This window comes from Toxorhynchites rutilus, chromosome 3 (assembly GCF_029784135.1).
Source record: "Toxorhynchites rutilus septentrionalis strain SRP chromosome 3, ASM2978413v1, whole genome shotgun sequence".
In the NCBI taxonomy this organism is placed as follows: domain Eukaryota; kingdom Metazoa; phylum Arthropoda; class Insecta; order Diptera; family Culicidae; genus Toxorhynchites; species Toxorhynchites rutilus.
The window spans coordinates 96,441,015-96,504,025 of record NC_073746.1 but is presented as its reverse complement, the minus strand read 5'-3'; the positions used below and the strand labels follow the sequence as shown (position 1 = coordinate 96,504,025).

At 38.2% G+C, this 63,011-nt stretch overlaps 4 protein-coding genes across 4 annotated transcripts; 2 read left to right on the top strand and 2 right to left on the bottom strand.

The window, feature by feature from the left end:
- Positions 1-18,077: 18,077 nt before the first annotated feature.
- Positions 18,078-19,001, top strand: LOC129780595 (uncharacterized). The gene is made up of 2 exons (XM_055789023.1): positions 18,078-18,326; positions 18,594-19,001. The coding sequence occupies exons 1-2, from the start codon at positions 18,112-18,114 to the stop codon at positions 18,901-18,903; spliced, it is 525 nt and encodes a 174-aa protein (XP_055644998.1). The 5' UTR covers positions 18,078-18,111; the 3' UTR covers positions 18,904-19,001.
- Positions 19,002-24,152: 5,151 nt separating this feature from the next.
- LOC129780077 (uncharacterized) lies at positions 24,153-26,358 on the top strand. The gene is made up of 4 exons (XM_055787991.1): positions 24,153-24,388; positions 24,525-24,786; positions 24,843-25,905; positions 25,966-26,358. Exons 1-4 carry the CDS (start codon positions 24,159-24,161, stop codon positions 26,286-26,288), a joined length of 1,878 nt encoding a protein of 625 aa, XP_055643966.1. The 5' UTR covers positions 24,153-24,158; the 3' UTR covers positions 26,289-26,358.
- A 6,885-nt stretch (positions 26,359-33,243) lies between these two features.
- Positions 33,244-33,958, bottom strand: LOC129780565 (uncharacterized). The gene is made up of 2 exons (XM_055788948.1): positions 33,736-33,958; positions 33,244-33,593 (listed from the first exon to the last, which is right to left on the bottom strand). Exons 1-2 carry the CDS (start codon positions 33,945-33,947, stop codon positions 33,296-33,298), a joined length of 510 nt encoding a protein of 169 aa, XP_055644923.1. The 5' UTR covers positions 33,948-33,958; the 3' UTR covers positions 33,244-33,295.
- A 6,525-nt stretch (positions 33,959-40,483) lies between these two features.
- On the bottom strand, positions 40,484-44,074 carry LOC129773325 (uncharacterized). Its single transcript, XM_055776927.1, has one exon. It carries the CDS (start codon positions 44,072-44,074, stop codon positions 40,484-40,486), a length of 3,591 nt encoding a protein of 1,196 aa, XP_055632902.1.
- Positions 44,075-63,011: the final 18,937 nt, after the last annotated feature.

The window sequence follows — 63,011 nt, the reverse complement described above, 5'->3', positions numbered from 1 at the left end:
ATAGCTTCGAAATCAATCGATGGTAAAAAAGGGCTTGATTGTCAGGAAACTATCACAATCTGCGCCAAAAACGGTGCGTACTATGCAAGAATCTGTGTCACATGGTATTGATACATCTTCTTTTAATAAGTTTTAATATCGTGTCAATAAGTACTTGAAAAGTAAATGCCAAATATGATAAATCGTGATCGATAACGGAGAAAATCGAAAAACTTTGAAGGAAAATGAGAAAAATCGGACAATTGAATGCCCATATGTTTTACAATTATATCGTAATTAGCCCATTCGATATTTGCGCTAACGAAATTGATTTTTGTTCGAAAGTGGAAATGGATTTTCAGGTGGGACTACCGTTGGCTTAGTAATTATTTATTTGTATTAATTAAATTATTAATTGAATGAAACAATTTTCGAATTCAATTGAATTCAACATATTTGCTTTGTATGTAAAGATTTTGAACATTGTAATAGATTATGTTCTTCGTTACAACGGTAAATATGATGACAGCATTTTGCCTAATCATCAAACGGTATGCATAGGAATTCAGTAAACAGAAGATAGGGATGTTAGGGAAACATATTCCAATCAGCACAAAGGTAAACGAGTACAAAAGTGCTCGCCACTCGCATGTATTTGCAAAGCATATTTCGCCAGACACCTTGGATTTGAAGTCCATCTTAGGTAAACACTTCTCGGTGTGATCTCGGCAATGCCGATTTCCACAGGCTCCATGGTTTTGAAGTCTGTGTTGGGGAGACCGTAAATCGGGCCAATAAAAACGTGGCAGTTAGGGCGTTTAGATAACGCTTGACATTTTACAGTTATTCAATTGTTTATCCCAAGAAAAATAACAGATATAAAGGGTTTGTCACATCAAATTGCATCACGGAAAAAACGCCGTAGAAATTAAATTTTTAGGAATTATATCTTCAGCTTTCGCTTATAATCAGATAAGAGTGTATAGATCACGTTGGCCATGCTTCACTGTCAATTTTTCGAAAATTTGGAAAAATGTCGTCGAACGAAAAAGAGCGTCGTGAATTAATCCTGCGCACTCATTTCGAGAATCCGGAGTTGTCACATCGGGACATCGGTAAGATGCTGGGAATCGTCCAATCCACGGTCAGCAGAGTACTCAAACGATACTTCGAGAACCTAACCATCGACCGGAAGGTGAAGAACGGCTAAAAAGGATGCTCCGTCAGTGAAAAAGATCACAAACGCGTAGTTAAGCAGTTTAGACGTGATCCGAGAAGTTCGGTCCGGGATGTCGCCAATAAGCTGAATTTGTCAAGTTCATTCGTCCAGCGGACCAAGCAGCGGGAGGGCCTGCGTACATACAAGGTTCAGAAGGCTCCTAACCGCGACGAAAGGCAAAACATGGTGGGGAAGACGCGAGCCCGGAAGCTGTACACCGAAATGCTGACGAAGCCGCATTGCCTGGTAATGGACGACGAAACCTACGTCAAAGCGGACTTTCGTTAGCTGCCGGGCCTGTTGTTCTTCTTTGCAGAGAACAAATTCAGCGTTCCGGAGGAGATTCGCAAGCAGAAACTATCCAAGTTTGCCAAAAAGTACATGGTGTGGCAAGCGATCTGTTATTGCGGAAAGCGGAGCGCCCTCTTCGTGATGACCGACACGGTAAACGGGCAGGTTTACCTTAAGGAGTGCCTACAGAAGCGCTTACTACCATTATTGAAGCAGCACGAGGGCCCGAGCATCTTCTGGCCGGATCTCGCTTCGTGCCACTATTCAAAGGACGTGTTGGAGTGGTACGAAGCCAACAGGGTCACCTTCTTGCCAAAGGAAATGAACCCGCCCAACGCGCCGGAGCTTCGCCCAATAGAGAAATATTTGGCGATTATGAAGCAGGCCCTCCGGAAGAACCCAAAAGTTGTCAAATCGGAGGCGGACTTCAAGAGAAAATGGATTTCTTTTAAAAAAAAAATACAACCTGACGTTGTACAGAACTTTATGGACGGGGTAAAGAGGAAGGTGCGAGCATACGGCCTTGGGCTCGAAGTATGAATAAAAAGAAAATGCCAAAAGTTGTTTAATAGTTTTTATTTTACTGTCTAAAATTTTCAAAAGGATCGGTCGCCGTCCGGCTTGCCCACTTGGTGTTGTCTAGTCGGTGTCCTCGCGAAGAATGAAGTTTGCCTCAGAAAGATCCACTGTTTATGCTCTAGGCAAATATTCCCATTCGTTCTTTTTCTATTCCTTTGTTCACGGAGACTTTACATCTTACGATTTCCCCTACGTTTCTCGTCGATAAGTTGCTCGTTATTGACAGCTCTGTTCGGGAAAGCACATAAATGGACAGAACAAATGTATGAGAAAATGGAAATGCTTACAATTTTCAATAATTTAAACCATATACACACTATGGGATTGTAACGTATAGCACATAAAACAAATCTTGGAGAATTTCTGATTCGTTTGGTATGCAAATCGCCAGAATCCGTTCACGGCAAAAATAGTTATTAATGTTAACTTTATTTCATAAAAACGTGACATGTTTTCTGATGAATGATTCTGCATCCTTGATGAAAGACGTAGTTCTACGTCAAAACACTTATAGAGCAATTTAACGTCAAGTTCTAAAAATTACCAGTGACTCAAACTTGAAATCGTACTCCACCATGCAGATCTCTTTTCCCTTCTTTTGAAAGTCGAAGACAAGCTTTCGGAACATTCTATTTAGAAAAAGTCATATTGTCATATGAAAGTGAAAAGGTTCGCTATTTGTTTTCAGAATAATGGTTTTTATTTCTCTAAAAATGAAAATTGATATAAACTTATATTCGTACGCTGGTTGAAATCTCAACTCGATTTCGAAGACGTTGACCATTTTCAGATTTCCATCATTAGTATGGTATCCCTCGTTCATTGCAACTATCTTTAGCTGTCTTTAGCCTGTTCTACGAGTGTTTTGGTGTGTTCGGAAGGTATATTTGTATTTTTTTTTTCATCAAGTAGTTTTTAAAATCGTAATTTTTTGAAATTTTACGGTTTCTAAATCTCCTACACAGATAACTTCCTTAGTTTTTTACTGGAATTGAGGTCGGGAGATTGTGGAGGAATATAAATAACTTTTGAGCAATTGTAATGTAACCATGTGCGAACTTTATATGTTTTGAGCTCTGGGTTATTGGCTTGGAAAAACTTGAATCTTCGATTCCATCCCATTTTGTTCACATTTTGCTTCTATTTTCCTTCAGAATGTTCGAGTAAACATTCTGATCCACACGATGAACGATTACGAGTTTGAGTCACTGTCAGTATTAAAAAAAATGAACTAAAAATAGGTGGGTTATATCTATGATATAACCGCAAGGTTGAAGCGGGACCACCGTTGGCATTAGTAGCATTTGTTTGTATTGATAATATTATTGATTTAATGAAACAATTATCGAATTCATTTGGATTTAGCATATTTGCTTTGCAAGTAAAGAGTTTAGGCAGTTGCCATGTAAGAACAATTCATAAATTGTAATGGATTACGTTACAGATTATGTTCTTCGTTATAACTACAGATGTTATAAATTTCTTCGAACAATGCAAATAAATTATTAAAAATGAACTGAGGCACTGGATAGAACTATTTTGTTACATTCTTTTTTCTCTTGAGCAGTGGTCTTAATGTTTTGTCCGACACTGTATTTGTAATTGCGGTTTCCCGAGGGACCTTGGTTTAGATCTCTGTGTGTAAAACACATTTCGGTGGGGACAAAAATACCCCCAATTTGCATGTATTTGCAAAGCAGATTCCCCCAATCACTTTAATTTAGAAGTCTGTGTTGGGGAAATCGTAGATCGGGCCACTCAAAACGTGGCAGTTAGGGCGTTTAGATAACGTTTGACATTTCAGAGTTATTGTTTATTGTAATTTCATTTTCATTGTGCCGCCACCGCCCGCACCAAAATTTTGGCTGTATCTCTCTGGATTTCAACCGCTGATAAATGTTGAGGATGTTAAATTGATTATTTCCCGCTGCCTGAACGTCACTGAGCCAGCTGACGTAGTGCGTCTGGTTGCAAAAGATGCCGACGTGACTAAATTGAGCTACGTATCTTTCAAAATCGGCCTGAACCCTTCTTACCGGGACATTGCTCTCGACGCTTCTACGTGGCCTGCCGGACTACTGTTTAGGGAGTTTATGGAGCATTCGACTAAGCGTCGTCCGGATAGGGTCTCTGCTGAGATCCCTTTAGACAACGCTATGGGCCCGATTCAAGCTTAAGGCGATGTCGTGTGAACGGTGGAGATCATCTCGTCTCCACCAATGGCGAGTATTTTTTATTTTCAATTGACGATCCCGTACAAATGCTTCGCCCGTTGCAGCCGAATGATGATACTATACCCGTACTATGTGAACATGATGGTCGTGACGTGCTATGTTTCGCCGATGTCCAACGAAGCGATATTGTGAGAAATTCTGATGTGGGGCGTTTTTCAATGGAAGGCGGAGGTGCTTGCACCTCCGTCAGAGGCGAGTATTCATCTGTTGGTAATTCCGGTGACGGATCACCATCCGTGCAATCGTTTCAGCCCTCTAATCGCGGGGAAGTGTGTATGTATTTCCAAAACGTCCGGGGACTACGTACTAAAATGGATGAGATCTTCCTGGCTGTGAGTGGATGCGAATACGACATCATCATTCTAGTGGAGACCAATTTAGACGAATCAATAACATCAGTACAACTGTTTGGTGATAACTACAATGTCTTCAGGAATGATCGGAACATTCATAATAGCACTAAAAAATCTGGAGGAGGTGTTCTCATCGCCGTTCGTCGTCAATTGGCTTCATCTCCTATGTGCAGCGCTGAGTTAGATTTCGAACTAGTGTTCACAAAAGTCCAAATCGATGACACGAACCTACTCATTTGTGCCGGATACATCCCACCCGAACTGCGTGCTAACGTTTTATATATGAGGCGTTTTGTCGATGCAATCAATAACGCTCTTGATTGTACCCGCGATGGTGATACAATCATCGTATGCGGTGATTTCAATCAAGCTAATCTCCTGTGGAAATCTGAAGAGTCAAACTTTGTAACTGCTGATACCAACATCGTGGAAACGGCAAGTGCCTGCTTGCTAGATAACATGGCCTTGATGAATCTGAAACAATTTTGCGGAATTTTGAATCCTTGGAATCACATTCTTGATCTCGTATTTTCCAATGCTGATTCATGTATTGTTCACGAAGCTGCTGTTGCAATAGTGAAAATCGATCGTCCTCATCCACCATTAGAAATAACACTCGTCTTTAGCGGCAGCGAGTCATTGTTTGAGCACGAAGACATTCCCCAACTGGATTTCAATCGCATTGACTTCGTTGCATTGAATGCTTTTTTGGCCGATATTGACTGGACAGATGCTTTGTCTTGCACTGATGTGGACCTTGCCGTGGAGAAGTTTAGCAATCCTATTTTACAGTGGCTTGCTTCTAACGTTCCAAAAAAGCGATTGCCTGCCAAACCGCCTTGGGGAAATGCACATCTTCATTTTCTAAAACGCAAAAAGAATGCATGTCAGCGTCATTACCGGAGACTACGAACCCCGGTCCATAAGCTCCGTTTCCAAATCGCTAGCGATGCATACAGGACTCTCAACTGTTTTCTTTATAAGCAATACGTTGCCAAAACGCAAAGTAGCCTCCATAGAAATCCTAAACGTTTCTGGAAATTTTTCAACTCTAAACGCAAGAGTATCGATGGTGTGCTTGCTACGGTGTCTCTGTTTGATGAAGTTGCAACTAATGCTTCGGATAAATGTGAACTCTACGCAAAGCATTTTTTAAGCGTTTTCAATACTGCTAGCGCGACAATGGGCCAAGCTAAGTCTGCTGCATCCGCTGTTCCGGGTAGTATGTGTGACTTGAGTCTACCGGTCATAACCGAGGAAATATTACATACTGCAGCAAAGAAATTAAAATCGTCCACAGCTCCTGGACCCGATGGAATTCCAGCTGTCGTATTCAAAAAATGCATTGAAATTCTAACTTCGCCACTGTGTCGCATTTTAAATCTCTCACTACAACAGAAGAAATTTCCCACGCTCTGGAAGGAATCTTATATGTTCCCTGTTTATAAGAAAGGCGATAAACATGACGTGCGCAATTACAGGGGAATCACATCTCTATGTGCTGGCTCTAAGTTGTTTGAGACTATCATGTACGGTCATCTATTTTCTCAATCGAGAGCTTACATCTTCACGGATCAACACGGATTCTACCCGGGTAGGTCAGTGACAACAAATCTGCTCCAATTCACTTCCGAATGTATTAACCACCTGGAGAATGGCAAACAAGTTGATGCCATCTACACCGATCTGAAAGCCGCCTTCGATAGAATTGACCACCGGATTTTGCTATGTAAGCTCTCTAAACTTGGTGCCTCGGCTGCTTATGTGGACTGGCTCAAATCCTACCTTTACGACAGGAAGCTTTGTGTAAAGATTGGCTCATATAGTTCAACATGGTTTCAAAACCATTCCGGCGTCCCGCAGGGCAGTAACCTCGGACCACTACTATTTTCACTCTACATCAACGATGTCTCAGCTCTATTGGGTGTTGGTTGTAGACTGATGTATGCTGATGACCTCAAAATCTATAACGTAGTCGACAGCCCAGCTGACTGCGTTCACCTACAATGCCTGTTAAATCTGTTTGTCGAATGGTGTAAACTGAACAACATGATGCTCAGTATTAACAAATGCTCCGTGATAACATTTTGTCGCTCTGCCAATCCGATCCACTGGGAGTACAAAATTGATGATATAGTTATTGAACGAATGCATCAAGTAACAGACTTAGGAGTTCGGCTTGACTCTAGGCTGACCTTCAATGATCATCGCTCCATAGCTATTGATCGTGCCAATAGATTGCTAGGACTCATCATGCGGACAACTAAAGAGTTCACTGACATGCATTGCCTCAAAACGCTCTACTGTTCGTTGGTTCGATCAATCCTTGAATCCTCGTCAGTGATTTGGAGTCCCTATCAAGCTATTTGGATCGACAGGATTGAACGCATACAACGACGATTTGTTCGTTTCGCCCTGCGCTTGCTTCCTTGGAGGGATCGCATTAATCTCCCTCCTTATATTGATCGGTGCCGCCTGCTGGGAATGGATACCCTTGAACAACGACGCTCTGTTCAACAAGCAGTCTTTGCAGCGAAGATTTTGAATGGAGAAGCTGACTGTCCCAGCCTACTTGCAAAAATGTCACTGAACGCTCCCACCCGGATTCAACGACGAACTCTGGATCAGATGCTGGCTGTTCCATTCCACCGCTCGCTATTCGGTTACTTTGAGCCGATGTCCACTATGACAAGAGCATTCAACGAAGTGTCACATTTGTTTGATTTCGATATGTCTTCGACAGTGTTTAGACAGAAAATCCTCCGCTCTAGACATCCTCCACATCATTAGGTTAAGTTATTTTCATTAAGACTATGAGTCAGATGGATTAATAAATCAAATCAAATCAAATCAAATTGAATTGTTTATCTAATAAAAAATAACATTTTATTCTTTCTGATAGATGCGTAGAAAAATGTCCTATCAATTGAATCAAACATCTTTCCGATCTATTAAGAAATGTTCGAATTATAAGCAATCGATTTTTTTTTCATTTTTCCTGCATGTTCGGTCTTCAGGATATCATTTCACCCCTCATATATTCCGGTTAGACGTAGTCCCACGTCAATACTGAAAAAATATATTTATCAATATGAAACTTAAAATCAATCATTAATAGTTGTAAATTGCATGACCTTTCGATCGTTCGATCGTAACTCCTAAACATATATTTTTATAATAATGGTGTATTTGGAAAAGTTGTTGAAAATTATAAGCAAATTCATAAAATTTCACGAACATGGCGGTATAACACAACAAACATAATAAAAGAGTCTATCTATATATAAAAATGGATTTCAGTTTGTCTGTCTGATTCTTATGGACTCGGAAACTACTGAACAGATCGACATAGGATTGGGATGTAGGAATCTGGGCGGGGTAGGTTCTTATGATAGTTCGAGACCCCTCTCTAAGCGGGGCTGCCGTAGAAATGAAACACAAAACTTCTGCATAACTCGAGAATTAAAGAAGCAAATGAAACCAAAATTGCCATATGGAGGTTTTAGGGAGCAATAACTATTTTTATGGTGGTTTGACACTCCTCCCCGCTCTCTAAACGGCGGCTCTTTTACAAACAAAACACCAATTTCTGCATAACTCAAGAACTAATCAAGCAAATGGAGCAAATGGAAATTTTGTATGTGAGGGTTTTTGGGTACAAGAAATGTTTCTATGATGGTATGACACCCCTCCCTTCTCTGGAATGGAGAGGGGGTTCCATAAAATAATACATATATTCCAACCAAACATGGCAATTGAAATTTTTCGGAAAACTCTGAATTAAAATTGGAAAATTCGAAAAATTCTAAGCGCATGTGTTTTACAATTACATATTGACAAGTGTTGTTAGTCCATTTGATGTTTGCGGTAACGAAATTGATCTTCGTTCGAAAGTGGAAATGGATTTTAAAGTGATAAAATGCACTCCTATATTGTCTTCCATATATATGAATAAAAATGGATCGTCGAATGAGTTGATAAGAGCAAAACTCGAGAAAGGAATTGTCCGATTTAGGGCCGTCTTCATTCTATCATATTGTCTGTATCAAACATTTATTCCATGTAAGGGAGAAACATGTTATTTGCAAGTGGATGAAAAATCTTCAACGAGTATTGTGTCTGAAATTAATCTGATAATATAATGTCGAGTTTTGTACTGAAATTTTATAGTACAAAATAATTTTAAAGGGTAGATTACAAGATCAATCAATGAACAGTTTTGCAATTGGACTCATGAACGTGCGCTTAGTAAGAAAACGTGAATGTGATAACGAAAAATAAATTTTGCGAAGTTTGCCGGGTCAGCTAGTTTACTATAAAAAAAGACAATAAATTAGAAATATTTTTTTTTAAATTTAACGAGAATGACTGCATTTAGAAGGAGATTAGTAAAGAGCTTTTTTTATTTCAAATCACATCAGGATTCATAATTCATGCCTAAAACGGATTGTCAACATACAAAAATTCCAGGTTTCGTAAATTCATAAAAATGCGATGTTCCACAAAGTTTGTCAAAAATAGTTTTACCATCTTGCACCCATTTTCTTAATTTTCTACATGACTTCTAATTAATATGAATTTTTTTAACAAAAATTTAAAATATATATATTTTAGATTTTGCAAATTTTTTTTTTTCTCAGTGTATATATTTTTCACGTTTGGTAATCAAAACTTTATAACCCTTTCTAAGACACTATTTCGGTAGGACTCATAGTTTTTGAGATATAAATTATCTAAAATCAATACGCCCTTTTCAAAAGTTATACTTGCGTCAAAAAATTCCCAAATGCTGTGGAAAACTCATATTTTATCCAACCCAAACGGAATACAAACTTTCATTCGAATCAAAAATACTCATGTTTTGTCATTTGTCGATTTCATTTGGAATTGCTCAATTCTCTGTCGAATAAGCATTTTTCCAAATAAGCGCATTTTTATGTTTCGAACAACTTGGTTTGATTTTCAGAATAAGATGTGTTTGCCTATATAAACTCATGATTCGAGTTCCAGTGTCAGTCTATAACATTTCTCAGATCCGATAAAAAAATAATTTTGTGCAAAGATGAATGAATTAATTCTCATTTTTTTTCCATTAATTCTTTTCAGTGTACGTTTCCAAAAACTATCATTGATTACTAGTGTAATACTAGAGTCAAAATCATTGGGAGAACTCTGCTCGAACTCATTGTTCATATCCTGTAATTATCACGATCAGGATAAAAGCGCACCATCTTTCGCAATTTGATATATACATAATAACCCCACAGTTATCCACAAGTTTATCCTTTATGTAAACAGCCTATCATCACGCAGCATAATCATAATGTGGGTGCTGATGGACTACTTCAAATCCGACCGATCCGTCATCCGTTTCTGACCGGTCATTATAGATGACAAGTGCAGTGGCTTTCAACTACCACTTCCTCCGTTCTGCATGGTCAACATGTATGGTTGGCACTCTATCAATCCAATGCATCCGCAAGAAGCGCCCATTGATGTTGTGAAGTGCTGTATCAATTTCATTAGCACGAGTGGACTACGGAATCTGCGTGGCTGTGACAATTTGTTATTTTTTCGCTGCCATCATCACAGTAATCAAAATGACATAAATTGAGTTATGGATGGGAACAATTTTAATTGAATTCACAGTGGACATAGTTACCACGATCAATTAGACATTATGTGGGCTGTGATTGTGCTGCACCTCATCTCATGTTTGCTGAAATGATTCGAACACCAAAAAAATATGATGCCCCACATAGAACGTACAATAATTTTCATTATTGACACATCCATACTCAACCCAAAAGTGCCACTTACGAATGTAAGTATTTTCATATCAGTCGCAAACGATGTCTAAATATTTTGTCTGCAGTTTCTGAATATCTATTTTATTACTTCGCGACACGGTTGACACATCTCGTACGCATCGAAGTGCAGTGCATTTTCCCAGCTGATGTCAATTCCCCTCCAGTTGCAGCCGTGTTTACAACCGCCAAAGGAACTCCGGATCGTGAAAATATTTGCCAGAACCTGGAGCCGCACGACCGAATACATACAGCGTGGAATGCGTACGAATGCGACCCAAACGAGCAATTATAATTAGTTTTATTTATGAACACTTCCATCGGCAATTATTTCTGTTTTCGCACTTTCCCCCAGTTCGAAAGTATGGAAATGGTAAAGTTCATCGGGGAAGAACGCAGAACGCAGAACCTCTACACCACTTGGAGCAATCAAAGTGAGAAGTTTCGGAGTTATTATTTATGGCGCTCGGTGCATTTCGCATGGATGCACATTTCGGTGGAATTCTCCAACTTCGCTGGTTTGGAATTTTCATTAACCTCATGCTTTGTTGCTCGGTTCGCGCGAGATAATGGCACGCATCGGTTAAAACCCCGGCCGGAGAAGGTCTGTCTAACATATGGCCAGCAACGGGCGGCGTGGAAAGATTCATGGAATGTGGCCTGTCTTTAATGCACTCTATGGTTTATTCCGTTGTCAGTGCATTCTTCTTGAGTAGTTTAAACTTGATCTAAATCTACCTCAATTTGTGAAGAACGTTTCATGAAGTATTGACAAAGTTGAAGCTTGAGGTTACACTACTTCTCCTCCTCCTTAAATGTCCTGCGTTGACCGGAAGATGTTCGAATTATGTTTGGAATTCAATTCACATAAAAATCATGTAAATGACGAAAGTCACGCCAGCTCGTCTTAGGCATGGACAGTATCATCTCAGATTGAATTGAGACGTTGTGGGTGTTAATACATTGGTCATTCGAGCAACTTTGCATACATGAAATCTTCAAAATATAATTAGACTACTTTTTGATACGGGCACAGTTTTTTTTCTCAATTTTCTACAAAAATTTCCAACTAAAATTGTGGATCAAAGCATGAAACGTAGAACATTGTTTAAATTTTCATAAAAAGATACTTTTGACGTAGGGTTATGTCTTTCATTTCTGTACCGGGGTGTAAGTTCAAAGTTTCGAAAACGAGAGAGTGACGCTGGAGTGCAAGGTTTTGCACGTTAATACCTCTTTACCGGCTGAATGGAGCGGTGTAATAATCACTTCATCCGAAAGATAAAATGTCAACGAGTTATTTGATTGTCACTTATTGGTCCAAAGAATTGTTTCAATAGCTTGAAAATTGCTTTGAAAGCAAGCTATTGAAATCATCATTGCTCATTGAAGATGATTGGTGATCGCAATGTGTTCCCAAACACGGACGCAAAAACTAGGCACCTGGAGAAACCATCATAGCGAATACATGCAAGCTGCGGATTCTTTTGCTCGCTTGCATTAGTGTTTGGGAAACCACAGCGGACACATGCAAGGCGTGAGCTTGAGCTTGAGCTTGGGAAGACTGTACATTTCGTAGTTGTTCTCCGTGATTGACCTGAATCAACAAAATTGCACGAAGAACACACAGAATGACGCTTGGGACCCGCAAATCATTCTCGTTGTGCAATTTTCGATTATTCGAGCTTTAAATGGTCAATAACGACGCCGGCCACGTCGTTACAGTCACCAGGGAAAGGGAAGGAATGTTAGTATAATAACCACCGCCCGAAGGCCAGAAGGGTCGCCTCTATAGCGTGGTTCCCTAGCGATCATCATGGAAGGGATAGATGTTAGTGGGAAGAGGTGGGAATCTGGATTCACTGTGGTAAGTGATGTGATTATGTGAACACGAACTATCGACTACTCAACAAAACGAAATTCTGAAAATCGCATATCTCCAATACACAGCAGAGATTTTTAGGTAACCTGTAAAATGGATTGGAACGGTTGAATATTCTATTATTTATCGGATGTATTTTTCGAAATCCAATCGCGACGGCTTAGTATTATTTCTAGGAAACCTTGAGAAGGTAACTGGATTTTTCCAATCGACACAGCAATATGTTCAGCACTCTTCAAAAACCAATCAGAGCGGTTATATGTTTCATTATTCATCACGCGTACGCTTTATAAAACTCCAAATGCGACAGAGGAGAGTTGTTCTTGAGAAACCTGAGATGGTAGCCGAAAAACAAATTCGGCAATATCAATCAGGCCGACGATATATTCCGTTAGTCATCGGGAAAACTCTTTATCGAACTCTAATTGTGACGGATTATTAATGTATAAACTGAATCTGTATTCGTTCATAATCTGATATCAAGGATTCGGAACCAATTATCGCGCTCTGCTGCAAAAATAAAATGTTATTGCATATATTTTTTCGGCATCACTGTAACGCACCTCCGAGACCTCACTCGACTGCCCATCAGTCGGTACAAAATGCGGTGCTCAAATAAAATTGTTTCCACGAACAGGAATGAAGTAAAACATTATTGATGACCGCAAAATTAAAGAAAATGAGCCATTTCATCTCGACACGGTTACATTCACAAAACGTATAAGTTTAACTACAGATGAAACATAACTTCAATTAAACATATCATTATCTATCAGTATGCCAGTGTGAACATAAAAAATAATCCGCCAACAACAGAAATTCGAAATTTGAATTTAACACTCATCTGGAATATTTGCATTGTGAAAAATAATATTTCTGAACGTTTGTAAAACAAAACGATCTAACCAAAACGCATCGCAAGGTAAATACTCCCGTAACCCCTCTTCAACGATCACACGTAGCATCAGAGACACTCGTCGCTGCTCACGCAGAAATGAGATAAAATATTTGTAGCCATTATCGTGTCGTCGCTCGTTTCATAATTTTACGAACTAATTATACCAAATCCTATGAAAATTATGGATTGGACATGCAATCTCATTCCTCTACAGGCAGTAGAGATGTGCCATCCGCTCATGAGCTGTTCATTCGAATCGCTTCATCATAGTGAGCGGATTCGGATCGGCTCGCAATCAAAAAAACGCAGCTCATCAGCTCATTACGGAGCTGGAGCTGATGAGCTGTTGAGCTGATGAGCTGCTGAGCTGTTGAGCTGCTGAGCTGTTGAGCTGTTGAGCTGTTGAGCTGTTGAGCTGCTGAACTGTTGAGCTGCATAGCTGTGGAGCGCAAAAGCTGCAGAGAGTGAATTGCGAGACGCGAAAGGATTTTTCGTCTCCCGCGCTTCATGGCATGACGTCAGTTTGTTTTCGTGTATCCCTCTTCGTACTTTAGCTTTAGCAGAGATGCCAGATAGGAAAAAAGGTTTTAGTTTTAAAGATATTCAATCGTTCGTTACATCATTAAATTTTTCTTATAAGGCCAAACAAAATAATAAACATTATTACATGCTTGTAAATAAATTTTATATATTACATTGTTATTTAAACATTACTGTGGAAACACATACATTTATTTCCGCGTGTTGAATCAAAACAATTCAGAAAACCACCCGGCATAAATGTTGATGATTGATACTGGTCCTTTTGTTACCTTTGTGATCGTGAATAATTATTTCTCGTTGCACCTATTAGTGGATTTATTTTTATATCCTCGGATGCAAAAAAAAAAATCTCGATGGTTTTTTCAAAAAACGTTGTCTCGGCCAATATTCCTGGAGGCATTTTATTTGGCTACTGCTGGTTTTTCTGTTGTTTAAGTTCAGCATATCCTATGTTGGATTTCAGCATTCAGTATTTGTTGTATATTATATTATTATAATTCATATCAGTTCTAGTTTTTGTACAATTACAAATTAAATTCGTTTATTATTTGCTTTCCGTCTATTAAGAAAATGCACACTATGTAATGTCCCATGGTGATTACGTTTCATATGCAATTGTGTGGACAGCTGCAAAATTCAACTGAGCTCAAGAGCTGTTCCAAATGAACAGCTCATTTGTATGAGCTGAACGGCTCTGAGCCGCTCACCATGATGAGCTGATTTGCCCATCTCTAACAGGCAGAAACGAATTAAATACAGATCGCTGACGCTAACTTCAACAAATACAAATGAATCTATTTTACGGGAGACAAATCAATTGCATTCGCGATAAAGGAATGTAAGAGATGCAGAGAGAGGGAAATGGAGAAACATGAATATTGAGAGAAAGAGAGAAGGTAATTTGTAGGGACTTAGCTTATCGAATACATAGCCATCAACGTCCTCCGATGCGACCACTCGCGCTCTCGCTACAATATTCACTCCGAAAACTGCACCGCACTACACATACACACATAACCGCATGCTTCGATGACTAAAAAAATGGACGTAGCACGCCAAATCGCCGAACAAGAAATCGATCTTCTATCGCACATCTTCTCTATATTTTTCACACAACTGAAACAAAAAACAAAATCGACTACTTCGGATTATTTTAGAAAGATCACTTTTTCCATGACTTCACTGATTCTTCAGAGTAAAATTAAACCATAATAAACAAACAACGGAGCAACCGAAAACCACATCCGCACTCGTTGACTGCTCTCCACGACCTCACAGCGGACACATGCAAGGCGTGAGTATCTACTTTTACTCGCATCAGTTTCTGATCTGCTTTCGCATGGATCAGTCATAAAAATTGTTTGCGTATGAATGCGTTTGAATGTATTTACGCATTCGACTTGGTGTTCCCGTGATGCAATCCAATTGTCGAATTTACGCAAAGCTCAGCTCATGCGACTCCTACATTAGAGTTCAGAACCACAAAAGTGATGATGTTTGTTTATTCTACGCACTGAAAAGCAAGATTCGGTCGTGATTATTCATTTTATTTCTATTTAGATTTATTTCAACCATTAAATGTCTTCAGTATATGGTAAGATAGTTAGGGCCTTGTATATGCACGATGATATCAACACGCGATTGGATCAAAGTCACTGATAATCTTCGAGAATTTTGTATTGATAATGTATGGGTCGATACAAAATGGATTTGCAGTATGATTAGCGCAACACATGCTACTTATCGTTTATCTAGTTGAAAAAAAAATATACTTACAATACTTATACCAAGCCATTCTTCAAAATAGACATACCAAATTGTAAACTGGCGATTCCCTAACCTTTTTAGCGCAGAAAGAATACGTGAAACCGGGAAATTTGAAGATAAATTCTGATTTTTCTAAAATAATTTAACGACCAAAAAACAAAACATCATCATTTTACTCGCTGCACTCGTCAATAGCAACAGTTCCTGTGCTGCTTTCGCATGGAACAATCATGAAAAATTACCACATCACGATAAAAAAGAAATGAATTTTATGCAAGGTTATATAACCTTTGTTATAAAACTTTGTTTCGTTTTCACCGTGAAGTGGCGCCCTCAGTTTCTATTCTGCGCATGGAGTGATCATGAAAAATCTCGTGTTATTTTCACGAAAACAAAAATGAATCATGTATCAAACATCTTCAGTTGCTTTTACAAGGCCACTCAAATTCCATCGGTTCTTTTCGGAACCACCAACAAGTTCGAAAGAGTCCTACGTCTACCTTGCGATTATATCACAGATATAACCCATTTCTTGTTTTTTTTTAAATTTATACAGAGAATACATTTTTTTTATAATTAAAATTCATGTTTTGAATTTCCATAAACAACTACAGGGCGGACTCGGATATATACAAACTTGATCATATGTGATTCGATTATTTACAATTTTGGACTCGATTATATAGAATTTAAAAAAAAAAAATTTTTTTACATTTTTAAAACGACTTGTTCTAAGAAAAATGTAACCTTTGAACATTAAGGTGGAATTTAAGTGGCTATTAATTATACAGCGGGGTAAAAATCGTGATTTTTGAAGATTTTGCTTGAATTTTCACCAGGAATTGTTCATATCGATATTGAAGCGAAATTAGGAAAGATAGAAGTTGGGAGTCAAAGAACAAATTGTAGAGTAGTTTGAGGTGGTTTTATAATTTAATTGATAAAAACAGGTAAGTTTAATATGAATTTTTGGGATAAAATTCAATATTGCACATTAAAAATTACTAACTTTGAAACATTCACTTTCAAAGCGTTATTTAAATTCACTAATTTAGATGTTCCACTACAATACTCTGTACTAAATTTTCTCATCTTTCAAATGAAAGCAACAGAATTGGCTTATGCTTCGTACTTTTTAGTGTAGAGCCAGTTCGAGGCAACAGAGTCCGAAACAAAACAAAAGTACTATAGCTCTGTCATTGTTGAAATTCGATCATATGCGTAGAAGGGTTTCCTTCATCAAATATGATCATCTGTCACCTCCCCAGAGATTCTGGAAAAAATATTTTTTTCATGTAAGAAAGGTATTTTCTGGGATGGGTATTCTGGGATCAATCAAAAATTAAATTCATCTTTTATTTTCAATAAACGAAAAATGTATGCATAAAAAACGAAGGAAAAACCTTTTTTGACTCGATTATATACAATGAAAAGAAATCGGAGACTGTATATAATCGAGTCCGCGCTGTATATGAATAGTCCATACAATTAACAACAAGTTACCCATACATCGAAAATTGGGAATTTTATGAGAAAAAAAAATTCACTAACAACAACTTTTTCATGTTTTCTTTGAAAAAATGACTACTTATCCTATTTTTTCCAAAGTCAAGACAGCGATGTCGATGTCAAAGATTTAGATCTTTTTAAAATATGAACTTTTGTCGAAGAGGTCAACTTTCTATCCCTTAAGGCGCGTCCACATTAGGCCGAATGATGCCGATCGGCCTGTACCAGGTGGCATATTCGGTTCGTTATGTAATGTGGACGCCCCATCGGGTGCACGAAGCCGAAGTCTCATCGGATGCACGAAGCCGTCACGAACACACAAAGCACAATGTCGTTAACGCTAATTTACTTCGTTTTGTTTTGGTTCGACTTTCTCGAACCGAACCCACTTGTTTCGGGTTGGGTTCGGTTTGATTTGAGTCGGTTTTCGGCACGTCGGCAAGCCCGGGCGGTAAGTCCACATTTAGTCGGCTTTACCGGGCAGCCAAGGCCGATTGGAGTAATGTGGACGCGTCTTTATAGTTTCTGGGATACATGACAATTTTGTATGGAGACTCCTGAAAAATTAATGTTTTACTAGGAACATTTTTGTGTGTAAATTCTCGCGTATGGCATGTTCTTAACATGTTTCTAAACATACTGCTATACCAAGTATATTGCCCTCGAAGGAAACTATATTGAGAAATAAAAACAGCGATGCTAAAAAAAATGATTGTTTGCATTAAAAATCCCGGGACTTTTCAGCCCAGAATTTAAAATCCCGCGCCTTTTCAGCCCATGTATCTTGACTTGACTGACATGCACTTAACCCGCCAAGATGAAAAGGGTCAGACTCTATTGTGATCATCATTTTAGTGGAATTTGAAGAAAATTGTAATCAGTTAGGTGTTATTACATATTTAGAATCCCATTTTTACCTCTTTAGAATCCTAAATAATATTCCTCTGAACCAAATTCCATTATCTATCTTGAAATAGTAAATCGCAGTAGACCACGCGCTTCAGCTGGATGAAAATATTCCATTCGTACTTGAACTGTGAAACTGAAAAGATGGAAAAAGCTAATTTCTGCAAGGGTGGCTTCATTGCTGTACTGCTGCTCTTGGGAGCCGTCGCCTCAAGCCCACTCCATGATATCGAAGAAGCAATTACCGTTCCGACCATTCAATTTCTGAGCAAGACAGTCGATCAAGACGTCTGCACTGCGTATCAAGTTCGGGGACGGCTCTTCGTCACATCAGCTCGTTGCTTGGGAGAGGATCACAGGTGAGTTGGTCTATTGGAAGTACATTACATTTGTCTGGTCTAGGAGTATCCCTAGATGAACTTATATGACTTTTAAAATCTGGTCAAAAGCGCTGTTCGTAGCGTTGGTCATCATTTCTATGATTCCTTGAATGAGGATGATCTGTTTCGATTAGAATGACCATTTTAGAAGATTTATGAATTCAAATGTGTGGTTCAGTTGCCCATAGCTATCAACGCCTTTTATCAAATTATCGGTTGCTATGGTAAATTTCTTCTCACTTCCAGCGCAATTCAACAACTAACCGCACTAGATGTCTTCGACCAAGGAAGCCGCGATATAAAAGCATTCGCAATTCGTGGACCAGAATCGGAAGCCTGTGAGGACATTGCACTTGTGTTGTACAATGGTCCATTAGGAACGGAGTCAGAATCGGCGGTGCCCGACCATAGCAGCGGTTTCGTCGCAGCATTCGGTCTCGAGCCACTGGGACGGTTCGAGCGTGAAGATGATGCGGAGGCAGCTGCGGCTATCATTGGGTTCAATTTGATTGGCTCGATCATGGCTCTGTTCAGCTCGATGCTGTTGATGAAATGAGCGGAAGTTCCTCAAAAAGTATGGCGTATTGTTCGGCAGAGGTTAAAAAAAAACTTATTTAAATGTATTGATATAGAACAAATAAAATATTTATGGTAAACGAGAAGTAAGATGTTGAATAACTGTTGAATAAACTGAAATTAATTTAATTAAATGAGTATTATGTTGTCTGAAAGTTTGCTAAATTGTATATTGTGGTTTCTCAAAAAAAAAAGAATAATACAATTCCATTACACAATTCGAGTCGAATATTTTTTTCCGTATAGCTATGTGATAGACTAACGTATAGTTTGGACAAACGCGAGAATTTACACACAAAAATGTTACGAGTAAAACATTATTTTTTAAGGAGTCTTCATACGAAAATGTTTTATATGCAAGAAAGTATAAAAGACAAAAAGTTGACGTCTTCGACGAAAGTTCGTATTTTAATAAGATCTTAAACGCTATCTTAACTTTAAACAAAATTAGGATTAGTTACGTTTTTTTAAAACAAAACATGAGAAAGTTGTTGTTAGAAAAACTCTGTTCCTGTAAAAGTGCCCATCTTCCGAATGTATGGATTTTTTTAAATACAATCATCTATACATTGAAAATTAAATCAAATAATACATATTCAAGAATTTCAAAACTCTCCGTACTTATCAATAAACGAATGAGCCGCCGAAGGATGCCGCCCAGTGAACGTTTCTATATTTTTTCTCATATCATTGATCTTCTTCGGTGAAATCTATATATTTCAGGAGGTGATAGAGGATCATATTTGATGAAAAAAATCCTTCTACGCATATGGTCAATTCTCAAATAGGGCCGAGTTGTTGAACTATTCTTTAGACTAATTGTGTGTCTTGAACTGACTCTAATTTAGAAAGTACACTACTTATAATAATTATGCTGCTCATTTGAAAGATACAGTAAAACCTGTTTTTGTGCGGTTTTTTTGTGCCAATTTTTTTTGTGCGATTATTTTTGTGCGATTTTCTGTTCTTGTGCGGTTTTTGTGCGATTTTTTTTGTGCGGTGTATGAAAAGAAGCATATTTGACGAAGTTATCGTCCATTTAGTTCTCTTCGATGGTTTATATGCATTTCAGTGCGAAAAAAGCATATTTGCGTCTCAATTATCCACTTCTGAAATCATTCCTCTCCTCTCATCAAATGCTTTAAGTTTTTCTAAATTTTTGACATGATATGATTTCTAACTGCAACACGTTTCGACATGCAACTAAAAGCACAAAACAATCACGCGCAACCGAAGAGGCAAAGTGTCCCATCGCAAAGCAGGGAAACAAAAGGAAATTGAACGGTAAATGGCGTGGATTTGGGTTATTTTCTTGGGGGAAACTTTTTTATGCGGTCCCTATCTACCGCACAAAAACTGTTTTTTTTCAAAATGTGTACCGAACACGATTTTATAAAGCTGCTGATGAAGTTTTGCACGATTTTTGTATGCGACTTTTTTTTGTGCGGTCTCTATCTCTCGCTCAAAAAAAGGTTTGCCTGTAAGAAAATGTTTGCGTAGAATGCATTTGTGAAACATTTAAATTAATGGAACTAATTAACTTTTAGGGGTAAAGAAGAAAGTTAAAATTTTATGTTTTTCATGAGTTTTTATAATTTTTTCAAAAATGCATGATAAACTGGATTGATTGTTTCTATCAACCATATTGAAGCTCTTCTACCACTCTACAATTTCTTCCTCGACACCACAATGTTATCCTTCATGTTATCTTCCACTAATTTGAATGTTTCACAACAGAATTCTTTGCAAAATGTCCTCAAATCAAAGCAATTGAATTGTGCTAAGCTTTTAATTAAAGTCAGTTTGATGCAAAAAACCGGTCTAAAGGAAAATTCTATAATTCTTTCGTAGTTTAGATTTGACCATAAGCGTGGAGGATTGTTTTTAATCAAATATGATCCTTTATCTCCTGAAGTATTTGCAATTAGCTACCTAACAACGTGAATTTGACCTTATTTTAAACAGATATAATGGTTTTCGATATTTTATTATATATTTTTAATATTTTATGAAAATGTTTGTTAACAGTTTAAAACATTTCTTTCAATTTCAATAGAGAGTTAATTGATTTCTCAAAAACTTGTTTCAATCAGGATTCAAAGCTATGATTTCTTGAAAAAAAAAATCTTTAAAAAATGAGAAGGGGGGGACTGGGCAGCGGCTGGTTAATTTGGTGTTGAATTGTTGTCTACTAAACTGTTCGAATTTTATAAGTGATGTTTTGATAAGGATTTAAGGGGAGAAAAATAAAAAAAAAACGTAAATGGAATTTGGGAGAGACTAAAGAGCAATGCAAATAACTTTTAAGGCAAGGTTAGTAAAAAAAAATCAATGAGTCATTAATTTTTTTGATGTAATTTCTCCCCGTGAGCATTTTGCCATCTAGACACTTAAAAAATATATTCCGGTGTGAGCAAAAAACTACACTCGACACAAAAAAAACAGGAGCAAAATGCGACATCGAAAATTTTGATTGATTTTTGAAACACTGTGGCCCTGATTCTCGAATACACTTCACGATGGAAACGAAATAAACGGCACGCCATTGAACTACGTTTTACGAGTTAGTGAAGTGTCGAAGATAATGATGAGTTTTCAGGCAGAATGAGCACTATTCAAATAAAAAATCATTAATGAAAATTATCTTCTTCGTATCAAACTGGTATTCAATGTGAGTGGAAAACTTTGTTTTCTTCATGTGGTATAATAATCCCATACAAAAAATTCATCTGAAGATAGATGTATCGAGTCATATCGACGCATGTGAATCGCTGCTGAATCGCAACAAAATCGACCCGTTTCTGAAGCGGATGGTGACTGGCGATGAAAAGTGGGTCACTTACGACAACGTGAAGCGCAAACGGTCGTGGTCGAAGCCCGCTGAAGCGGCTCAGACGGTGGCCAAGCCCTCATTAACGGCCAGGAAGGTTCTGCTGTGTGTTTGGTGGGATTGTCAAGGAATAATCTATTATGAGCTGCTTCCCTATGGCCAAACGCTCAATTCGGACCTGTACTGCCAACAGCTGGACCGCTTGAAGGTAGCACTCATGAAGAAGAGGCCATCTTTGATAAACAGAGGCCGCATTGTCTTCCATCAGGACAACGCCAGGCCACACACTTCTTTGGTGACGCGCCAGAAGCTTCGGGAGCTCGGATGGGAGGTTCTTTTGCATCCTCCGTATAGTCCGGACCTTGCACCAAGTGACTACCACCTGATTTGTCCAAGGCGAACGAGCTAGGTAGTCAGAAGTTAGCCACAAAAGAGGCCTGTGAAAATTGGCTATCCGAGTTTTTTGCCAATAAGGAAGCGAGTTTCTATAACAGGGGTATTATGAAATTGGCATCTCGTTGGGAACAAGTCATCGAACAAAACGGCACATATTTGACTTAAAACAGATGATTGTAACTAATTTTATGAACGAATGAAAATTCAAAAAAAAAATACCGCAGGACTTTTTTGACAGCCTAATATCTAGTAGTCTTGATATTATTATTCCAAGTTTTGAGGTTTTTTTTTTGAATGGGTTTTTCCCTAACTCATGCGGCTGATTAGTCTCAATATTAGAAGACCACAACTGATAAGTACACCCAGGATTTTTTCGCACGGGGGATACCTACCTCGTAAAAAACGCGTAAAAAATACTGCGTTAATTGGAAAATCCGCGTGAAAAAACGCATGATTTCAAAAAACTGCGTAAAAAATTCCGCATCAATTGGAAAATCCACGTAAAAAAACCAGGTCACCTGAAACCCACCTAAGATTTATGTGCGGCACTAATTTCCGTCACATGCACTAATAACATGAGATGGAACCAATATCCGGTAACTATCCGGTATTCGGCCTATCCAGTCAATATTTGCTATCCGGCCGGATACCGGATATTAGAAAATGTAAATAAGTTCTCATTAATGCAAGATAAACCATAACAAAATAACCCATTAACATCATTCATACATGATTAAAAACATTGCCTAAAATTTATTTTTCGTTATCACATTCAAGTTTTCTTACTAAGCTAACGTTCATGGGTCCAATCGCAGAACTGTTCATTGATTGATCTTCAATTACCCCCCTCTTAAAATTACCCTTTACTATAAAATTCCTAGTACTTCTATTAAAACTCAGATTATTATTTTTTTTTTCAGATTATTTTCAGACAAAATTCTCGTTCAAGATATTTCAACCACTTACAAATAACATGTTTCTACGTGTGGAGGCGATCTGGCGTAGTGGTAACATCCATGTCTCTCACGTTAAAGGTCACGAGTTCAATCCGCACTCCCGACATTCTTCCAAAAAAATGGAAGTAAAAGTGACGAACCAGCCAAATGAGTTGAAAATCACTATAATACAGATATAAAAAAAAATGTTTCTACGTTACATGGAATAAATGTTTGATACAGAAAATATGATGGAATAAAGACAGCCCTAAATCGGACAATTACTTTCTCGTGTTTTACACTTATCAACACATTCGGTGATCCATTTTTATTTATATAGGTAGAAGAAGATATGGGAGTGCATATTATCACATTGAACTCCTTTTCCACTTTCGGACGAAGGTCAATTTCTCCCCTTTTTAGAGAGGGGGAAGGAGTGTCATGCCGCAATGAAAACATTTATTGCTCCCTAAAACCTCCATATGTCAAATTTGGTTCCATTTGCTTGATTAGTTCTCGAGTTATGCAGAAATTTGTGTTTCATTTCTATGGCAGCCCCCCTAAGAGAGGGGGATGAGTATCTAACCACCATAGAGTCATTTATTGTACCCTAAAACCCATAAACGTTTTGTGTATTGTGCATCAAATTTTAATGTCCAATCTCTTTAATTTTATAATATATTTAGTAGTTTTAATGTATAATGATTAAACATTATTGATTGAGAGAAAACAAGTGTAGCTCAGTATACAACGTGACATTTTTGATTTAGATCGTATTGGTTTGGAAATATTAGGCGATTTGCTTAGGTGGTCCAAATTCCCCCCTTTTCCTCTACTAATATGCTCTGAGGGAGCATAAGTGAAAAAAGTAAGCTGAGGGAGAAACGCGTTGGATGGAAAATCCGCGTAAAAAAACAGGGGAAAAATATGGGTGAATACGATTGAACTAGACAACCCCCGAATCACGTCCTACTAAAATGAACCTTTTTTTAGACTAAGAAATATCATGGAGCGCTTGCTCTGAACTGACACTCAGTTTTGACATCTAGCTCATAAGAAAACAAATGGTTTAGCATGAGGGATATTTCCCTCACAGTTGCAGTAAATTTGTGTAAGATTCTACTCATTGTCGTGTTACTTTTAGGCGCCCTTATCCCGAGGGCCATGCCACAAGATGAAGAAGCAATTATGATCTCGACTTTCCGGTTTCGAAGCAGGACTGATCCCCAAGAAGTGTGTACAGCATATCGAGTTCGAGATCGGCTGTTTGTTACTTTGGCTCACTGTCTAGGAGAAGATCCGAAGTGAGTGTATAAGGAAGTTCTATTGACCAAATCAGAACCATTTTTCGTTATTTTATACGAATGTGGATTTCCGATTTACGTTGTTTATCGTTACCAACGGTATGCATTAAGCACGATTGCTGTGATTATTTTTCAGAGCAATAAACCAACTAGCAACGTTAGATATTGTAGGACAAGGGCTGCAAGAGATTCGAGCTTCCATCCTGCGTGGACTCAACTCAAATACCAGTGAAAGCATTGCAGTAATTGTATACAATGATCCGCTGGAAAATGATGCTATTTTCGACCATAAAGGTATTTTCGCAGCTTTCGGTTTGACTCCTGTGGATCGCTTTGTACGAGAGGCCCCCACTAACGTGGATGATCAACTGTTGACGGAAGCCAGAGAAATTTTCCAGGTATGACGAATCTACTAGCAAAAATGTCATCTCTAATGTTTATACTCTTCTTACAGGACCTAATGCCATACCGAACGAAACAATTCGAACCCTTGTCGGATGAGGCAGTGCGCAGTATATTATTATATCTGTCCTCCGCAAGTGAGCAAGTGAGCAAATATTCCAGTGAAAACGACGCATACGTGAGCATTTGGTACGATACGGAGGGAAACTATTTACGTAGTTATCTGCTTCCGATCACCAAATATTGTTTCTACTCGGGGAATGTTTCGTACGACTCTGTGCGTTCTGTGCTGACTTATTTGGGGATTGTCAAACATTATCTGGATACAGATGGATCCTGGTGGCCGCGAGCATCACTGAACAGTACAGATCTTAAGACTACAATCTTGCCACTCAACAGTACGGGGAATCACACCGGATGTAGCAACCTAAAATTCGATTTGGCGGAGGATATTCCCCTCCCCATGATGCAGTTGGACGATGACTCGAAAGCAATCATTTCACTGTGGGTTCCACTGAAGCCAAAACAAGTGTACGATCCCCGCTCAAAGTCTTCATTGTCTATTTTGCGAATTTACTACGAAACGATTCGCCATTGCATTTCAGCATCAAAGCGAACTCGACAATTGTTTTCAAGCCGTTTTGCGAGATGGATCGACAAAAATTTGACAAAACATTTGTTAGATGACGATGAGTTCTATCCCGGATTAGAGTCGGTTCTTCGAGTGAAGAAAACGCTGGAAAAGGATATTGCGGAAGAAACCAATGCCACTGACTTAGATAAACTGGGAATCGACTCCAGGGGGTTCTTTGCGAATCTTTTCGGCGAGAATAATAATACGTCATACGGGGATTACGAGGACGAACATTCAATCTACCAAAAACGAAAGCTAATTGTCATGATTGTGGCATTGATTGGATTTATCTTTGCTATGTGTGTAGTAGTGGTTATTATAGTAAAAATAAGACAAAACATGAAGACTATGAACCGGAAAGCTGGAATGAGACGACGAAATGCGAAGCAGTACAACAGACAAACGACTGACGAACCGGAAAGGGAAATGCTCCCGATGCCAACATCGCGCCAAACCAAGAGAAATTCTTCAAACATTAAAGGTCAGTATTTCAAAAAAGATCTTTGGTTTATCTCTCGACTAATGATATGCATACAAACAGTTTGGAAGCCATCAAACTCGAAGAAAACCTCGTCCAGCATGAAACTTACAAAACGGGAACTCATATTCACGGATTCCGACTCCGAGGATACGGAATTCGACGCGTTTTGTCCCAAAAGCATGTCGGCAGATCAAGTTCCATTGATCAATAAGAACAAAAACCGTCGAAATCGTTGTGGGGAGGGTTGTTTCTGTGTGAACTGCACGAAGAAGCGAGCTTTTCAGTCGAGCTCCGCATACAAATTGGTGAGCGAGGTAACCGAACAACCAGCATCCGGCTCAGGTGCGAATAAAACTGACGGAGAAAGGCGAGGGACGATTTAGTTAGTAAGTCTTCGTATACAGTCTTCAATTGAGACCATGCTGAATAAAGACACATTTTGATTTTTTTTCATTAATATTTTTCAAGTGATAGAATGAGGAGGACCTAAAAAAATTTATTGTATGATTATAGTTTTGGCAAATTAATTTGGGCACAATGTTCTACATGGACTAAAAAGTTCCGAGATTTTTAATGAGTTTTCAACATTTCTATTCCCTTTCGGAAGTCGAAATGAAATATGCCTCAGTGCCATTCTCAGACTGCCTATTGAACTCAGGAGTGTGGTAATGGATCCACGTTTCATCCATTGTCACAAAACGTCGAAAGAAGTCCACTCGATTACGCTTCAACAATGCCAAACCGGCTGTTGAATCATCAACGTGCCACTGTTTTCGGTCGACGGTCAGCAAACGCGGCACCCATCGTGCCGATTACTTTTACATGTCCAAAATGTCGTGCGAAATTCATCGCACTCGTTATTTTGAAATACCTACAGCCTCAGCTAACTCGCGTAACTTCACTTTATGATCGTTCAAAACGAGTTGATGCAATTGTTTTACGATTTCTGGATTCCACCGATACCGATATTTCACCGGAACCACCGATAAACCGTTGTTCTCGAAGGAGCAGAAGTGGAATAACATTTCGCCAACCACTACATTGATTGTTCAGGAGTTTTTCTCATCAAAAAACAATGTTTCATTAAAATATGATATTCCTCTTTTTCCATTTTCTATACGAATGATCAGGTAATGACACTTAAACAACTGTAGTTTGTGAATAAAGATATGAAACGTCATGAAACTTCGCACATAAGCTAGTTACAGATGAGACTCTCAAAATGAATCTTGTTCATTTTTCGGTGGCGCCATCTGTTGGAAAATCCCGGGACTTTTCAGCCCATGAAGTGTGCTGTCTTAATGATTATGTTCTCATTATCAATAATTTTTATGCGTTCCAATCTAAATTGACAAAGGTAATTTTCATTCTAATTTTAATAAAATTTTATTTTTTGTTGATTTTGAGATCCAGTACTACCCTAATTTGTGTTCAAATTTCTTCCTACATCTATTTTAGGTATATGGGATTTTTTCAGAATTTTTAGAGTGTTTTTCATAGTACAAAAAAAAATAAATACATTTTCAGGCATTTCGAAATTTAAAAAAAAAATATGACTTTGAGACCCAATTTTACTTTATTTACATTTTTATGTAAATGCGTTCATATGTGTTGTTTTTTCCACATGTAGCGTAATTTTCTTTTGAATTTTTAAGAGGATTGCGCGGAAATTTTTTGGCCTTTGAGCATTTTTAATTTATTTTGAATTTAGATACCCAGTACTGCTCTAATATTTATTTAAATTTTGTTTTTCATATGTCTTAATTTTGTCGGTATATTTAGAGCATCGCGCTGTACAAAGATTTTTGTTTTTCTCGAATCTTAAAATATATGAGATTATCTTTGGATTCATTGGATTCAGATGGTTTACCAAATTCATAGGAGTCAACAGTACGATACAACTCTGTGAGAAAAAAAAAAGTCCTCGTGGAAAGATCATTCGGATTAATGAGAAGAACAATTCAAAAAATTCAAATTATTATATTTTCTTATTTTAATCTTACAATTGAAAACCACGAATACAATAAAATAATCGATTTCAAGAAAATAAAAATAATAATGCAGACGATGAAGAAAATTATTTTGGTGTATCGCAATGCTCTTTAACATCCAGGAAAAATTACGCCACATGTAGAAAAAAGACACATACAAAAGCATTTAAATAAAAATAAAAGCAGAAGTGGGTCTCAAAGTTTTTTTTTTTCAAAATTTCTAAATGCCAGAAAATATACATTTTATTTTGTACCGCGTATTTACAATTTTTTTAGCGTTAGATTTTTTGATGAAAAACAGGAAGTGGGTTATATCTATGGTATAATCGCAAGGGTGACGTAGGACTATCGTTGATTTAGAGATCATTATGTGAAGTTGAATCTAAATCCATTCTGAATGAATGAATATTTGGGAGACTTTGAAAACGAGAGCGTAACGTTGGAGGCACAAGGTTTTATGCATCTAATATAGGATACGAAAAACCTTGTTCTGAAGAATAATCTTCAGAAGCTAACATGCTAACTGTACTTGATTGACAAATCACAAACCCAAATGTATTTGATCACAGTGTTACATGGAAAGAAAACATTCAAATAAACTCTTTAACATGAATATATTTTGAAAATTCCCAAAGGAACTGGCAGATTATTTTTAGTAACGATTAGATATTTCCACATTTTCCTCGATACTGGAAGCCCATCAGTGGTTAATGCCAACTCGATAACCACCTGTTAATAGCACTTGATTGAAACATATTTGGTCACAGTGTTACATGGATAGAAAACATTCAATTAAACTCTTTCACATGAATATATTTTGAAAATTCCCAGAGGAACTGGCAGATTATTTTCAGTAACGAGTAGATATTTCCACATTTTCCTCGATACTGGAAGCCCACCAGTGGTTAATGCCAACTCGATAACCACCTGTTAATAGCCGCGCGTGTATGTGTGTGTAGCGATGTCTTCCCAGGGAACCGTTTGAGGCATCACTCTCCTCCTGATAGATTCCCTTCTGGCCTAGGGTGCACAAACAGGCTCTTGGTGACACCGTTCATCCGCGCTTTCATGATAAATAAAGAGCTTCACCGCAACAGCGACAACATGCTCCAATCGCTGTTCAATTAGAACTGAGTGGATTTCCGAGCGCCGCTCGCTTATATACCGATTGGTGATTTCAATAGCCTGTTTTGAAAACAATTTTAAGACTATTGAAACAAGTTTTTGGATCAAAAAGTAACAAGTATATAACGCGTAGACATTTTATCCTTCGAATGAAGTGTTTATCATACCATTTCGTTCAGTTGTTTAGGAGCTATTAACGCTCAAAATCTCGGTCTCCGGCGTAACGCTTTCGTTTTCGAAACTTTGATTTTACACCCCGGTATAGAAATGAAAGACGTAGTCCTACGTCAAAAATTGTTTGAAGATATTTATCGATACACCTTAGGGGCTGTCCACATACCACGTGAGCAACATTAGGGAGGGTAGGGGTGACGAAAATGTCCACGCTTGTCCACGGTGAGGGGGAAGGGGTTTTGATAATGTCCACGTGAACACGTTAAGTATTTTTTTGAAGTAAAACATTCAACTTAGTAGTCAAAATTGAATGAGATCTGTTTTGTATTTACGCGATTTTTTGAACTTCACGCCCGCCCTGAGTACTCAGTATTCATCAATAAAAATACTGAACTGCCTGAGAGTGCTGCTCGGTCAAGCTTCCATATTTTTTCATATGACTGAACCTCTTTCCTGAAATGGATATTCTGATGGTAACGCACATGAACTAGAATCCAATTTATTCCAATCGGTAATAGTGGGCTTAAATCCGCCAGCATAAAGACATCCAATAACACAAAGAATGTTGGATTTTTTGTAGTATTAAGAATCACGACTCAAGTGCGGGTTGAATTCAGCTTTTGCTCTTGATGACAAAACTATTTGGTTTTTTTTCGAGAACTCCCAAGGATTTCTGAACATTGAAACGAGCAACAAATTCTTCCATGAGGTACGGGCCGTATCTCTGGAGATCTATTTCTTGCAATGATGTTGTTCTTCATTGATGTCTGGTAATTTTTGTAATACGCTTATTTTGAGTTGTCTGGAAAGTTCATGCTGTTACTGCTGATTAATTAAAAGAAAATATCAATCTTCCATGCACATGAATTACTAGATTCGCTGCAGATGTCGAAAATCACCGAAATCACAGAAACGAAACATCACGAAAAACATGCAGGCAACATGCAAACATGCAATAATGTATGGACTACATATTAACCCATATTACGGAACCCGATCGGGTTTGACATGTCGCAATCCGAACGAAATAAACTTTTGTATTCTGCATTTCAAGGTTGCAACATTTGTACAATCCGATAGGATTTGACTCGATAAGATTAGGGGGGATGGCGACACGAATTTCGGACCTTTGTTCGAGTTCCGAAAAAGTAAAACAAAGAATATTTTTACCATCCATTATATCACTATTTGTTTATCTATCTTCCAACAATAAAACAAAAGTTGAACGGAAAAAAATATATCCATAATTAGAAGCTGATCAAGTGAAGGGGTTCAAAAAAAAGTTGTGCCATGGCGCACAAGATTCCCGCACTTCTGGTTTTCTGAAACAAACAAATGGAACTTGAGATAACGTGTAAGCCAGTTTTAAAAAACATGTTTCGAGAAAAACGCGTTTGAAGTTAATTGTTATGGCCGTACTAGATAAGATATCGCTTCACAAAAATGGCTATAACTTGGTAAATAATGAGATTTTCGAAAAGTCTCTTCTATGGTATATTCTTAAATGTCTGAATTAGAGAAATATGAAGAAAAAAAAATTGTTTTTTTCAAATTTGCTAGACTAGAATACCCTCCTAAAGAACGCAACATTGTGCTAATTTCAATTCCGACCGGATTCCGGAATAAGGGTTTATTTTACCGAAAAACACTTGAAGGGACTTATCTCAATCTGCGATTCGTTTCATAAACGCGACGGAAATACATACTTATAGCGAATTGTAAAGGGCAAATGATTTACAATAATATTGAGTTAAAAAAATCTTAGCAAGTGGATGGAACCCCAAAGCAGGTTTCCGCCTGAAGAAAGTTCTGGCTGGGTCTGGTAGGACTGGAAGAAAATCTGTATCATGAGCTTCTACCAAGCAACTAGTTTCGATGAATTCCAACAAGTACTGCTGGCAGCTGAACGTATGAAACTCAACGATTCAGAACGCTTCTAGGACACTTCTAAAACTACCTAAGATGCAATATCTGGTGTGTAAACCTTACACACCAGATATTTCATCTTCAGATTATTAACTGTTAAGATTATTGTGAGAACTTCAACTTACTGCATAGCATAAGTTCTGAGAGGATGGAATTCTCAAGTCGCATGAATGATACTGAAATATTCAGGAAAAAACGGTGCATCTATGATTGAAAAGGGTGACCGGAATAAATCGCCACAGTAAACAACTGCAACAGAAACAACCGCTTAGAAAAAGTGTAGTAGGCTAGAAATATTTGGCGCGGGAAAAACATCATGTGCCTCACATTTCTATTATAAATTTATTCTCTTGTTCTCGTTTTTCGAAATTTATTCTGAGGACAATGTAATGGGGACGAAGTCCCCATTTGGCGAGGATAAGGAATCGAGGCGGCCCATGCCGCCAAGATGACGCAATCCGAGTCCACCGCCGACCCGCCGTCGGAAGCGGCGGTGTCTCGCACGCAAACCTGGGATCCACTGATTGCCCGGTTAGTTTGAAACATAGGATACGATCCTTTAGCAATGTCCGACCGAGCTCTAGCGAGCGTCGGACGGTATACGTCTGCCCGGGGCGTTACGTTTGCCTGGGGCGATACGTTTGCCCGGTTAATTCTTGTTTTGAAATACAATACCGCGCCACAATATTTATAGCCTACTACACATTTTATAAGCGGTGGTTTCTGTTGCAGTCGTTTTCTGTGGCGATTTATTCCGGGAACCATTGAAAAGATGTATGTCTACAAAAATATGCTTTTGGTTTTTTCCTTAGAATCGACACGAATTTTTCAGGACAATATTTAGCATGAGCTAACAATTAAGGGTTGTAGGTCAATGGAATCATCGATCACTATTATACTGCAGATGTTTTGTTTTTACTAGGTTCATTATAGCCATCAGGCACTACCAAACCTGTAAATGCGAAAGTCATTGATGTTTAGACGAGAAAATTCTGTTTTCAAACAAAGTGCTTGATTTCATTGTCTGATTTTTTGAAAACTCAAACAGCCAGCCAGCTTTAATAAAAATTCTAGAGAATAAGCTCACAATCGATATTTTAAAATAGATATGGAGATAACGTAAATGGAATTCGGAAGAAAATAATGAGCTCCCGGACAATGTTGAAAAAAATCGAAATTTTCAAGACAAATCGTTACCATTGGTGAGGCTATAATTTTTATCAATAAACATATGGAATAGAAAATAGAAACAAACTTGAAATGAAATTTAGGCGAAGAAAATAGAATTTCTTGATTTTTTCCTCAAAACCGGAGGAATGTCCAAAAAATTCACCTATTCACCTGGAGTACTAATTTGAATTGTCCTATGCATACAAAAACATAGTATGAAAACTTTCGCATAATGAGGCTTGGTTGAGTTGATGTGGCACTTGGGTCAAAGTCAAGAAAAGGACCCCTTCAAGAGCAGACTATGGTATGTCAGCTTTAGTAAACGGAACATTTTAAGTGACCACATTGGCTCCAAACATCGAAGTAATTTCTAAGCATATTAATCGCTGAGATCAAACAAAATATATGTTTATCCATCCTGAAATAATAATGATTTGTCCAATATAGCAGGTTGAACAAGCTGGATTTCACGATAAATTACTTAGATACGATGCGTACAGAACTACGACCGGATGGCTATCGAGATAGCAATTTCTGTTTTTATTTGTATTTTGACATGAACATAAATTTTGACTGTAAACAAACTAAATGACAAATCATGATCAAAATTGACATGAAAACGACTAACAGTAGTACCAATTAAAAAAATAGATTGAAAAATGTTCACAGGAAGACAGAAAATTAAAAATTCCCGGTATACTTATATTTGACAGAATGTTGATTCTCCCAGACATTCGTTTCATCAGCGTCTGTATCTAGCGAAGTATGGCGAACTTTCAGCCTTGGATCTGGTCTCAGCTATTGCAAAATAGCCTTACAAATTCTCACCACATTTGGAAAATTCGTTGCTAATCGTAAAACATTAAAATGTACTCAAACATAGAAACATTTTTGTAAAAAAGAAAACAATTCTTATATAAACTAACGAAGAAATAAATATATTTTCAATCAACCACTTGTTCAAAGTGAACACAGTTCAGTTTCTTTTCTTGCGTCACTTCCATTTACTTCGCCAAATACATCGATCCAAACAAAGCTGCTAAAGAACCGATCAAACGGCTGTCAAGGTCCAGCGCAGTTGCTGCACCTTCAGCTTCATCTTCTCGCTCAAAGCGAGCGACTGGATGAAGACGGAATGCTGCGAAGAGACCACTGCGATCGGATTGTTTCTCCAGTGGACCATCGTACATCACGACTGCAATATCCGCACTGGCTTCCGCTTCCGGTCCGCGAATGGCGAAAGCTTGAATCTTGCGAGTGCCTTGGCCAACCACATCTATAGTGGACAGTTGGTTGATTGCGCTGGAAGTGCAGGTAGCTAATCTTAGCAATCGTGCATTGGAACTCGTTGGTTACCATGGGCAACCCAAGTGAGAAATTTTACACCAAAACAATGCTATATCGCATTCGTGTCAGAAAAGGATCGAAACAGTCATCCACTTACCTACGATCCTCACCCAAGCATCGAGACAACGTGATGAAAAGTTGTCCCTGAACCAGATAAGCGGTGCAGATATCTTGAGCGGATGTCTTGCTACGGAACTGGATAGCAGGAACTGTGATTGCTTCATCGGCTTCCTGTAGGGGCCTTGAGACTACGGCTCCCAGAAGCAACAGAGCAATGAATCCAGTCTTGCAGAAGCTTTCTTTCGCCATCTTGCTAGCTTGAAAGTTAAAATTCGAATGAGAGATTTTTGCACTCGTATGAACTTCATGGTTGCTGTGATCCTTTTCCATTGTAAAATTGAATTCCAGTTCAGAGAATTTTGTGATCTTCAAGCGTTGCTTCCACACACTGTAGAAAAACTTTAGTAAATGCAGCTACCAAATCTTTAGTAGTCGAAACATTTGTAAAATTTACAATTTTTTTGTAAATATTACAAAAACTTTGTTAAACTGATGTCAGATGCAATGTACACCCCTACCAATGATTCGTACATTTTCACGCAGCCGTAAGTATTCAGATACATCAGAGGCCAAAAACGGCGGATGTCGGCGTGCACAATTGATTGATGATCCGATTATTTTTTGATTTTTCCCCTTATTCTATTATCCACAGATCGCAACCAACAGCAGCAATGGATCGCCTCTCGATCCATTTGTTGTTCCAGGAAACGATGGATCAGTTGGGCCAATCGTGCCGTCAGTAACGAGGAAACCAGCAACAACCGTTTTACACAGAGCAATCAACAGCTACCGATTCGGACAACACCGACTCGGATGGAAGCAGCAGCAACAACGCAGATTGTCGGTGTTATTCCATATACTGTCTGCAGCAAAAACTCCACTAGCTGATGAACGATATGCTATGGCGGAAGTATCACAATTTCAAACACATCGTCACGATAACATTAATTCTACAGCAGGACTTGGCGACGGCACCCAGCGAAAACCATCATCATCACACAGAGATCCAAATCCATCGTCGACACGGCAGAAAAAAAAGCCTAGCACCAAACCGAGTCAACTGCCCCTACTGGCATGTTCCCCTCGGACAACAACATCAGCATAGGATCAGAAAACAACAGTCCACTGGAGAAAACTGCGATCTCTTCGAAGGTATTGCCCAAGACTTCTCCACCGTGGAGAAGTATTTTTCTGACATCGAACTCTAGGGGGGAGGTATTGGAAAATCGAAAATAATCACATCTAATATGCAGCGGTTCCAAGCTAACATGTGGCTGAGTGGAGAATTTCTTATCAAATTTAAAGAACAAATACTACCAATTTTGATCCATAATGATCAATCCGCATGTGACTGAACTGAATGATTTCTTCACTATGCAGCTTCCATTGGGATTTCCAGTAAAAATAGGTAAATGCTCAATTATTTTTAAAATATTTGGCACTATGTTACGCAATTCGTTTTATTTTATAGAAATTCCGCTGTATGTGTTGAACGCGGTAATCATATTTGGCTACGTATTCGAATAAGAGACACCCGTGACCAGTGTCATCTTCGAAGATAACGAATTGATACAATTTGCGATCCAGCAAAATTTCGCAAGTGTCCGAAAAAGCACACTTTTGAGTACTGTGATACCCAACTCGCTCGCTAAAAGCATGCAGGAAAAGCTTTTAAATATTTTATAAAAATAATAATAGAATAAGAATATCAATAAAAATAAAAATATTTTAAATAAAAATTATATTGGACCAAAGGAGGGCCAACAAATTAGCCATTACTAATGCCAAAATTGAGCCAACATTGGACTTACAAACCATAGTTTTGTTTGACATTTGTGTCTAGCAATTTTTTTTTTTTGGAAGGATGCACCAATGATTAGTAGGGTAGAAAATGACTAGAGAATTGGTAATATTAGGCTGTCAAAAAAGTCCTGCGGTATTTTTTTTTGAATTTTCATTTGTTCATAAAATTAGTTACAATCATCTGTTTTAAGTCAAATATGTGCCGTTTTGTTCGATGACTTGTTCCCAACGAGATGCCAACTTCATAATACCCCTGTTATAGAAGCTCGCTTCCTTATTGGCAAAAAACTCGAATAGCCAATTTTCACAGGCCTCTTTTGTGGCTAACTTCTGACTACCTAGCTCGTTCGCCATGGACAAAAACAGGTGGTAGACACTTGGTGCAAGATCCGGACTATACGGCGGATGCAAAAGAACCTCCCATCCGAGCTCCCGGAGCTTCTGGCGCGTCACCAAAGAAGTGTGTGGCCTGGCGTTGTCCTGATGGAAGACAATGCGGCCTCTGTTTATCAAACATGGCCTCTTCTTCATGAGTGCTACCTTCAAGCGGTCCAGCTGTTGGCAGTACAGGTCCGAATTGAGCGTTTGGCCATAGGGAAGCAGCTCATAATAGATTATTCCTTGACAATCCCACCAAACACACAGCAGAACCTTCCTGGCCGTTAATGAGGGCTTGGCCACCGTCTGAGCCGCTTCAGCGGGCTTCGACCACGACCGTTTGCGCTTCACGTTGTCGTAAGTGACCCACTTTTCATCGCCAGTCACCATCCGCTTCAGAAACGGGTCGATTTTGTTGCGATTCAGCAGCGATTCACATGCGTCGATACGGTCAAAGATGTTTTTTTGCGTCAACGTGTGTGGCACCCATACATCGAGCTTCTTTGTGAATCCAAGCTTCTTCAAATGGTTAATAACGGTTTGATGACTTATCCCCAGCTCTTGGCCGATGCTACGGCTGCTACTATGCCGGTCTTTCTCGGCTAATTCAGCGATTTTGTCGCAATTTTCGACGACAGGCCTTCCGGAGCGTGGCGCATTTTCGACGACCGCTACACCAGAACGAAAACGTTGAAACCCTCGTTGTGCGGTGGAAATGGAATCTGTATCGGGTCAATAAACTGCACAAATTTTATTGGGAGCTTGAGATGCATTTTTGCCTTTGTCATAGTACAGGGTGGGCCATTTTAAGTGGAAGGATTTGTTTTTGCAATAGCAAATCCCAGGCCCGGCAGCTGGAATTTTAATTTTTTTTTTTTGAAATTCATTTATTTTGGTCCAAGGAGATTTGTTCTAACTACTTTTTGATTATGATATCTCGTAAATGACCGCCTCTGGCCTTGACCGCAAAATGTGCCCTTTTTTCGGCATTTTCCATCACTTTGCCCAATGTTTCGGCCGATATGGCAGCAATTTCTTGTCGGATATTGTCTTTCAGCGCAGCCAGGGTCCTTGGTTTACCAGTGTATACCTTGCATTTTAAATATCCCCATAAAAAAAAAGTCAGGAGGCGTCAAATCAGGTGATCTCGGTGGCCAGTCATAATCGCCGTTTTTCGATATTAATCTTCCGGGGAACATTTCGCGCAATAATTTGGTCGTGGCAGCCGCTGTATGGCATGTAGCGCCGTCCTGTTGGAACCAGTAATTGTCCAATTCATTTTCACGAACAAATGGCAATAAAAAATCGGTTATCATTGTCCGACCTGATGTCGATGGAGTCTCTGCAACACTGGCTCGAACGGCATCAATATTCTCGTCGAAACGTCTTGGTCGTTGTCTGGACAGATGACTGGCATTACCAACACTACCAGACGATATAAATTTGGCATATAATCGACGTATAGTGTTGTCTCCAGGCGATGTTTTAACTTTATTTTTATTTTTCCACGCACGTTTAGTTAACACAATTGAGAAGTTATTTTGAATGTACAGCTGAACAATATCAGCGCGTTGTTTAGGTGTGTATTGTTCCATGGTTAAACTTGTACTGAAATGACGCTTCCAACGCGGTATGACATTTGTTAATCTGACATCTCTGTCAAAAGTTATGGGGTTGCCAGATGCTTCCACTTTAAATGGCCCACCCTGTAGTACTGTAAAATATGTCGGATTTTCTCTTTATTTTGCTCCATATTTGCGACACTATAACTCACGAACCAAACAAAACACTGTCAAGGACTATATTATAGCGCGCAATAATACCTTTCCAACAAGCTATAGTATGACTCGATACAATGAATACAACGCTTACAACGCGCTTACAACGACACCTCGCGGAAATACCGCAGGACTTTTTTGACAGCCTAATATTTACCAAAAAATTGGTCATATATACTAAATTTTCCTCTCAGTGTAGGGAGTGAAAAAACGGCAACTTCTTATGCACTTCACACTTTCGATGTGTCCATTCACACAAATCAGATTTCGAAGATATTGAATAAACGATTAAAACCTGTAACTCAAATTAACGATCCAATGAGAACTTCAAATTTTGATTTGTTATTTTACACATAACACTTGAAAAATGGATGGTAATATTTATCTGCTAATGTACATACATTTGAAGCGAACACGGTTCGCTAAACTTCTCATTAAAATCGAACGAAGGAATGACCCTCTACTTATTAGCAGAAAAACATTAAAACGCGCAAACTCTGGGTACCTCACTAAACAATAAAAAGCAGTTCGAAGAACACGTCATGGAGACATTTACATTTTCGCTGACGACTAAGGTGGAAAGAGTGAACGAAAGTAATCACTACATAAATTGTATCTAATGGGACATTCACAAGTACTACAACTCATTCCGGGCCGAAGCGTGCGCGCTGTTGCCTCCTTCCATCCAATTCCGGAGGGATCGTAACGCGGGAATGATGATTCCGACATTGCTTATCCCGCGCAGCACATAACTTTGATCGATGGGATGCGTTCGGGGGCGCTTCTTGGTGGCACCTCCGGAGCCGACACGAGCACACGAAAGATGTTGTAGGAAGTTGGATGAGCCATACGTTTGGATATGGTTTCGTGAAATCTCTCCGACCAACGCACCATGGTTTATTACATACAGGCTACGCGTTGTTCGACTGCCATAAACATCGTAATAATGTCGCATCTAATTTCCTTTTTTCCTCCTTGTTCCGTTCGCTTCGCCGGCTGCGCCTTGCCTTCCGTCTAATTATAGAACACAATAATTGCAGCAAGTCGGTTGCTGCCGCCCCTACAGCCGAGCCGAACAGCATTGTCAATGTCATCATTTGGGGCGGCCATTCGTGCGTACGCAAATTGTTGTTGCGGTGTTCCGCATTCGACAAAAAATTGCAGCTAAAGGTAATAAAAATGGTTATGGTTGAGAAATAATTTTTTTTAAAAAGTTGTAACCTTTTCTCCATCATTTCTCCATTTTGGCGCGCTGTGCAATAAACTTTCTTAATTGTCCGCTGAATTATTAGATATATATGAAAAAAATCAAAAACACTTTTTTTAAGAAAGTGGAGTTTTAGGTGTTATTTTCGAAATAAAATAAAAGTAAAGCATTTTTTTAACAGCGCATACAGTGCAATATTAACCTAAAACATTTCAGAAGATACCAAGTCAATTGGACCAATATATATATATATTTTTTTAATTTTCCAGCAATTTTTGTTAAGGCCCTTCTCAAAAGGAAGGCTACAGTCAAAAAAGTAAACTGATGTTTGTCATTAAAAATAGCGTCTGCAAAATTCGGGCCAAATAACAAAAATACAACAATAAAATTAATGAAAAATCGCCATTTTCGATGGAACAGCTCATCCAGCTTATCGACAGCCACGAATGGGATGCTGTGTTCCACCGATCTTTGTCTATTTTACCTTAGATTGAACATGAGAAAGCAGGACATCACGCTACATATCAGTGTAGTATTTTTTTTTTCAAAAACGTTTATTAATCAGACTCAAGAACTTATTATACATCGTTTGCAGAGTCAAATTTCATCTTAAAATATAAGTTACTAGCTGTCCCGGTAAATTTCGTCCCTCCAAAAATTGATATGAATTCATTCAAACATTCATGTTTCCTTACTTAGCGAACGTTCGTGGATTCAATAGCAGAACTATTCATTGTTTGATTTTCTAATAGATCTTTTATAATTCACTCTAAATTTCCTAGTTCTTCTACCGAAATTCGCCATTATAAAATAAATTTATTTTCAGACACAATTTTCGCTCAAGATTCTTCAATAACTTACGAATAACATGTTTCTTCGTTTCAACCAAAGATCAATTTCGTTAGCGCAAACATCAAATGGACTAAACACGCTTATCACGAAGTAATTGTAGAACATTTGGGAATTCAATTTTCCAAATTTTCCTTTTTTTCTTCAGTATTTTCCGATTTTTTTCAATTGTTTAGTTGTTAATATTGTTTGTTTGTTCATTGTTTTACAATTTATCCATCGGACTTCAAGGTCTACATGAATACTACACTTAAACTACATTTAAAATTCGATCACGGAAAACTTTACAGCTCACATTGAAGTCAAACAAATAGTAAAAAGAATTAAAAAGAACACACATAGATGAAACTGTTTCGTGCTGAGCATAATCTGTTCGGTGTGGTGGAAGTCGAAGGAAACTCCGCTGTCTGAGTGGTCGTGGTACGACGTTAATATTAATTCGAGCGAGAATCCATGGTGGAAATTGTTAACTCTCGATGAGATGAGTGTTCCGGAGTTGGATGAAATCTTTTGATTTCATCTAACCGGTCACTCCGAAGACGGCGTGCTCTGGACAAGGCTTGCTTTCGAAAGAAGTTTACTCTAGGAATGCTTGATGAATAATAATATATTTCAGGAATTTTACAAGTATTTATATGCTTTTGAAACTGCTCCGCCCGTTGTTGCTGGCCGTACCTCTGGCCCCTAACCCTCGTTGATAGATGTGAGTGTACTGTTGTTGATGCGTTCGCTTGCTCGATGATATGATGGTGCGTTGCTTTGGAACAGGGTTAATTTAACTTACTCCATTTTCTCCCCCCCTTGGGGCGCAGTCTGTCGCCCCAAATTGTATCTGCAGCTCTAGGGGGCGGATCTTCTTCGACTTCTTCTCGCAAGGAATCTTTAGACTGCAATGATACTTCAGATATTGGCTGTGATGAGTTATTCTCGCTGATACTGCCGGCTTGGGGATTTGATTCATTATCGTAGTCTATTGGTAATGGGGCCAGCAGCCGAACATTTCTCTTGTATGTACCAGAGCTGGTCTTAACTGTGGCTACCCTGATGATGTTATCGGGACCCGCGAAAACTTCTCTTACAATTCCGATGGGCCACTTTGACACCGGAATATTGTCATCGCCGATTAGAACTATTTGTCCCACCTGGATGCTCGGATTGGCCTTGATCCACTTGGCATAATTGCGGAGAGTGTGAAGGTACTCGGTCCTCCATCGGGTCCAGAATTGCTCCGTTTGATTTTGTATCCTCTTCCATCTGACTTGAAAGTTTGGGTCAGCCTCTTCTTGTATTGAAATGGGAATTGCTGTCATTGGTCTTCCTATGAGGAAGTGCCCGGGTGTTAACGCCTCGGGCGTTCCTGGTTCTGTCACAACTGCTGTTAGTGGGCGCGAATTCATGATCGCTGCTATCTGGTAGAATACGGTTTGTAATTCTAGTATGTTGAATTGAGCGCCTCTAGCTGCGCCCTTAAAAAGACGCTTAGCAATTTTTATATTTGACTCCCACAGTCCACCAAAATTCGGACTCCTGGGAGGTATAAAGGAGAAGTTGATTCCTTTTTCTCCAGCCATAGTTGTAATTTTATCCTGCTCTATTTTCTTGTTGTACTTTCTTCTGAGTTGCGTAAGCTCTTTGCTGGCTCCTATAAAGTTTCTTCCGTTATCTGAATATATAACGTCTGGTGTGCCTCTCATCGACACGAACCGCAATAGAGCAGCAATGAACGCGCTTGTGGATTGGTTTTCTACCACTTCCAAGTGCACCGCCTTTGTTGAGAAGCACACAAAGATGCAAACGTAGGCTAAAGTTTTGATACGAGATTTGCTGTTCAATAAAACTTCGAATGGACCACAGAGGTCCACTCCTGTGTGTGTGAAAGCGGGTGAGGGATTCACTCTGGCTGATGGTAGTTGGCCCATTCTTTGGGTCAGTTGCTTAGGTCTGTTTTTGGCACAGATTACGCATCTACTTAGAACTCCTTGTGTGATTCTCCGTAGGTTCCGCATCCAAAAACTTTGTTTGAACTCCGCTACAACAGTTTCAATCCCAGTATGAAATCTCCTCTCGTGTATGTGCTGGATCAATGTTCTAGTGAACGGATGTCTACTTGGTAAAAGCATTGGTTCTTTACATGTGGGAAGTACATTTGCCTGACTCAAACGTCCCGATACGTGAATAACTCCTTCTTTCATTGTCAATATAACGTGTTGAAAATGTCCCCTTTGATCCAGTGATCCACCCTTTTCTAGTGTATTCCATTCGTCAGGGTATATCGATCGTTGCATGGTCGTTACAATTAATTGTGTGCCTCGTTCAAGATTATCGGATGTGAGAGGACCCGTGTGTGCTTGCCTTATTATCCCTCTTTCTTTGAGAGTTCTAGATCTGCTTGTGAAGTTGAGAGCAGCTCGGCCTAACCATGCGAAGTGTCGTTGCGTCTTCATGAATGAATTATGATGCTTGTACTGAAACAAGTAATCCTCGGTTGCTATCACCTGTACGATATTTATGATTCTTTCTCTGTTGACTTCTTCGTCAGTCTGGAAATTGTGCTCCTCGTTGGGCCATGCATATCTATCTTTTAGGTATTTTGGACCGTACATCCAAAACTTTTGCTTTGAGGTAATAAATGTTTTCACAGATATACCTCGTGATATTATGTCTGCCGGATTATTTTCCGAAGAAACATGTTGCCATTGTTCAGGCTTAGAATGTTCGTGGATTTTGTTCACTCGGTTTCTCACATATTGTTTCCAACGATCTGTTGGACCTTTAATCCAAGCTAATGTTACTGTAGAATCACTCCAATAGTACTCTGAATGGATCCTGCTTTCAAACACGTTTATGATTCTGTGAGCTAGTTCTGAGAGAAGCACTGCGGCTTTAAGTTCGAGTCGTGGTAGTGAAGTTTCTTTTATGGGCGTAACTCTAGATTTAGAGCACAAAAGATTTGTGCTTATATTGCCTTCCTTGTCAACATGTGATAAGTATATGCACGCTCCGAACGCTTTAGTTGACGCGTCACAAAACCCATGCAGTTCTAACTGGTGAGGCTTGCTTGGAAGTACTTGTCTGGGAAATTCGACTGTAGTTAGTGCTGGCAAGTCGGCTTTCAGTTTGAACCATGTTGATGCCATTTCTTCGGGAATGAGGTCGTCCCAATTCAGTTTGTATCTCCACAACTGTTGAAACAGAATTTTTGCTGTTATTATAATCGGTTGGATGAGACCCAATGGATCATAGAGCCTTAGTATCTCAGAAGCCAATTGCCTTTTAGTAAGAGAAACAGTCGAAAACGTTTGATTTTCCTCGGGTTTGAACGAAAATGTATCGTTTCTAGGTGCCCAGTTGATACCTAGCGTTTTTATCGTTTCTCTGTCGCCTATTTGAACGGTTTGCTCCAGATCATCAGATGGTATACCTTCTAGAAGCTCCTCTTTGTTCGATGCCCATTTTCGAAGTGGGAAGCCACGTTTCGCAAGAGCGTTTGTAACACCTTCTTTGATTTCCTTCAGCTCTTCTACGGTTGCAGCCCCAACCATCAAGTTGTCTACGTAGAAACATTTCCTTATTACTTCTGCAATTTTCGGGTGCTTATCCTTGATTTCTTCACCGACTTCATGTAGAGCCCTACAGGCCAGATAAGAAGAGGATGCTTCACCGTAAGTCACGGTGAGCAGTCTATATGTGCGAATTTCATCATTCTCGCTGAATCGGTACAATATACATTGTGCCCAAGTTTGGGTCTCTTCAATCATTACCTGTCGATACATCTTCGTTACATCCGCGCTCAGAACTACATCGGCTCCGCGAAACTCGATGGCTAGGTCAAATTGATCCCTCTGGATTACAGGACCAACCGCTTGAAGATCGTTGAGCGATTTTCCCGTTGAGGTTTTAGCACTGGCGTCAAAAACAACCCTGAGTTTGGTTGTACTTGAGTCTGGTTTAATTACGCACGAGTGTGGTATGTAATAAACTACGTTCTTTTCTTCATGTTTGCTCACCAAAACCATGTGTTCCAAATCAATGTATTCTTGCATGAATTTATTGTATTCGACTCGCAGGCTCTTATTGAAATGTAATCGTTTCTCTAGTGTAATTAGTCTTCTATATGCTTGTTCATAAGAATTACCAAGCATGCTGAATTCCTTAGTAAAAGGAATCTTGACAACATATTTTCCGTTTGAGTTTATCGTTGTGTTCACTTGAAATTCCATTTCCAGGTCATCTAAAAGTGGCTCGGTAATCTCCACATCATTTTTATTCGTGTCTTCGATTTGCCAAAACCTTTCGAACAGATTTACTAACTCTTCATTCGTCACATGTTTGCCGATAGCTGGTACTGTCACTGTCTGCATCCACGAATTGGATGTGATGCTTGTTTCTTCTAATAATCCCAGCCTAATTTTGAATTTTGAAAGGTTGGCCCTCTCCCAACTCTTTTGCGTTCGGATTTTATTACTTCGTAAAATATTCGTGCTCCCAGGAGTAACTCAATAGGTCTTTTAGTGTAGAAATGTGGGTCTGCTAATTTTATACCATTTGGAATATCCACTTCATCGTTTCCAAAGTTTTGAATTGGTTGATCATTTAGTATTTCTGGTATAATGGTCAATTCCATCTTCACTTTGAAGTTACTATTATTTGAGGTGAGCTCCACCGTGGCCTTTTTATCGGATCTTATTACCGCTCCAATTCCTAATATCAATGTCGGTTCATGTATATAGGATAATTTCAATTTTGCGAATGCTTTTTCTGTGATTACTTCTAGTTGACTGCCCGAGTCAAGCAGGCATCTGAATTGGTGAGAAAGTCCATTTGTCGCACGAATTTGAACAACAGCGGTGGCTAGAAATATGTATTTATCATCCAGTCATTTAGCGAAGCTAGTGGATGGAACTGGATCGGCCTCTTCGCTGTCCTCGTGCAGCATCGTGTGATGTTTACCATTACATTTGTAGCATCTGTTTAGTGATGAGCATATGGTCACCGAGTGTCCTTTTTTTAGACAATTGTAGCACATGCCGTTCTTCCGGGCGGACTCACGTCTTTGTTTTTGATTAAGTTCCTTGAATTCGAGACAATAGTATATATTGTGTCCTGATTTATCACATGCAGTACACTTCGATTCTGATTGGGACTTTGTATTTTGCCATGTGTTAACGTCAGTAATTGCTGCTAGGGTTCTCTGCGGTAACATGGCCTTGTTGAATTCAGTCTTGTAACTGCACGTCAGTTGGTTGGCGTATTTCTCCAATTGGGCCTTAAACTGATCCCAACTGTAAATGGTACTCAAGTCCTGTTTCTCCTCCATTTTTGCAAGAGTTACGTCATCAAGTCTTTCTTTAGCGATACATATCAAGAGACCGTTGGCAATGCAAGAGAGCGAATTATTATTTTCGCCCGCAATTTGTCTGGTGGTGGTGATCATCGTATCTATAGAATCGATCAAGGCTAGTAGATTTTTGCCTGATGGTCTGACACCTTTCTTCATCTTCAACGTTTTGAAGAAGTGTCCCTCGAATGCAAGTCGCTTTTTGTAGAAACGTTCTTCCAATTTTTCCCATGCTTCATCGAAGGATACACCGGAATTCTCTAGCGCGTCGCACATATTATGTGCTGGCTCAAATTTATCCATACATTTTATCAAGAATGCGTACTTTTCAGCGTCCTCTGTGAGAAATGCAATCCTGCGCTCGAATCTTGTCTTAAAGGAGATCCATTCTGTGACTGCACCATTGAAGCGGGGCAGCTCGAGACGGGGCAAGTGGTCTGCTCTTGCTACTTGATTCATCGTTTGGTCGAAGTTGCCTCCAATACTAGGCATTGGAGTGGGTTTTCCATTAGCATTGTTCAGTAGGTGTTCCAATCTGAGAAGTTTTGTTTGTGATTCTACTATTTTGTTTATCAGCGGCCGCCGTCGATCGGACGGACCAACTTCTCCCTCTATTTTCAACAGCACCGCCGTGGCTTGATCGAAAAGGACTTTAATTGTTTCTCTCTGGATAATGATTTCCTCCAGTGTAGGAGGGGTCTCCTCATGAATGCCATCCACAGATATGGCTATCTCATGGATGGAACCTTCTAGAGCCGTGAGCTGACGTCTCCAGCGCTGTACTGATTCGCTATCTGTTTCACTTCTTGCCATATTGAATTATTTCGTAATCTATTCGCACTATGAAATCACTGTAGTATGAGGTAAACGATAATGCGTTATGGACCGAACACTAAATCAAAGCTCTAAATTGCACAAAATCACCCTGGGGTTTACTTACTCTCGTCTTTTTTATAACACTGTATAATTTTTATTCACACTTCTTGGGATCTTTTCTATAATTTTTGCTTTCTAAGCTTCGTGTGGCCACCACACTACAATTACTTCAGCTTGGAAATAACAACGATAGTTCCGAAATCTCACGATAGTTTGTCACTTCTATTTCTGTTTGGAAACTACAATTTATTTTGAAAAACTCTTCTGCTTCTGCTCGGAAGCCACACTTCTTCAATTCTGTTTTGGTTCGGGGTTCACACTATTATTTTAAAGTTTCTTCAGCTCGGAAGACACACTGTGTTGTTTTTTCATGTTCGGTTTCACCACAAATCTAAAATCTGCTTCAGCTCGGAAGCGATAGTGCAATTCGGCGATTCTGCTTCAGCTCGGAAGCGATGATTAGGTTTTAGAATCTCCTTACCCTGTCCCGCTGTGGATTTTTTTTTTTTTTTAATTTTTTGAAAACTCTTTTGAAAGTCTTGAGAAAGACTATTTTACTCTTTCGATACAACAAAGGATTTATTATTCCTTTGTTATCTACTGCTGCTGATCGATTATCGATGGTCCAACACTGCTGCTCTGCATAGGCTACTCGGAAGCTTGTGTTCCACTCGATGGTCGGTTGAAGAAAGAGGCTGATTGCGAGATGCGCAGTGCTTTTATAGCAATCGTTGATGCTATCATCTCCTCTATTGTGTACGAAACAAAGCCTTGTTTTCCGATTGCTCGCATCGCACGCGGGACGAGCAATCACGTCGGGGTCACCAGTGGAAATTGTTAACTCTCGATGAGATGAGTGTTCCGGAGTTGGATGAAATCTTTTGATTTCATCTAACCGGTCACTCCGAAGACGGCGTGCTCTGGACAAGGCTTGTTTTCGAAAGAAGTTTACTCTAGGAATGCTTGATGAATAATAATATATTTCAGGAATTTTACAAGTATTTATATGCTTTTGAAACTGCTCCGCCCGTTGTTGCTGGCCGTACCTCTGGCCCCTAACCCTCGTTGATAGATGTGAGTGTACTGTTGTTGATGCGTTCGCTTGCTCGATGGTATGATGGTGCGTTGCTTTGGAACAGGGTTAATTTAACTTACTCCACATGGGGCATCGATCTTGCCAAGAAGAAGTTTTTCCGACGAATGTGGCTTTAATTATGTTCCGTCTCTTCTCCAGTGTATCCATCCCCAGCAGACGGCATCGGCCTTCATACGATGGGAGCTCATTTGAGTTTTGCCAAGGCAGAAATCTCAATGCGTACCTCAGAAACTTCGATTCTATTCTCCCAATCCTTACGATCCATATCCTACGAAAGGGGCTCCATACCACAACCGCTGTTTCCAATGTGGACCGAACCAAACTAAAATACAGAAATCTTAAGTAGTATGGGTCACGGAATTCGGCGGATATCCGGAAGATGAACCCTAAGTTTCGGTTGGCTTTGTTGATGACATAGCCATAATGTTCACGGAAGTTCAGCTCTGAGTCCAGCGTTACACCGAGGTCCTTCACAACGCGTGTCCTTTCCAATGGTTCATTCCCTATGCGGTAGGTCCAGATAATAGGGGTTTTCTTCCTAGTGAATGAGATGACTGTGCACTTCTTCACGCTTATGATCAGATAATTTCGCCTGCACCAACTCGCAAAAATATCAATGATCGTTTGCAACATTCTGCAGTCATCGGCAGACTTCACGTGCCAATATATTTTGAAGTCATCGGAATAATTACCAATAATTACCATTACTGTTCCAGCAAAAATTATAAAAATAATTTCAAATTTTGATTCTTTCGAATATTTTTTTTCAAATCACCTAGTCCCAAGTTAGTCTAAGCTAGACCAGAACTTTAGACTAATTGGCTATATAAGTGGCTAACTTAGTCTGTATTGGAATAACTCTTTTTCGAAAACGCCGTGTTTTATGGAATGGTTCCAATTTAGTTTTATGGAATGGTTCCAATTAAGAAAACCAGGGGTCTTGAAAAAAATCTTTTCTGAACGCCCTCGATGCCGCCTTGTTCTTGGTGCTACCTGGCGTGGTTGCCGAACTCATGATAAGCGATCTTGTAGATTTTGAAGTGAATAACTGTTTGTGAACTTATACTATCACTACCTTCCATATATGTGATATCATAGGTTAGAAGTAGTCAAACAAAATTATATTACAATAAAGATTACATTAAATTACAACGCATTACCATACACCTAAAAATTGCTTTGCAAGAGCCAATTGAATAGACTGTAAAAGCCCATTGAGCTTATGAAATTTACAAATTATTCTTACTCTTGTATCAAACCCCACTGAACCACTGTATACACCCATACCTCGCTTGACAGCCTAGATACGTTCCATGAAACTTGGCCGTAAAGCGAAAAGCCGTATAGAAAATCACTTTTTTTAATTCAAATTAAAAAAACTATGTTACATATTTAACAAATTTGTAACCTATCCGATTCATTCAAAATGCATTTTATATTTTTATTTCGTTTAAGTCAAAAATACATACATAATAAGTACATACATTTGAACATGGAATAAGAACAGACTTCAGAAACCAACAATAATCTATGAACAAAAATGAAACAACTTCATGTTACATAAAATGTGTGTATACATACATTAGAGTGCCAATGGATGTATGGGAAAAAGTGACCTTAAAATTTTCAAACTTGATTCTCTTAAAATTGTTGATTCAGAAAAACTACCCTACGCAAGAATTGATTTTTGGCACTAGGTCTGAGATAACAGTAAATCTCGGCATTTCATGCAATTTTAAGACATTTGGCATAAATTCTTTTCGTGGAAACCCTGATTTCCGATCACCCCTTGTGTATTTTTTTCGTTTTTAAAAAAACTCAAATTTTAACGTCATTAAAAAAAAAAAACGAAAAAAAGGCCTCTCTTGTTGGAGAAACTTTATAATTTTCGGATGGTTCCCAAAGCGAAACTCGTGGAATGTGATGAAGTTTGCTTGAAGCTATAAATTTATTTGAATCAATTATAATTCACAAAAAAAATACATATATATATATATATAAAATAAATTCAAATAACATAATAACATAATAACAGATTGATAAAAGATATATATATATATATATATATATATATATATATATATATATATATATATATATATATATATATATATATATATATATATATATATAATGATTCTTACATTAAGTCCACCTTCAATTATAATTCCTTCAACAAATAGTTTAAATAACTCTTAACAATATAATTTTGTGAACAGGCCTGTAGTGAACAACATCTAACAATGAACGTTACTTTTCATAATGGCTAGAAACAATCGTTTTTCTTCCGTAACTCTACGTTACATGTTTGAAGATAATTTGGGGTTACCAGCAATTCTCTAACATATAACATATCCAAATTCTCTGGTTTTTGAATATGTTATGAAAAATCCTCAGCTTTCAAGAAAAAATAGAAAAAATACAGCACCCTCTATTCCAAATCCATGCACACAATTTAAAACAAATATAATCAATAATTACGAAAACAAAACCTTATTTTTTCGCAAATGTAATATTCTTTAAAATATTTAATTCTAGATGATATGTGATCATCTGAATCGTTCCAGCAGTTCAAAAGTTATGAATATTTGAAAAAAAAAAATTTTTGGAAAAAAGTATAAAATTGATTTTTCGGACCACCTTGAAATGCAAATAGGCACCTTAAAAAAATTTATAAAAAAATACGGGTTCAATATTTTGTGATAAGGAAAAAAAATTGCCACTTTTCGTAAATCTGAAAACTACTATGGGCCTGATTCTCGAATACACTTCACGGTGGAAACGGAATGAAACGTATCCGCGATGACAAAGGTACGGTGTCGACATCTGGATACGAGATTAGTTTCCCACTAAACTTATCATTATAATATCAAATGGTCTTCGGATGAAATTTTTGTATGAGATTATTATATCACATGAAGAAAACAATGTTTTCCACTCACCTTGAACACTAGTGTGATACGAAGAAGTTAATTTTCATTAATGGGTTTTTATTTGAAAAGTGCTCATTATGCCTGAAAACTCATGATTATTTTCGACACTTCACTAACTCGTAAAACGTAGCTCAATGGCGTGCCGTTTATTTCGTTTCCACCGTGTAGTGTATTCGAGAATCAGGCCCTATATATTTGAAGATCTAAAAATCACCCAAGGGGGGAGTAAAGGAAATCGGGGTTCTCGGAATCGGGGGTCGAGATCTAGTGTCATCTCGAGAAATATTTTCTGTCAAAAATCGGCATTCTGGGACTTTTTTTTCGGAATACGAAATGAAAAGTATGGTTTTGGGTGCCGATTCATTCGGAACTTGCCACGAAATGTTCTAAATACGAATTTGCACGATAATATACCCTATGCAAAATAAAAGGTCTGCAGAACTTCATTCACTGATGTCACAAACGTTAAAATTTGAGTTTTTTTGAAAAATGAAAAATCACTGAAAATCGGGGTTTTCAAAAAAAAAGTTTGATGCCAAATGTCTTAAAATTGCATTAATCGTCGAGATTTACAGTTACCTCGAATTTTTTTTGCCAAGAAAAAAATGTTTTTTTGGCACTTGGTCGTTTTTCCGCCTGAAAAATCGATTTTTGACAATTTTTTTTATGTTACTGTAAATCTCGACGTGTCATGCAGTTTAAAGACATTTTCGAGGAATTCTAAAATGAGAGCGTTACGTTGGGGCACAAGGTTTTGAGCCTCAATGACTCTTTGTCGTTTGAACGAAGTGACATGATTATCACTTCATTCGAAAGATAAAATGTCCACGAGTTATATGCCTTGCAAGCAAACTATTGATAGAGTCGAATGATAGAGAAGGAGTTTTGAGTCTCTATAACTTAAGACAACACTAACAAATCATTGAAATCACAAAAATCTAGAATAAAATATATAGAAGAAAACAAAAAAGGGTAGGTTAAATGTATGATATAACGCACGATTGACGTGGGACTACCTTAGCTTAGCAATCTTATGTTGGTATTGATTAAAATTAAGATTGAATGAAACAATTTCCGAATTCAATTGAATTCAATATATTAGCTTTGTGAGGAAAAAAGATTGTATAATGCCATGTAAGGTCAATTCATGCAATAGATTAATTATTTATTTATTTATTTATTTATTTATTTGTTTGCATTTGCTGCATAGCATACGGCTTGTTACTACTGACATAACATAAAAAAATAATAACAATAATACAATTCAATTATTAAGTTAATAAAAAAAAATTTAAACTAATTAATTCAGGTATTCTTTGCATTGCTTCTTGAATGTTGTAAATGATTTTTGATTTCTCATATGATTGGGAAGAGAGTTCCAAAGACAAACACCTCTTACAAATAATGTTTTCCCATATAATGCAGTGGTGTGTGTCGGTAAAACATATTTATTTAGTCTGTCACTTCTGAAAGGCGTCAATTTCTCATACAAATATGTAGGGCATTTTGTAGTGATTATTTTATGAATCAAAAGACAAGAACGAGCTTTGATAAAGATGTGGAATGAGTGACCCAAAAGTTCGCTTTGTAAATGAGAAACACTGTCCAGGCGGCTGAGATTGAAGACGAAACGAACACAAGTATTAAGTGCTTCTCTTAGCCTGTCCAAAGTTTGCACATTAACCGAAAGCAAAAGAAGTCACACGATATGAAGTATGGTAAAATGAAACTTTTAAAACGTCTAAGCTTAGTATCTTTATTCAAGCAATAACCCTTTTTTTTTGAAGCATCGCAAAGTAGCGTCCTGCCACATTGGGACAAAACAAATTTATCCCATTGGAAATCGCTCTGAATTGTGAATCCTAGACTAGTGGCATTATCGACAAAACGTATTGTGTCGATACCAATTTTCAAAATCGGAGGTTCATTATCACTACCACGTTTAATGAACAAAGCTTGTGATTTTTGTGCATTGAGTTTCAAGGAATTAGCGTCTGCCCAAGTTTTTATACAATCTAAATCACCGTTCACTAGTCTACAAATAGTCTCGTTGTTCATACCATTACAATTCGAAAATGTGTATCGAACAATACTTCAAGATTGACGGAAGATCATTAATATAGAGACTAAAAAGAATTGGACCTAGAACCGATCCCTGAGGCACACCTGAAGTAACTGGTAGGAAATTTGAGAGAATTCCATTTGACCAGACTGCTTGCTTACGATCACCTAAGTAGGATTCAATAAGTTTAACGGCATCAGTATTGAAATTAAAAAGCAATTTGAGCTTATTGCACAGCTGATTATGAGAAATCGTATCGAAAGCTTTAGAGAAATCTAAAAAAATCATGATCACTTTGCCACCACTGTCAATAGCAGCACCAACATCATCATAAATTTTTAGCATAGCCGTTTTGGTACTATGACCCGCACGATAACCAGACTGAAAAGATGTTATTAAACTATGTTCATGCAAATAAGAGCACAATTGAGTTTTTAGAATTCTTTCGAAGCTTTTCGATATCGCGCATAATATACTTATAGGTCGTAAGTTGTCCAATGAATCTATGTTGTTTTTCTTTTTCAAAGGTATTATTTTGGAGTATTTCCATGCTTGGGGATATTTGGAGTGGATAATGATATTGTTGAACATGTATGTTAATGGATCAAGTAAAACAGGAAGGATTAATTTTACAAATTTTATAGGAAGGTCGTCTAGACCCACAGCATTTGACGAAACTTCATAAATAGAATTTATAACATCGTAATCCTGAATACATCGGAAGCGGAAACTATCGTCCAAACCAGAATCAGGCATTTGATGAAATGAATTAGTAATTTCATTAGAACATTTTTTGTGAAAGTTACCATTCATTTCATTGACATCGAAATTTATATCGTTTTGCATTAATCGGCTAGAAAATCCTAATGCCCGAAACTTTTTCCAAAACTCATTAGGTGACAAGCTAGCAGATAGTTGAGTGTTGTAATAGTTACGTTTTGCTTGAACCACTAACAGATTCGTTGAATTTCTCAATTGTTTAAAAAAAATGAAATCATTTTGGTTCCTAGAAATTTTCCTTTTTTTGTACGCAAGATCACGATCAATCATAGCCTTTTGAATTTGGCTATTAAACCAAGGGTTATGACGAGCTTTATGTCTGATTTTCACAATAGGAACACACCTGTCATGCAATGATTTCAGGTAATGATTGAATAAATCAACTAGCACATCAGTTTTCGGATGAATAGAAAATACCCCAATCAAGCTTGTTAAATTCTGACACAATCTCATCAGGATCGACCCGTTTGTAGTCACGATAAAAGAAATCATTAGGGACTGTATTTTTATTGAAATCAAGATAAGCAAAAATCAGATCGTATTGTGACATATTCGGGACATCAATTTGACCAAATCTCAAGATTTTGCTCAAATTGTTAGTTATCATCAAATCGAGCTGCGATGACCCAGAGGAATGAAAAAAAGTCGGTTCATCACCAGCTATTTTTAGTGACAATGAAGCCAGAACATCGGAAAAACGTTCGGATTTAGGACTCCTACAAAGAATATTTGTGTTGAAATCACCAAGAAGCAAAATATTTTCATAGCATGTTCCATAATCTATGATTTTATCGTAAACAAACTCTGAACAATCTAGCAGCGGGTGGTTATAAATTAATCCAACTAATATTTTTTCAGAATTGATAATAATTTCAACGAAAATATACTCTATTGTATGACCTTGACGTTCAACAAACAACGATTCCAAAACTTTGAATTTGTAACATTTTCGAATACACATTAATAATCCGTCTCCTATTTTCCCAATTCTATCATTTCTAATAGTGTTATAACCACTGACTTGAACTAAACTCGAATTTTTACTATCAAGCCACGTTTCACATACACAAGCGATATCAACACTAGAAATGCTCATTATTTGACGCAACTCATCCATTTTTATCATATCCTAGTCCTAGTTTTGCATATTCAAGCAACACACTGATACTTTATTATATATTGCAGCAGACTTCATAACAATTCCAGGAATGTAAATATTTGTAGAGGTGTTTGAAGAATTAGAATCAGCCATTATCTCGATAATAAACACTCCAGAAGCAATGCAGTTGTGTCCAAAAATATAAATATAAATTCATTAAAAATTAAAAAAAATAAATAATAATAATTAAATAACACTTATGCTAACAAGGACGCAAAAATACCATAGCAATAAAAAAAATTAACAGAAAAAAACCAAGTGTAATAATTCATCTTCATTAATATATAATTCAATAATCGGCAGTAACAGAACTCATCCAAAAGAAGCCGGTCTCGTATTTCATTCAACAGCTCTCAATACAAAAACAATCAGCACCAACGCACAGCAACAGCAACAAACTCCAGTACCGAACGGTACCCGTAGAAAACAGCATACGTGTTGTCCGACGTTGATGATTTACTTTTAGGAAGGGATTCATAGGACAAAGCTAGGGATGGAGAGGAAGGAAAGAGAGCACTTATTTGGATGGGTATATATTGAGTAAACGGCAATAACTTTCAGGAGAGGAATCATGGATATGTATAAGGATGGAGAGGTAGGAGAAAGAGCGTTTTTTGGAAAGGTTTTAATTCAATTGTAGAAACTCCAACAACTGATCCTCCGACAATAATTGATGTGGATCCCCATCAGCAGTCTTCTTAACACAGATGATCCCGTTTCTCGTGAACACGGATTGCAGCTTCCCCTGATTCTTAGTAATTAAAGTTCTTAATTTCAAATACCTGTCAGCTGTAGTTAGGTTTTCGTTCAGATATATTCTGTTGCGAGACTTAAATCCAATCTGCTCCAATGTGAGGCATCTCATCCGAAGATATTTGGCAAAAAAGTCGTTGCGGTGATTGGTGATGGCAAACTGCAGCATGATAGGGTAATTCTTTCCAGGCGTCAAAGCAGATTTTGAAAGGCGGCGAGCATCAACTAGCGGTATGAGGGTCTCGGGATATCCAAGCGTTTGACACCATTTAACGAAGTAAATCATTAGATCTTCGCTTTGTAAGTATGGCACTCCGTTAACGATCAAATCGTTGCTGGCACGAGAGATTATGTTCTTCGTTACAAGTAAATTTAATGACGGTCCTTTTACGTCTGGTATGATGAAATCTTGGTTTTCATGTATGTGTTAGGCAAACACATTTCAGTCAGAACAAAAATGACCCCGATTTTCATGTATTTGCAATGCCGCTTAGAAAGTCTTTATTAGGTAAACACATTTCAGTCGGAACAAATATACCCCTGACCTGCAATTCCCTCAGACACCTTGGTTCTGAAGTCTGTGTTAGGGAAACACATCTCAGTCGGAACAAAAATACCTCCGACTTTCATGTACTTGCAATGCCGATTTCTCTAACGCTGCTTGGTTTTGAAGTCTGTGTTAGGAAACACATTTCGGTACGAACGAAAGTTCCCATACTTTCATGTGTTTGCAGTGCCGATTTTCCTAAGACTGCAGCGTTTTGATGGCTGTGTTGGGGAAACCGTAAATTAATTGCGATATAAGCGTAAAAATATTCCGTATCAATTGATGCAAACTTCTTTCCGATCCAGTAAGAAATTTTCGAGTTATAAGCATTCGGAATCTTTCATTTTTTCCTGCATGTTCTATGTTTAGGTTTTCATTTTACCCCCCATATATTCCGGTTAGACGTAGTCACGTCAAAAAAAACTATTTCGTTTGAACGTTATTTTAGAGTTCCAAGGAGAACTGGCAGATTATTTGTCAGTAGCGATGACATCTTTTCGGTTTGACGTCCGCCAGTAATCAATGCTGACTCAATGGCCTCCAAACGAAATGAGTTGTGCGTTTGTGTGTGTGTGTGTGTGTGGGGGGGGCTGTCTTCTATGCCTCAAGCCTTTTTCGATGTTGGTGCTCTCTTGGTCGCCTTCTTCCGATGGATTCCCTTTTGGCCTTAGGGGGAATCTTTAATGAACTCGGCGCACCAATGCCGTTTGTGTGCACAAACAGGCTCTTGGTGACACCGCTCGTCAGAGCTTTCATGACGAACAAAGATGCATTCGCCGCAATACCGATAATATGCTCCAATCGCCGTAAAATTATAACTGAGTGTATTTTCATGTTTATTTTCCCCAGGCTCATTGTTTTTGAAGTCTGTGAGGGAAACCTCACAGATTTCAGCGATCGTACATCAACCGCTGCGCAATCATAACTGAGTGAAATTCAGAACGGGCACTCGTTTATATACAGATTTGTGTTATTTAATAGCCTGTTTTGAAAGCAATTTTAGAGCTATTGAAACAAGTTTTTGAATCAATGAGTAACAAGCATATATCGCGTAGAAATTTTATCTATCGGATGAATCATACCATTTCTTCCAGTTGTTTAGAAGGTATTAACGCACAAAATCTTATTGCTCCAGCGTAACGCTCTCGTTTTCGAAACTTTGAGCTTACACCCCGTATAGAAATGAAAGTCCTCTTGGCCTCGATGAAACTAACATTTCGATCAGTTGATTAAGCTGATCTTAACCATATCTCAACTCGTCGAAAATATTGCGGATGTATCAAATTTTTATCTTTATTACGAAAGATGCATATACATATAGGATACATAAACATTTTTCCACATAATCATCCAATAAATCGGGCGCCGGTGACTCCATTCCACAGACGGGAAACATTGTGTGTGCAATACTTCAGAAGTTAATACTTCCTATGCGCGACGTTGGCTCCGCGAATGCCGCGTTACCAGCGGACCAAATGATTGAATTCAGGTGCCGTATAACGGAACAAATTATCATTTATTTAAATTGTTATATTTTTCATCACGAGCCGACAAAACACCGACCACAATGGAGCTCTCAAAACTCATGACTTGTGCTTTATTCAAGTTCGCTTTGAACATACTTTCGGCGTGAAGCTCGTGTGTGGCATCCCATTATGATTGATTGAATCACCTGGCTATTTAATATAATTGTGTGAATTGAAAATCGTTTCTTAATGAATAGAGCATTTTATTGCTTCGTTCTTTTGTGGATACTCATTAGAATAAATTGAACACGATGGTGCTCTCGAACCAGACATGGAAAGATGTCATCGCAAATCGCTAAATTCGCTCCGTTCGTTCACAGAATCGATCCAAAAGAATAACCATCAATCAATATGGAGGAGGCCCGATTCCGATTCCGTCCTATTTTGGTTAAGTTTCAAATTTCTCAATTCCGAAGTTGAAGCTGAAATTTGAACCCAAATTGTCAACAACATTGTCTTCATTCCGAGAATGCATGTCGCGGACAGCTTTAAACACGAAAACAAATTTTCACGTTCTATCCCCTCCTGAACCTCCCCTCTCCTGGATCATCTCCTCTAGGTGGTCACGGATCGTTAGTGTGTGAGGAAACTGCCACAGAACAGATTATTTCGGAAGTTCTGTGGAAAGGCAGAGGGGGGCCAACACGCGACACGCGACGAGATGTTTTCGGGAGGAAAAATGATGTCACATACTGCAACTGACGATGAGTCATTTTTCCGCTTTTTTCCCTCATTTCGGCGTGACATGACAAAGAGTGAGGGAGCGGATCATCTGCCTCTGTAAACTATCATTTGCGTGTACCAGCTTCTCCGACGTTATGCCCATCTTTACCATGCGGAAGACGAAGGGGAAAGTGTACTTGGATGTCAGTTTCACTTACGCGCGGTTAAATGTACCGTTCAGATGAGTCTTCTGTTGAGATATTTCCTTTCATTTATTTCAACTTGATATATGTTCACAGTTCTGGGAGGTTCAATGATAAATTAAATTTGAAATTTGTGCATATTTGTTCTAGTTGATTCCTTAGGTCATGTTCAGTTATCTCGTGCTTCGCGTAGACGAACCGAGAGATCGATTCTGGTTCCAGTTCATCGCATATAATCTCTTGCAATTCGGTTTAGAATTCGGTTCACTGGAGTCGACATCCGAAGAATGTATAGTTCATTTATTAACATCCACTGCTTTGATTGATTATTTTCTGAAAGTTTGGAAATCCAGAATGCATTTCTTCTATTAAAGTTGATTTGGTTCTCTTTAAAGTATTAGGTTAATCTTGTCTCAAAATCAGATATGATGCGTTCGTTATGTGGGGTCGAAATTGACACTTTTTTTAGTATGTCTTCAGAATCTTCTATGCGATCCGGACTTTTGCGATTAGTTAAAATACAATTCATCATTACTGTCACAATAAATCTTATATATTGTTCAGATATAAACATAAAGAACTATATTTGACTAAACACATTCTATTATTCGAAAAAGGCAAAAGAAAATTATTATTCCCGGATATAGCTTGACTTACCCAATAAAATTGAATTGCACCATTCTCTGCTCCTAATTCTGCAAAAATTGCCAAAAATTTCACAGTTCAACTAAACGTCTCAAATCACCACTGTTCCCACCTTTTTTCTCTGTTCGCCTTATAAATTTATCCCACTAAATGACTGCAATAAATCAATCAATCGTTTCCATGACCCCACAGTTTAAAACCAATAAATCGTGGAAAAATATCCCCACTAATCGATTACGTTTCTGCGAATATGCACAGCTCTCAATTTTCAATCCCAATAAAATCAAATTCACATTAGCCCAACTGCGAGCAAACGAGCTAACCGCCTAGAGTCTCGGAGGCGATCTCGGCCCCGCGGTCTCAAATAACCTGCCAAAGGTTTTAAACTACACAAAGATTTATGAACTGGGTCCAAACCCCCGCCCGTGACAGCGCCTGGTGCCCTGTGGAGAAAAGTCACACAACGGCCGCACAAAATTATTGCCTCTTAACATCGCTATTGGCGTTTATTGGTCGGCCGTTTTCTCACATTAGCCAAAAACGAATTGCGGTCAAAATAGAAACCTACCCATATGGGAAGGTAGTAGATTCCGGAGACCGACGACGCTCCGCGAACGGTGAGAAGCACTAGTAGTGAATAGTTCATAAATCACCAAAACTTCAACAATTAATTGTTCGCTCTGGCAGTGCAGTGAAAGGACGGAAAATATACTCGAAGGTTGATTACGAAATTCCTTGGCGGAGAAATTAATTGAGCGCCCGGGTCGCAGCGAAGGACCGCGGCGATGCCTTTGCGCAGCCGAAGGTGTTTGGATAATTTTTCAGCGTCAACTGAAGCACCACTCACGATCGCGTAACAACCGTGTGAGGACCTGTCTTCTTAGAGGCACCCTTTTTCGGGTGGAGGGTCTCAAACGAATGTTTCTTCTCACTTGAAGACATACATGGAAGTGTTATCGTGACGTCTCTTGCACATATGAACTAGTGGTCTCAACTTTATTAAATACTCTTCGGAGAGGGCTATAAGTAGCCAACAAAAGCGTTGATGTAGAAGGAGAAATGTCTACATTAGATTAGATTCAAACAGGCAACATCATACCGGCAAACATTTTGTAAAAAATACAAATTCAATACCTGCAGTTGACCATGAAGTCACGAGTTAATGAAGTTAAAAAAAGACAGGGGGAGGGGGAGGGACTTAACTTCGGGGACATAACCGTAGAGAGCCAAGAGCTTATCGAATATTTAAGTAGATTGTTGTATCTCTTATCAAAATTACATCCCCAACGCTCGCAATACATCATTCCCAAAGAAATAATCCACAAATTATTCAGTACCATTCGCAGAACGGCAACAGAAAATTTGAAATCAATTGTTTTGGTGGCAACTATAGCAATCGCAATGGAAACAATTTTTCGTCTTCACTTTTAAACGGTTGATCAAGCTCTCTTTATCGGAAAATTTCTTCTTCCTATTAGGCTTCCTATTTGGCTTATACTTTGACGTCACTTTTAATTTGGAAACAATACACAAATTCGGTAAAATTGAATGACCGATCGGAAGGTCCTCCCAAATTTACAAAAGCTCTCCCCCGGCATACAACTTATAACAGATTCAATTTGCGTTTTATTATTTCTGATATCACTTAAGAAAGCTTTGAACTATTACATTCAATAGTGTTGAGTTACAGCCATTCCATGCCAAACCAATATAGTGGTTCTCGGATTTTCGTGAAAAGTTGTAGATTTGTTCTTCATCACAAACAATTATATTTTTATTTTTTGACGTAAACGTAATTTTCGGGAACATATGGGGTACAAATTGAAAATCGAAAATCGAGCACATCGTGAAAATTGTCCAATTTCAAACGGTTATTGCTCAGTCATTTCATGATGGATTGATGAGATTTTTGCGTCAATCGATATTGGCACTCCATAACAATTTTTTACATTGAATAAAATAATATATGTCATGAAAACTATCAAACAATCTAACTATCTCAACCTCTATCCTAACAGAAATACCCAGTCCTGATTGGTCGAAATTGACGACAGATGCGGCGGCTCATGTACTTACAATTATTGGTTAGTTATTTCCTGATGGCTTTACGAAATATTTGCATCAATCGATCTGAGCACTCCATAACAACTCATCACAATGGATGAAATAATATATCATACGAAACTAACTATCAAACAATCGAAAAATCTCCAAACGGAAATACCTCGTTCTGATTGTTCGAAATTGAAGATACGGAGTAATCATCAAATACATCAAATACAAATACAACAAGGTAAAGGGAACTTTTGTTCCGGAGTGTGTTCCCTAACAGAGACATTAAAATCAAGCTGCCTGAAATCAGCATATGAATACCCTCGTGGTAAAAAGTTTAACAAACGATGCGCACAAATGGATAGTGCTCATTGTGACTAACGTGGGCATTGCTGATTGCATATGTGCTGGCGAATAATTTGGGAGCGATGAACGATTTTTTTATGTTGTTTGCTTCGTGAAATTTCATATCAATGACCGATTATGCATTGTAAAACTTTTTTCTTGTAAATTTTTTTTCTCCCAAAAAAAGTTCATGCATCGAGAAAAATTGGAAAAATAATGGAGTTCCGTGTTACGTTGGGTTTGAAACGAAAATAAAAATGAATTGAATAAACACTCAGAAAGTAAAAATTATTAATGAAATTACCTTTTCCATTTCAAATATATATTTTCTCTATAATAAAGTAACACTTTTTTTAATGGTGAGAAAAAATGATAATTGTGTTCGATAATGATAATTATCATATATTACATTGATGAGTTTTTTTTCTTCATTTCATCCATACATAACACAGGATCTATCTCGTTCAGAGTCACAAAGGGCGGCTTTCATCATATCTCATTCTACTTAGGCATCTTCTATCTTGATACGCAAGAGTTTAACAATGTAATTCTTCAAACATATCTAAAACAATAGATAGCCCAACGGAATCCTACGTCAACTATGCGGTCGTGTCTCGGACAAAACCCTCCTGTAACTTTTTCGTTAGGGTGACCATCTCCATTTTAGTGTTGTACGAAAAATAACTTTTATTCTTACTATTCTCAAAATTTCATTACTTCTGAACTACTAGACCGATTCAGATGATCGACATATCAAATTTAACCCAATGACTCTTTGGAAAAATATTATATTTGCGTAAAATATAAATTTTGTTTTCGTGATTATTGATTGTATCTGTTTTTTTATAGTTTACATGATTTCGGGACCAAGGGCGTTATATTTTTTTTATATTTTTTATCCAATTTGTTCGCAAGTGTGGTATTTTTCCAAAGAAAACAAGCTAAAGTTCTTTGATTTGGTATATCAATCATCTGAATCGGTACAGTAGTTCAAAAGATATGAATTTTTGAAAAAAGACATTTTCGGGATAAACGGGAAAAATGATTTTTTGAACCATCAGTTAAATTTGAAAAATCAAAACTTGGAAACGAAAAATAACACATCTCTGATTTTTGGATATTTTATGTAGCTTGTTAGCTAAGTAGCTCAGCTTTCAAGAAAAATATAAAACAATATAGCCCCCTTGGTCCCGAGACCATGAAAACCATAAAAAACAAAAACAATCAATAACAACAAAATAAAAACGAAATATAAGTGCGGAAACAACTAAAGTATTCTTCCTAAAAAGACCAGTTGATTGGCTTTAATTTGATATGTCGATCATTAGAATCGGTCTAGTAGTTCAAAAGTTATGAATTTTTGAAAAAAGTGATTTTTGGGCCAAAGTAAAAAAAGACCACCCTGAAATGGAAATGGCCACTCTAACGTTAAAAATTAAAAAAATACGGGTCTATTTGTTTGTGCTAAAGAATAAATCCACCACTTTTTACGAAAATCTAGAACCACTATATCGGCTTGGCATGTAATGGCTGTATATTTTTTTAATGGAAGGTTCGGTGGCCCTTAAAAGCGCCATATTTTTAAGGGAATGGATTTATTTTTGTTCTCGCGAGAACAAGCAGACCATATGTTGAAATTTCTGTCCTTATTACCAACACTATTCCAGACGCATTGAATGCAGCCATGGGGGCCATCGTCATCGTCATCATTACTACACTTTCTGCTGGATCGAGTTATAGTTCTCCTCTCGGTGCCAGAAAAATTGGAACTCGTTTGCTGGCTCTGCCGTTGATATTGGCTCTGCGGCTACGCTGTTGCTTATTCTGCTTCTGTTCCGCTTTGCTTGCCGGTTAGAAAATGAATGAGCGGTTCGGGACGAAGCGATTGAAATTTATTTGATTCTCCTATCCGTAGAATCAGACAGAAGTGGGGCTTGCGATGCAATGTTTCGCTTCTCTTCAGTCTTCCATTGTATTCAGCAAATTTGTCGTACTAAATTTTAGAGATTTGAAAACGTCACGTTTTTTCATCGCTATACTCAGTAATTATAGCTTCATTTACTGTATTGTACAGCAGCAGAACAGATCACATGTGGGGTATATACCATAAAAAATAGCAAGCTACCATAAAACCACCATAAAAAATAGCAAGCAATAAACAATGAACAAGAAAATTCGAACCGGAACTATCGGCATAGACCCACGCGACGAAAACGGACTGATTGACTGCCTGATATCATCGACGTCAGATCCTATCGGAGCGCTAACGTTGACTCGGATCACTACCTGGTGATGGTGAAGATGCGCCCAATAATCGCCG

What these genes read in the sequence shown, in the direction of transcription:
- LOC129780595 (XM_055789023.1), top strand. Translation starts at nt 18,112, where the DNA reads ATGGAAAAAGCTAATTTCTGCAAGGGTGGCTTCATTGCTGTACTGCTG. An exon ending in TGCTTGGGAGAGGATCACAG is followed by an intron (nt 18,327 to 18,593) that starts GTGAGTTGGTCT and finishes TCTCACTTCCAG; the next exon opens with CGCAATTCAACAACTAACCG.
- LOC129780077 (XM_055787991.1), top strand. Translation starts at nt 24,159, where the DNA reads ATGAGGGATATTTCCCTCACAGTTGCAGTAAATTTGTGTAAGATTCTA. An exon ending in TGTCTAGGAGAAGATCCGAA is followed by an intron (nt 24,389 to 24,524) that starts GTGAGTGTATAA and finishes ATTATTTTTCAG; the next exon opens with AGCAATAAACCAACTAGCAA. An exon ending in AAATTCTTCAAACATTAAAG is followed by an intron (nt 25,906 to 25,965) that starts GTCAGTATTTCA and finishes GCATACAAACAG; the next exon opens with TTTGGAAGCCATCAAACTCG.
- LOC129780565 (XM_055788948.1), bottom strand. Translation starts at nt 33,947, where the DNA reads ATGGCGAAAGAAAGCTTCTGCAAGACTGGATTCATTGCTCTGTTGCTT. An exon ending in TGCTTGGGTGAGGATCGTAG is followed by an intron (nt 33,594 to 33,735) that starts GTAAGTGGATGA and finishes CTGCACTTCCAG; the next exon opens with CGCAATCAACCAACTGTCCA.
- LOC129773325 (XM_055776927.1), bottom strand. Translation starts at nt 44,074, where the DNA reads ATGCAGACAGTGACAGTACCAGCTATCGGCAAACATGTGACGAATGAA.